We start from the raw sequence: 72,089 nt of genomic DNA on the forward strand, positions 1-72,089 counted from the left end.
ATGGCCATTTAATTATTTGCTATTATGTATGGGTTGTGTGCTCCAATATGGCCGCCATGCCTTTTCATTGGTTGGTTGGCCTGTGCACACTCCCATTCACACATTGCGTGTGTACAAATCTGTTGGCTCACAGCGGTCACCGCATCTACACTTGAAAAAAGAGCGCGCACGCTCTCCACGAGCTTGGCGCACGCTCTGAAACGCGTCGTGTGCACCCCTGACCGTGCTTACGTCCTACGGCTGAAGCTGAGTCCCCGCCTGCCTTGAGAGTCCGGTCCCGGGGAAGACAGAGCCGGCATCTCCCCGCTGCTTCATCTACCGGATCTGATCCTCTCAACATCCTTCCTCCCGGCAGTAGCTACATGGACTGCTTGACCCCAGGACGTTTGTTTTTGTGCCTTTACTTCATCCACATCTAGTGAGTTACCACCTGTTGTATGTTTTACTTCCATTAAACGTATTGCACTTAGAGGCGCTCCGCTTGTTTTTTTGCTTCTGACTGCCAGTGGATGCTCTATTTCCTGACTCCAGACTCCTCTTGTTCCTCTTTCCTTTTCTTCTCCTATGGCCCCGCTGGACGGCGTGCTTGCTGCCTGACTCGCTGATGACTCCGCTCTTCTTTTGGATAATCTACTTTCTTCTGCCAACTGGCTGTACCATCTGTTGATCTTCCTTCTCTGCGTCGTCTGTCCTCCACTGTCCTCTTCTCTTAATGATGGTACGCGAGCCACTTGCTCTTGCTGTGCAGTCTCACTGAAGCTGACCGCTCAGCCCTCTTCCTCTGCCTCTTCGTTTCTTCGGGACCTTGTTCTTCGGCTTCCGATTCTCTCTCCTTTGCCTTCTTCTTCTTCTCTGGAAGGTAGGGCCAGGCATTTCTTGATTCTTCGCTGCCCTCTGCTTCAGCCTTCTCCAGGAGTTGATGAAGTAGAGTCTTCATAGCACCTCAGCAGTCACTGCAGCAGGCTAGCGAGAGCTCCGCCACTGCTGACTCTATGAGGTGACTGACAAAGTCCGGGCTCCTCAGACCCCTCTATATAGAGGGTCCCCAGCTTCCAGAAGCCTCCCGGACATGTGACCTAGCGGTTTCCAGGACCCCTCCCCTGTATCCCATTCCACAACCTATCCTGACCGCTTAAAGGGGAACCCTGAAACCGCCAGCTCTGCTGCCTTTTCCCTTTTTCCCTATATGGCAGGTCTTTTTTGAAACAATTGATAACTTGCATTCTTTTATTCCGTATTTAGACCTTGACTCCTTTAGAAATCATAGACAAGCTTCATTGCATGCAAGTCTTTTGGAACGGGTGCCATGGGGCTGGGGTGCTGTCTTGACAGTCCTGGGGCAAATTTACTTTTTTAACTTGGGTCAATAATTAAAAAAACACACACACACACACTCTTTCTGTCTGCAAATGAAATAATTTCAGGTAAACTAATCTGATTCATGATCCATCCAATATGGATTAAACATTCTTTAACCATATTACCAAAAAAGAAACAAGAGAACAAGAAATCTTTAATAAACGATTTTGCAGAGCTTGCCTATTTTCCTACTTAAAATCTTCTAAAAAGGAATACCCTAAAATAATGGCTGTTAAAAAAGTGCATCATGCTTTCTTTGTAAACTAAAATGCCTGAAGAAATGCTTTGTTCCCTTGACACTTATTTACCCTGAAGTGCCTGCCATAGAAATGAATATGTAAACAAGTCAAATTTCTTATTGTATTGCACTTCGCTAGATCAGCTTTTTTTCATCAGACAATAAGTACACACAGCCTCTGATTTCTTTCTACTGACAGGAGCTGATAAGTTAGAATGTCTTTACATAAAATTGAAACTTGCTTCCAGTACATGGGAATAAAGTTATGAATTGGTGTGTTTTATGTTGTTCTTTTATTATATTCTGAATTTACTTTTTATTTAACCTAGTGCAAAAAAATCTAAAACTTATCAAATTGTTTTTAAATGATTGAAGTGTCTACAAACCCAAAATAAAAAAAATGCAGCATTGCTTCCCTGTATCATTCCTAAATGTTTTATTTACCTTATGTCAAAGTCTAAAATGTTGATCCTGCCAGTTTTCTCACTTTCATGGAGCTTTGTGACTGGGCTATCTACAGTCTCTCTGCCTGCTCAGGATAGATACACACTCCCATCTCCGGTCTCTGGAAAGCTGTGGTTTTGCATGGCATGCTCTCCTCTTCAGAAGCTGGACATACACAAATAGATTTCTTTTGTTCAGTCCACTGATTCCTCCATTCATGCTAAACAGCACGGGTGGATGAATTTCCAGCTGAGGCCATTGTATTCTGACAGCTGGATCAGCCAGTCTCCTCTGTGTACAGTAGGTGGGGCCATTCTTCTGGTGTCCATGTCACTGTCTGTATGGCGTAGACACTTTCTATTAGCTATTCAGTGCTGGGTCCTCTCAGAAAATTCTCTGCAGTGACTTCAGGAAAAGTGAATCGCCAGGCACCAGTATGTACAGGCACGTCTATTTTGTTGGATTGTTGGTCACATGCATTTGGAAATGGCACTGACAAAGATGCAGATGGCACACTTAAGTGGGACTAAACTTTAAGTGTTACTTAACCCAGGACCCTGTATTCACTATACCTTGTCTCCCACAGTACATAGAACATGGAAATGCAATTCTTTTAGTAAATATAAACCGCTAAATACCTTTTCTCATCAGCAGTATATAGCAGTCTTGTGACTTTGATCATTGTCTGGTTAAAGCTTGTAGGAGGAGTTTTCATTTTTCTCTGATTGTCCTATGAGGCTGCAGGACCCCTGACCCTCTGTCTGGACGTGCTGATTGGCCCTGTGCTGATCACATGCACTCTCCAAGAAAAAAAAAAAACTCCCTAGCATTACACACCAAACTGAGCACGTGCAGCTTGCCCCCAAGGCTCTGTTCTATCAGCAGATGGACTGGGGACAGTGGAATAAGGGGAGGATCAGAGAAAACATGATCAAATAGCTTTTTTCACAATGCAGAGGATTAACCACTTAGGCTACACAGTGAGAATAACAAGCATGCTTTAATGCATATACAAAGAGATTTTACTTGTTGTTGTGGGTTTAGTAACACTTTAAATATTACAAAATTGTGAGCAGGCAGTTCTTTGTTGCAAAAGAAACATGCAATGTGTCTTCTGTAATAAACATTTACCTGCCTACTTACAGTATTCTATTGAATACACACTAAATTGTGAATGAAAAGCTTAGTATGAATTCCCAGCACACTCCAGCTGTGCTGGAATGACTGACTCCTGTGTGCATGCATAGGATTATGTCTTTATAACGCAGGCCAATAAGGAAGCCAAAAACCTGGCACCTGGAAGTAGCTGGGGAGAAGATTACAGCAGCTGGCAAGGGATGTAACAGACACATAGATGGAAGTTGTACTTCTGAGTATTTCTGAGAGTTTATATCTGCTTTAAGTACATGTAGAAGTGTAAATAAAACATTGCTTTCGAAGGTATTAAAAAAAAAAAAAACGGGTGGGAGCAAGTAGTGAGAAAGGGGGTCGTTTTTGCCCAAAGATGAGCTTTAGCCTCTGTCATGGGAAAGAAATACCTATCTAGCTGTCATGCTGACCCTCTTCGTCAGGAACTTTAAGTTTCTGACCACAAACAAGTATAAACAAGTATAAGGACTATAATAAGGACTAATATCAAGTATAATAAGGACTATTTTATTTGTTAGTTGAACTCTAGTAAGCCACTGATATCTTTTGCATGTCCCCCTCTCCTTTTCATATGGTAAGGGTCTACAGCTCGTTTAGAATGGGGTTAAACAGAATGGTATGCATGGCATTAAACAAATTAAATAAATTGTACAGGGCTGCTTCTAAATCACAAAAATCACAGTGCAAAATCACAATGTATCAATCAATAAACAATTTTGAATAAAAGTGCAAAAGTTTCTGTGCTGGCATATTCTTCTGGTGCTTTCAAGATGCCACTCCGTGCTAACCTCCTGTGATCCCCACTTACCAGAGATATATATCAAGCAGGCATATAGTGCTCCCAGGCACAACACATATGTAGTTGAAATTCCCCCCCTTCTTCTCCAATCATAGGATGTTAAATATGGAGTTTTTCCTGGAGCGGGATATGGTCCTCTATAATTCATCCAATCACAAGGCTCTCATCCAGCAGATGTAAATGAGAAAAAAGGTGCCCATATTGTAATACTGTATGCTTTTTTTAAAGGGTTAAAAGCAAATACACTTACAATTACCGCCATCACCGCTTGATGCGTTTCGTCCCTCCTACTGGGCTCTTCAGAAGTGAGGATACACTGCAGATTTCTTTTAAGAAATCAGAAGTAATAAATGATATGTCCCTTGGATAAGAATGCAGTTTTTTTCAGATGGTAATTGATGCTCTCTATTGACTCTTGATAGGTAATTGCTACACCATGTTCAATTCCTCGTCCCCACTGTCTGAATTTTCTTGCAGCAGTTCTGTACAACCTTTCCTCTCTATTTTCTGGAAAGAAATTGTTCCATGTGCAATTCTAGGTATGATTAGTGTTCTCCGCAGTGCTTTATGATTGATGGTGGACAAGGATCCAAGTATCATGTCTATGTAGAGGAGCAGCATCCACTGCCACCACCAGCTCTCCCTCAGCTCAATATGATCTAATCAGGGTGCAGTATAAGCTGGTTGTTAAGGAGTGAGGCCGGGAAGCTGGCTGCAGCATCCTTAACAATAGCTGCAGAGAGTCACACAGGGCATCCTGTATTTGCCTTTCCATCTGACCACACTGATTCCCTCAGCGGTTCGGGCCCCCCTGTGTGCCCGGGCCCCCTACAGGAGGACTGGTGCCCCCCCCCCATAAGCAGCCCTGAGTGTATCTGATATATATTTAGAAAGCACTGTCCATCAGAAGTACGCGGAATGAGAAAACATAATTACCCAAAAAGATTGAAGCTGCTACAGCCAGAACTTCCTAGTGTCCCTTGTAATTTTAACCAAGGACAGAAGCTAAGTATCCCAGGAAGTCAATAAACCATCTCTAAAACGTCAATCTCAATGCTCAAAAGGACAGAAGATGGGCGGGCAGGACCTTCCATGTTGTTGTTATGGAACAGCCACAGTGTAGAGGAAGAAGGGGAAAGGCAGACTCAATGTCGGCCTTTACCAGAAGGGTAGAAGCACCAGAGAACTCAGCAAAGAAAGTGCTGAATCAAAAGTGGAGTATTGGTCCTGGGGCTTCTCCTGATCAATACCACCATTCACCGACAAGCAAGAAAAGTGTTGTATAATTTGAAAATTTTCTTTTTTTTTTCTTCAGGTACCACACCAAATGAGGAAATATGCTGGAAGCCTTAGAGAGGCACACCAAATGGGCATGCCATGAGACAAAAATCCAATTCTTTCTCAGTTTTATGAGCTACTACTAATTTAAACCATGGAGCTTATTTTAAGTTCACCGACATAGTAGGCTCATCTAATGGCATGAAAGGGATCCAAAACCCCCAAATAAATCCCAACTGTAAGTTCCAAGCCTCCCTACTGGGAGTACCGGTCAAGCCAGTGCAACATCTTTGAGAGGTTTACAGGCATCCTCTGTCTTAGGGAGGTCAAACTTGGACCCTGGTGTGGCAGGTGGTATTTTCCCCATTCAGAAAGAGTTGACCGCTGGGTGGGCACTAGGGATGATCGAACGGTTCGGGTCCACCATCGGTTCGGCCCGAACATTGGGTGTTCGAGGTTCAGCCGAATTTAGAACTTTTTGCCCAAAATGTTCGGAATTCGGCAACCAGAACCGACCAAAATGCAATGGGACAGGAAATGGGCTTTAAAAGCCAGTGATTGGACCAGAACCATTAGCAAAAGCCAATTGAGGGGGCAGAAGAATGCTAGGAATGTGATTGGAGTGACTAGGGGTCCCTAGACCAATCATTAGTGAATACGCCCCCCAGTATATAAGATAGCCCCCGCCAAATTCCTAGCATTGTTATACTGGACATGGAAGAGAGTGGAAGCAGTTCTGTTAATTTTACTTTAAAAGTGTCATTTAGCATTTATTAGTTTGAGGAAAGGGATATCTAGTGTAGTTAGAGTGCTCCTTTACACTTTAGTTAGCTTCAAAAATTTAGTTTCTGTAGGGAAAGTATGAAGTGTCAGGGTGACCGTAATGTAGTGTAGGGTTAACTGACTGCTATGGCAGGGTGACCGAACCCTTCCATACCAGGGTGACCGTAATGTAGTGTAGGGTGAACTGACACTGACTGCTATGGCAGGGTGACCAAACCCTTCCATAGCAGGGTGACCGCAATAGAGAAAAGCTATTTTCTATTAGCTGACTTTCGTTTCTGTAATATGGCTTCGCCGCCGCCAGCATTTTTGGCTGCAGGTGTTGCTAGGGCTTTTTTGAGCACATGTTTGGAGTCAGAAATGACATCTGAACATGTGTATAGGGGGGTATATATACACACCAATGTCTGTATATATACACCTGCACATATACAGGTGTGAAAGGAGCAGAAAAAACTACTTGCGCTAATGAAATAATTAACACCAATATATTTCTGCTCCTATCACACCTATATATGTCTAGGTGTGTATATACATATAAGTATGTGTGTATATACACCACTATACACAAGTTCAGATGTTTTGCCTGCCTCCAAAGAACCCAAAAAAATGCCCAAAAAACGCTAGCGTCAAAAAAAAAAAAAACACCCAGGTGTGTTGTTGCAGGCATGTTTTGGGGGTTTTTGGAGGCAGGCAAAACATCTGAACTTGTGTATAGTGTACCTGTGAAGTTTCAGCTCTGTAGCATGTCCAGAACCAGAAAAAAAGATAATTTTTCATTAGAGCAGGGAACTTGGGACCCCACTTTTACACTTATATGATTTTTTTGGGGGGTTCTGGACATGCTGCAGAGCTGAAACTTCACAGGTACACCTTTTACCCCCCCCCCCCCCGACACTAAATCACACAAAAAGAGTTCTTAAAAATTGTCATTTTTGATAGATTTTTGATAGAGTGCCAATTATTGAAAAAATAAAAAAAAATAAAAAAAAATAAAAAAATGTAGTATCTGGGGAGTCTAAAAAGTGTACCTGTGAAGTTTCAGCTCTGTAGCATGTCCAGAACCATAAAAAAAAAAGATTGTTTGTATTAGAACACTTTCAGCACAGGTAGTTGGCTTCTCGCTTTTCACACCTTGCTGGTTTAATAGCAGGCGTTTTTTTGGGGCATTTTTTTGGGTTCTTTTGAGGCAGGAAAAACATCTGAACTTGTGTATATTGCTATATAAACCATTATACACAATGTTCAGATGTTTTGCCTGCCTCCAAAGAACCCAAAAAACTGCCCAAAAAAAACTCTAGCGCCAAAAAAAAAAACGCCCAGGTGTGTTGTTGAAGGTATTTTTTGGGGGTTTTTGGAGGCAGGCAAAACATCTGAACTTGTGTATACAGTACCACTATACACAAGTTCAGATGTTTTTCCTGACTCCAAAGAAACCAAAAAAATGCCCAAAAAAAAAGCCTGCTATTAAACCGGAAAGGTGTGAAAAGCGAGAAGCCATGTTCCAGATCTATAATTGCACAAATACAAACGATCTTCTTTTTTTTTTTTTTTTTTTTTTTTTAGTGAATAGAATTTTTAATGTCGGCCCAAATTTCTTTCATAACACAATCTGATCCTCAAAGCGACAGATATCTTACAAAGCCAAATTCATTTCACGAATATTTTTCATTCAATAACTTTACATTTGCTGGTTGATGAGACAATATAAAATATGTATGGACAGTACAAATAAAAATATAAACTTTAAAAGTATCTCATCACACAGGTTCCCTCCTTGAAATAAATAAGGCATCAGATTCAGCAATTAACAGGAACATGCACTTTTGAGGTATGCTATCAAGTCTTTCCTCTCTCCCTGCTTCTTGATTCCAGCAAAGATCATCTTTGTGCCAGGGATGTATTTTTTAGGGTTTTCCAAGTATTCATTCAGGGTTTCCTCATTCCAGGTAATACCCTTGTCTTTGTTTGCATCAGTGTAAGAGAAGCCGTCTGCCTGACCAGTTTTGCGTCCAATCAAGCCGTACAGGTTAGGCCCAACCTTATGCTTGCCTCCTTTTTCACAAACATGGCACTGAGCGCACTTCTGAATGAAAATCTTCTTTCCCTTCTCTGCGTCTCCCATGACTATAATCGGACCCTGTATGGACTTCCCGGACACTGTACACTGCAGTCAGCCGCGAACTTTCTACTGCCACGATCTTCTTTTTTATGGTTCTGGACATGCTACAGAGCTGAAACTTCACAGGTACACTTTTTAGACCCCCCAGATACTAAATCCAAAGAATTTTTTTTATTTTTTTTTTTTTTTTATTTTTATTTTTTTTTTTCAATAATTGGCTCTCTATCAACAATCTATCAAAATTACAATTTTTAAGAACTTTTTTGTGTGATTTTGTATCTGGGGGGTCTAAAAGGTGTACCTGTGAAGTTTCAGCTCTGTAGCATGTCCAGAACCCCCAAAAAAATCATATAAGTGTAAAAGCGGGGTCCCACCATCCCTGCTCTACTGAAAAACTATCTTTTTTTTCTGTTTTTGGACATGCTACAGAGCTGAAACTTCACAGGTACACTTTTTAGACCCCCCAGATACTAAATCCAAAGATTTTTTTTTTTTTTTTTAATTTTTTAAATAATTGTCTCTCTATCAAAAATGACAATTTCTAAGAACTTTTTTTGTGTGATTTTGTGTCTGGGGGGTCTAAAAGGTGTACTTGTGAAGTTTCAGCTCTGTAGCATGTCCAGAACCCCCAAAAAAAGATCATATAGGTGTAAAAGTGGGGTCCCAAATTCCCTGCTCTTATGAAAAATTATCTTTTTTTCTGGTTCTGGACATGCTACAGAGCTGAAACTTTACAGGTACACCTTTTAGACCCCCCAGATACTAAATCCAAAGTCAAAATAAAAAAACTATTTTTTTTTTTTTCAATAATTGGCTTTTTTTATCAAAAATGACAATTTTTAAGAACTTTTTTTGTGTGATTAATAGTCCCTGGGGCATGACCCAGAACCCTAGGCACTTTTTAGGGGCATTTATTGGGTTTTAGGGCTTTAAAATTGTGTTTTTTGATTACCGGAGTTCGGGTCCATTGATTTCAATGGGGTTCTGAAATCCGGGCCGAACTTTCGGGTAGTTTCGGATGTTCTGGCCGAACCGAACTTTTCAAAAGTTCGATCATCCCTAGTGGGCACCACTGCCAAGAGAAAAGTCGTGTTTAAAGTGACATGTGGTGTACTGCTCACAGTGGCTCTTGTTAACCAGTTCTGGACCTAAAGGATGTGCCCCCTTAATGACCAGGCCATTTTTTGCGATTCGGCACTGCACTATTTTAATGGACAATTGCGCGGTCCTGCGACGCTGTACCTAAATAAAATTGATGTCCCTTTTTACCACTTATAGAGCTTTCTTTTGGTGGTATTTGATCACCTGTGCAATTTTTATTTTTTGGGCTATAAACAAAAGAATGTAACAATTCTAAAAAAAAATCAATATTCTTTAAATACTTAATATTTTACACTTTCTGCTATATAACATTCCCAAAAAAAAAAAAAATCTATTTTTTTCATCCTTTTAGGCCAATTTGTATTCTGCTACATATTTTTGGTAAAAAGAAATCGCAATAAGCATATTTTGATTGATGTGCACAAAAGTTATCGCGTCTACAAACTAGGGGAAAGATTTATATCTTTTTTATTTACTGATATTTTTTTACCAGTAATGGCGGCCGATCTGAAATTTTTAGCGGGACTGCGACATTGTGACGGACAGATCGGCCCCCTAACTGACGTTTTTGACACTTTTGGGGGGACCAGTGACATTACTACAGTAATCAGTGCTAAAAATATGCACCATTACTGTAATAATAACACTGGCAGGGAAGGGGTTAATCTAGGGTTGATCAAAGGGTTAATTGTGAGCCTAGGGGAGTGTTTACTAACTGTGGGGAATGGGCTTGTGAAATGATCACAGAGACCTGTGTTCCTATAAACAAGAGCTGACCACTGTTCTCTCTCAGTGGGGAGCGATCACGGGAGCCTGGGGGCAATCGATGCCTCTGGTCCCGTGGATCGGTATCCCCGCTGCCTAGTGGGGGCAGTAGTGCACGCTCGCCCCCAGGAGTGCTCCTGTGGATTACCACACAGGTACGGCAATTTGTGAAGCCGAGCCAGCCTGTTGCAGTATATATGCGGCGGGCAGTCGGCAAGTGGTTAAACAGCCAGCAGTTGCCTATTTGTATACCGCTGATGTTTTGTGCAGGTGACTGAAAATAAGTTGGCCTACGTAGGCACATGGGTAATACCCATATGCAGAGTAAAGTTAGCGCTAGAGTGAATAATGTTAGCAGCTAGCAACGCAGTTCAATATACATGCACCATAGACTAACATTTCGGCACTTTCTAGGCAGCCATTTTTAGGCAAATCTGGGTATCAAAATTAAACAGGACTGCCCTCCATATATTTTGTAGACCTCCCAGCTGAGATCCACATAAGTGAATAGGGAAGGGAGACCAATCTCGCCACTGGGCAATGGAGAAGCCTGGTTGCTCGCCTCCTGCAAGGTGACTATGGACCCTCTCTCATCAGCCCATGCTAAACGTAAACCCCATGGTAATTTGACTGTGTTTGTGGCATCTGAGCGCTGTTTGGATATGTTGAACGCTCCGATCCAGGCTATCTGGGGATGGGTTGAATGTGGGGGTTCTGTTCAGTAGACTGGGGGTTATGCATTTTTGTGTCTTTTTGTGTTTCTTTAACCAGTGTGGCTAATGGAGTCTTGCCTGGAAGCTAAAACTTATTCCTGTAAACTGTAAGGAACAGGAAGTCAACTCCTAATATGGTCATTCCAGGAAGTTCTGAGGAGACGGACTGTCTAAGGTGGCTCCCCATTCACCTTTTGTCAGGTGTGCTAATGACCTCACCTGTTGTCTGCTAAGGGAGGTATTGACACTCAGAGTAATGTGTATTGAGGGCTCGTTAGGGAACCATTGTTCTGTGTCTGACTATAGTTTACATTGATTGCCCCCTGGGGCTTCTGTCTCCTTTCATTGGTCAAAGCTATCTGACCAATCCCTGTTGACTCATTTTCAAGTCCTCATTTGCATAGCAGCCCTCCTGGTCAAGCTATCTGACCAATCACTACTGACTCATTTTCGAGCCCTCATTTGCATGTCTGGAGAGGACCTTATGGGGGACTGCAGGTACTGTGAAATTGATCAATGGGAAAGCGGTTGTTGGGGGAAGGATGTTCCAAATTCTGTATAAAAGTGTGCTGTGTTCTTCCAATAAATGTTGTTCCTGTTTTACCCTCAACTCGGAGCTTTGTCTCTTTCTTGGGGGGATTCGTTGTATGCTGTTGGAAACTGATTGCTAGGAGTGTAAGCTGATGTATGCTTTTCCTGTTCGTCTGCTAGCAGCTATTCGTGAGGTTCCAGGTTGGAGTGCTATTTTGTATCCAGTTCGGGAGTTTGGTGTCCTGCAAGTAGCTGTGCCTGTCTCTCAGAAAGGGGATTTTAACCCCTTGTCTGCTGAAACGGTCCGTTACAGGGACTAATTCTGGAAATTATTTACAGAGCAATGCATAGACACAGCAACCTTGAAGCCAGTTCCTAAAAGTACAAGAAAACTGCTCTGATTTTTCACCCTCAGTATTAACATCAATATGTTTTGATTTGTCAGTTGTCTGTATATCAAAAAGCACCAGCGTCAGCACATCAGTAAAAGTTCCATTTTAAAAATTGATTTATTTAATCCCCTGTCCTAAGTGCAAATTGACAGGGAAAATCAATTATAGAGGGCCACCCAGGTGAGAACCAGACCCTGGGAATGGGGTGGGTGACACAGCTGGCATGACACCCAAATAAAGTAAAAATGAAAAACTGATTGGACTGCTGCAAAAATGCATCAGTGGCCTTAAAACAGCTACACTTGACTTACCCCAGAACACCCCATAATCATACTTACCAAGCGGAGGTTCAGTAGGAGGACTGACTATTGCCTTCAGAAAGAGCTGGAGGGAGAGTGTGGAGATCAAGCATTGACCATGTGTGTCAGAGGTTGCACTGGGATATGCAGGGTTAATAAAAAGGAGCCTCCTGCCTCAGGTGACACAGAAGCCCTGTCAGTAGAATCTGAGGTATGTCACTTGGGGAGGCTGTAACACTGAAATCACCTGTTTCTGAAGAAGAGAGCTGGTTGGAATGCAGCGCCTAAGGCAGGGATGTAAAGAGTTAATAAGTGCCTCTTGCTGTATGGAAACCTGATCCCTCACACAGGCAGTGAGAGGAGCTGAGTGAAATGCTGGAGGGGATGAGAGCTGACAGTATACATCAATTCATTGAGGCCCTTGTAGCGGTGATACTTCCGGTTTTGCAACATCTGACTTGGGTGGAACCCACGCCGTCTTTTGGCCATGAAAAGCGAGGATTGTACTGTATCAGGCAATGTTTAGTGAGTGCCACTAAAATGTGAGTTTTTTTGGCATATGAATTTTAGTCAGTGAGTTAGAGACTAGCAGAGAAGGAGTGGAACTAGCACCCTTAGTGCCAGTAGCTCCAGAGGGGGTCCTGTGTCTGGCTGTATTAGTAGTGACCCTGGAACAGCTGGGGCTTGGTCTGGATGGAGGGAAATTGCATTAAATGACCCTGGAAGAGATTGCCTGGCAGCAAGGGATTGGTAGCAGATGTAGGTGCTGAGGAAACAGTCTCACCATAAGAAGAGCAAGGAGCCAGTCAGTCTGACCTCTGGATAAACGTTCTGTGTCCTTGATGATACAGGAACGCTGGGGAAGAGCAGCTCTTGTGACAGGTGAATCTCCTCAGAGCAGTTGGACGTGCCCCAGCAGAGCCTTTTCCTAGAGTTCACTCAGGCTCCACCCATTCATCTCAGGTCTTTGTAGCCAATCCCAAGGGCTACTTAACTTCCCTTTTAGGTTCACACCCACAGTGATGCCATGCTTCCAGACTCCCTTTCCCTAAAGGAGGTTCAAGGGGCCTTCATGAGAAAGAGTGATCAACGTATAGCCATTTGCAGATCAGTGCGCACCCAAATAATGAAATAAAAGCGTTTTTGCTTTTTTTTTCGTCATGCATTTATAATACAAAATAAGTATGTACTTCTTAACCACTTCTTGACCGGAAAGTTTTACCCCCTTAATGACCAGGTCATTTTTTGCGATACGGCACTGCATTGTTTTAACTGATAATTGCGCCGCCATGCAATGCTGTACCTAAATAAATTATATGCCCATATTTTTCTACAAATAGAGCTTTCTTTTGGTGCTATTTGATCACCTTTGCAGTTTTTATTTTTTGTGCTATAAACAAAAATAGAGCGACAATTTAAAAAAAAAAAAAAAAACAATATTTTTTACTTTCTGCTATAAAACACGGTCAATAAAAATTTTTTTAAAATCAAATTTTTTTTCATCAATTTAGGACAATATGTATTTTGCTATATATTTTTGGTTAAAAAATCCTAATAAGTGTATATAGCGTCTACAAACGAAGATATATTTTTATGGAATTTTTATTTATTTATATTGTTTACTGGTAATGGGGGGGATCATCGATTTTTTTAGTGGGACTGCGACATTGCAGCATACAAATCAGACATCTAACTGACACTTTTTGATACTTTTTGGGGACCAGTGACACTAATACAGTGATCAGTAAAGAACTAAAAAAATGCATTGTCACTGCACTAATGACACTGGCAGGGAAGGGGATTAAAATCAAGGGTGATCAAAGGGTTAAATGTGTCCCTAGGGGGTGCTTACTAACTGTGGGGGAGTTGCACTGATTAGGGGAAGACAGAGATCCGGGTTTCTGCTCAGCAGGAAAACAAGATCTCCATCTTGTCCCCTTGCAGAACGGCGATCTGCTTTGTTTACATGGGCAGACTGCCGTTCTGCCTCTCCAGGGGATGACCACGGGTCTGCCAGACCCCCTGATAGACATCCTCCCTAGCCAATCACGGCTAGCGAGGAGGCTAGCCAGAGGCAATAGAGCCACACTGCCACAGTAAATACACAGTAGCCAGTTGGCAAGTGGTTAACTGTATAATTGACATAACTAATAGCACTGATAGGCCTTCTACACTCTGTCCAACAATAAAACATTGGCTTGACGCTGTAAATACTTCTAAAATAATATAGTACATATATTTGTGTACTTCTCTAAACAATACCAACCACGTGTTTTATGAGAGTACAGAACAATCTTGTCTTTTTGTGTAATTTTTACTTCACGTTGAAATCACTTGATATGACACTTTCTTACTTTAAGTGGAAATTCACTCTCTTAGTCAACATTGACTATTTTTAATCCTTATGCTGTTAGTAAATAGATAGGAAAGTATGTTATATTTATTTGTTTTAAACTTTTTTTTACATTTCTTTAGTTACTTCCTGGTTCCCATGCCTAGGCAAATTATGTCATACATCCCAGGAGAGGAAGAGGGTTTTTTTTTACCAGGAAGTAAATGCTACACTAATCATGTCACCTTACTCAAGATGGCCACTGCCAGAAATGCTAGGGAGTGGTTTTCAAAGTGATTTTTAAGCACAATAAAGCATAGAGATATATGAGTTTGGGTGAGTTTGCTTAAAACATTAAAAATTAATTAAATAAATCAGTCAATTAAATTATTGATTTGTGGTGCTCAGATTTAGTGTAGTTCCTCTTTCAAGTCTTTCAAGTCTAAAACTGTCATTGAGATAGAGCAAGCTTTAGGGCGTTTTTGCATTGTACACAATTATACCAATATTTTGTATGTTTTATCCAAATCTCTAATGTAAAAGCGTTAATGCAAACAATGGATGTGATTTTCATTGTTTTAATCAAGGCATTGAGAAACATTGAAATGGCAACTCACTTCCTCTATACTTAAATATAATAAGGAGACAGTAATATACGTTTTTAAACAGCATTATCATTTGCTAAAGCTCTATTTATCATAAAAAATAGCTTTTTTAAATAAAATATTTGTTTTTTCCCTTTTTCATCCTTGTTGCATCCTAGTGCTGATGATCCCCTATAGCCACAGTGTTTACATTAATGCACTCCATAGATGGTTGCATGGCATTTCACAGTGTGGGTTTTCCTTTGGTGACAAAAGTGGATCATGCCTGCATAATGTGTGTTGAAATAGGCACTTATAATTTTCATCAAAGTGACAACGCAGGAACACAATTGTGGGCCAGCAACAGTGAGTTGTCCACCTACAGCAGGAAGTGCCTCAACAAGGCAGAGTCACCAGGTATTATTTTAATGAAAGCTGCATTTACATTGTGAAAATTACATTAACCCTATCAAATGTGTGCTTGTTTATTGAACGGGATGTCATTTAGAAGTCCTAGTGGAAATAATAGCTTCTTTCTAATATGACATTGTCAATAATACCAGCATAAAATATATAAAATAGAATAAAGCTCAAAGTGGTGTCGGGTGGTGTATAGAATGTATTGCACAGCATACACAATGGGAGTATGTCCCAAACATCATATTGTAGAGAGAAGACACCCAACCTTTCACCATACTAAACTTTATTACCAAAAGTTAAAGGTTATATAAAACATAAGTGATAGCACTCATATATACTTTAATTGAAGTGGTTCTAAAGGCAAACATTTTTCTTACCGCAATGCATTTTATGCATAAAGGTAAAAAACCTTCTGTTCTCTGCTCCCCGCAGTTCCCCCCCAAATTCTTACCTGAGCCTGAGCCTGATCTTGATCCAGAGCAGTGCATGAGAGCAGCAACTCTCTCCGATCTCTCTCTCCTCATTGGCCATTGAAGCAGCAGCAGGAGACATTGGCTTTGGTTGCTGTCAATCACAGCCTGTGAGGAGAGAGTGGGGGGGGGGGGGTGGTACCGAGCAACACTTTGTGTCAATGGACACACATAGCCTGGCCCCAGGACCAAGCCCACACAAGTGCCCCCATAGCAAGCTGCTTGTCATGGGGAACTCAAACGGGGGGGGCCTTGAGTGCCAGCAGGGAATCCAAGATAAAGAGCATCAGGTCTGCTCTATGCAAAACCATTGCACAAAGCAGGTAAGTATAACAAGTTTATTATTTAATTAAAAATAAATGTTTTTTTTTTTAGAATCATTCTAATGTAAAAAAACAGTATAGACATGGCCATTACTAAATGTCTTTGGATCAGTCCATATATCAAGAGATATATTACTGCATTTCCTTCAGGTACTCTGTAGTTCTGTTTTCTTCTAGAAATGCCATGTACAAATTAGCTTTGAAAAGAATGCTGTTGATGCTAGTCGAGATTACTTTGGAAGTAATGACTTTGGGATGTCTCGTCTCCATAATAAATTATGAAGAACACTGATTTTATTAATGAGAAATATACATCATTGAATGAACCAATTAACCCATTCTCTTATTTTTGGAACTGCTACAAAAGCCACTACCTTTCCCAAGACAATGTAGCTTGTACTAAACCACTGCACTGAATAAATATGAATATGTTAAAACCTACATTTGTGATCAGGAACATACTTCTATTACTGGACCCTCTGGGCACACAGCTTTTGGTGCTCAGTGCAACACCCCTCTGCTAGGATTACCCCAATATAAATGAAAAAAATGACAGTGGCTTTAATATATGTAGTTTATTTTATTTATTTTATCCAATCTAATTTTAGTGAGGATAAACAACAAATACTGTATGAAGTCTTCCAAAATTCAGGAATATGTACAACAGGTAAACTTTGGGCATTCGCCACCAATAACGTCCCAGCTTATGCCAGACATATGATTTACATAGCATGGTGGATATATTGATATAATAAGAAACCAAGACAGTGGGTTGGAGGTCTCTATCTTAGGAAATATAGTAACAAGCAGAGAGGCTCATTTAAATCACATAATATCGTGAAACAACCTATAAAAAGGGGATATAATAGGCCCTATATAGGCACACAATGCTCACAGCTTCTCCCTGGTGGATTGGAATGAATACATATTGTCACCAGCGGAGGGATTTACTGCAGTAAGGCTTTCAATATACTAGATTCACTTTGGCCATTGTCTTCCTCCTATTGATAAATAATTCCAGGTTTCCAAAAACTCCCAGAAAAGAGAAAGAAAAAAAAGGGGGGGTATCGAGGGGGAGGGGAGGGAGAGTAGAAAGAGAGGAGGAGGGGAGAGTGGGGAAAGGGGGAGGAACAATTATGTAGGAGCAAGGGTAGATTAATCAGAGAATCAAAAGGAAAGATTCCCTCAAGGGCATATAAGAGAGAAGTTGAAAAGAGAAAAGATAGAGGGGTATAAGGTTCTCCAACAGCACTGCCCTTTAGAGGGAGAGTAGAAAGAGAGGAGGAGGGAAGAGTGGGGAAAGGGGGAGGGGCAGTCATGTAGGAGCAAGGGTAGAGTAATCTAAGAACAAAAAAGGAAAGATTCCCTCAAGAGCATATAAGAGAGAAGTGGAAATGAGAAAAGGTAAATGGGTATAAGGTTCTTCAACAGCACTGCCCTTTAGCTTCCTTTCCATTACATCAATTTTAAAGGATCGATATTATGTTTATTCCAGAAAAATATTGCAGCACTATGGTAATCTAAATTATAGCAACAGTTTTACAGCATTGTGTCCCAGAAAAAAGAGGGCTTAATATTACCTTTACAATTTAGTGTTGATGTGTACTACTGCACACACATTATTGTGTGGTGTTTCACGCATGAATGTGTTGCAATAAGGAAAAAATGAATGAGATGGCCAAATCACAACAAATCAAAATGTGAACGATGATGCAGATATTTATGTCAATACAACACATGGTACAATGCTGTGCAGGTTCATTAACTTTTCCTGTTCTTGTGTGTACACTGGTGTGCATTGGTTTGAATTAATGCATGATAAAATGTGCAATATATTATTTACTATATTTTAGTGGAAGGTATAGTTGTGAAAGAGGTGGTTTTGGCAGCTGGAGAACAGCTTAGGCCCTTTCAATTTAAATCCTAAAACCAGCTCAAGGACATGAAGAATGGATGTAGGTAAGATATTTGGAAAGGTATGCAAATTTTTGTTTTCCCTCTAAAGTGATTTCCAAGCTGTATAGATGTGGAATACATTAAAATGTTAGCAGGTCAACTGAAGAAGAATTGCCTAATTTCAGTACAGAAAAATAAAACAAGGGAAGCGAGGAAACAGTGCAGACCTCTGGTGTAGTAAAAGGATCAAAGGGCTTTATTAAAAACAATATATTATGTACTCACAAAATAAATTGTGAGAGAGCACATGTCACACATAGCTTTTTGGTTTGTTATGGTTAATTCAGGGAGATTGTAGCACTATAACTCGAACAACCTCCTGTTGTAAGGCTTTTTTTGTTTTTCGGCATTAGTTTAGAAAAGTAAACCTATGCTGAGAGATACAGAGTATATTGACCCCATTGTTTAGCTCATGATGAAAATGCTAGTTGCCTGGCTGCCATTCTGATCCTCTGAATCCTAGAACAAGTATACAGCAAGTCATGTCAGAATTAAGTCAGCCACCACCCACCATAATGGCTTTAGTTAGGGATGCACCAATACCAGTATCGGTATCAATGCCGATACCAGGCATTTGAGCAAGTATCGGTACTTGCCCAGATTCTCCTGATACCAAAATCGATACTTTGTGGTGCTGAAAACTGAACAGACTGATGACATTAGGTAAATAGATCACAAGCCCATGCAGGTAGATTGGAGTGTGCTAGTGAGGCACTGTGACTCACCGGTTCCATAGTTGACTCTGCTGAGCCCTGTGGAGTGAACGGCTACCTCTAAAACAAGAAGCTCCTGGGGGGCAGGTGGTGAGCTGACAAATCACAGTACATTTGGCTCTCCCTCGTTGGTCGACGGCACAGTACTGTCTCCATTGTGGAGCACTTCCGCCTGCTCCTGGTGTTTCCCACAGCCGGCGGTGACAAGCCCTGACGGCAGCTGTTATTTCTAGGTGTGTCCATCATTCTGGAATCCATTGGGCTTGCCGACTGTCCCCCGTGGCTCAAGGGTTAGAGTCACCCGTTCCCTCCATCAGGCATAGCAGAGTCAACTATGGAACCCGTGAGTCACAGTGCCTCACTAGAACACGACCATCTCCATGAATAGGATTGTGATCTATTTACCTAATGTCATCAGTCTGTTCATTTTTCCAATAAATGATTTCTGCTTTGAACTTGTCTCTACCTACTTACTGGAACTGCGTTCCCTCTGCTGAACTTTGTGAGGTCTAAACGGCCCACTAGATCTACACACACAAATACATTTCTTTGCAGTGCGATTTGCGCCATTTTTTTTTGTATTGACACAAATTGCACTGGAAAATATAGGTATCGGCGAGTACTTGACCGGAAATATCGGTAATCATACTCGCCGATAAAAAAAACGGTATCTGTTCAACCTTAGTTTTAGTAATCTTCTTTTAAAGGCTGCATCTATTTTAGTTTCTTTTAGTTTAAATTGTTTGTTTGTTTATTTGTTTGTTTGTTTGGACCAGCTTGGACCAAAAAAGCTATTTAAAGTTAAATGAAATAAGGTGGGGCATGCTTTCAAACCTTTTTGTCTTGCAGAGCTATAAAAGCTGCTGATATTTGACACATCTGGGTTTGTCAGATGCCATATACCCTTCTGAGCTCTGTGGTTTGCTCCCGTTTGCCACTATATATCACTACTGTGTCATATAATACAGCTTTAATTATTAGTTAGGCTTTAATATAAGAATTGAATTGAACAAAAGCTCTGTCAACCCCTTCACTGGCTTCCGCTCACTCAACGAATTAAATTTAAAATACTAACAACATCTTACAAAGCCATCCACAACCCAGCCCCCAGCTACATCACTAGCTTAGTCTCAAAACACCAACCGAATCGCTCTCTTCGTTCCTCTCAAAACCTCCTGCTCTCTAGCTCCCTCATCACCTTCTCCAATGCTCGCCTCCAGGACTTTACCAGAGCCTCACCAATCCTATGGAACTCCTTACCCTTATCTGTCCAATTATCTCCTACTCTATTAGCTTATAGACGATCTCTGAAAACCCTCCTCTTCAGAGAAGCCTATCCTACCAACACCTGACAACTGTACCTCCATTTTCTCCATCAGCTCACCCCCCACAGCTACTGCCTTTTGTTTCACTTGACCCCCCTTCTAGATTGTAAGCTCTAATGAGCAGGGCCCTCTAAATCCTCCTGTATTGAATTGTATTGTAACTGTATTGTCTTCCCTCATATTGTAAAGCGCTGCGCAAACTGTCGGCGCTATATAAATCCTGTATAATAATAATAATAACAAAAGAGTACAATATTTCTGATATTAACATCTCTTTAATAAGACTTTGCTTTAAGTATTTTACTTTAAAAAAAAACAAAAAACAGACTATGCTCAGAAAAGTCTGTTTTTGCTAATCCCTTGAACACCTGCAAATTTCTCACCTTGTGGTTTGATTGTTTGCATCCTCACTTAAACTATCATACCATAAAGAATGTGGAATTATTCCTTCATTCTTTTTTTGGATGTACTGTATATAATTTAATCTTCCATAATCAGGGATTCTGGAGACTATAACATGCTTTTATCTTTCTTTTTTGTACCTAGTTAATTTTCTTTTAAATACAACTATCAGTGTACAGCAGTAACTCCCTCTAGAACTTTTTAATGTGTTCTTTCTAAATTACACTCAATAAGATGTAAGGTTTTAGCAAACTTTCTTTGTATAGGGAATTTTCTCATAGAGCTGTCAAGTATGTTCTGTTTTATTTCTTTCCTGAAGATATATGCCTTGATAATAATCTGCTTCCCAAATCATGCTCTGGGCATTGAATGTGATACAAAGGTGTTTTGTCATGCACAATGCTTTGTATACCAGGTTAATTCTTGTTTCTTTTCTTACTTTTTCCAACTTTTATATGTTCTTTCACTTTTCTCATTGATATCTGGGTTGATTAAAAAATGAGGGACCCAATCCAAATGAACTTAACTCTGTCGCAAATCCCTCCAACTTGTGTAGGAATGAAACCTAAGATTTCAGGGGTGTGTCTGGAACTTACAAAGAAAGCCCCAGCCTACCCCCAGACAATTGGTGGTGTAATGTAGAGTAATGGCAGTGTAATGTAGAGGCAAGTGGTATGAAGAGTCTCTGTTCGGGATGCCAAAGTGAATGGCTGTAATTGCACGACCACCCTACTGGAAGATCAAAACTCTGCAGAAAGTTAAAGCAGTATCCTTGACAGTGATGGGGTCTTCTCCTGAGGCTGTGTTCTATTATTCCCCAAACAAACTACTTGCATGCCCGATAAATTGGTGGAGGACTAGGCACCTGGTGACAATCCACAAATTGTTCCTTCAACCATTCATTTATGTCACCCCAGTTGGGCCATGCTGCAAGACACTTTTTCTTCAGTGTTTCTCCGCTGTCATATTTTGTAATTCCAGCTAATGTTGCATAATGGACTCACGCTTTCTTCCTTTCAGATGAAGAGAGCCCTAATGTCTCCTAACGCCACCACATGGCTGTACATTGTTTACAGGTGGTTAACTATCATATCCAGGGAATCATGATCTTCTGCTTGTGTAGGTGTAGGAATAACTTCCTCACTACTCCCTCTAAGTTGTTAATTGCTAGGTCTGCCTGTTAAACTGACATGATCCCAAATGTTCTGATCAGGCTGCATGATATTCTGATTCAGTATCCAAATCCTTATCTGGCCCCACATATTTTGGTAGCTGCAGAAATCCTGCTAGAAACAGGAACGGTAAAATGGTAGATGTGGTAGGCTGTTTGTTTCCCTCTGGAGTGTTGTGAACCATCACCATGGTCTTACATGGTTAATCCTGTTTGTAGAAACCATGGCGGAGATTTACTAAAACTGTTGCGCTTGCAATCTGGTGAAGCTGTGCATTGTGGTTAATCGGCTTTGGTAATAAAACCTGGAAGCTGACTGGTTTCTATGCAGAGTTGCACCAGATTTTTTTCTCTTCCTAGCTCTAGTAAATAACCCCCCAAGTGTAATGTAGAGGTATCAGTCAAATGATCAGACAAAATTCAATGTGCAACTTAAGGTTTACAAAATGAATGCGGAATAAATTAACAATGCAATCAAGATGGTAATGGGGATATGAAAAAGCACAGACCAATTATTAGCAGGCAATGCAACTATTACAATAACAGAAGTTGCCTAGGGGCAGTTTCCCAATAGCAGGCACAAGACCACAGCACAGTACAGTCTATGAGACTCTATATAAACAGTGAGCAACAAGTGACTGCTTGTGTTTTCTTTGGTGCAACACCTCACTCAAAATGAGGTACTATCTTTGATAGTCCAGGTGGCCAGCTGGACCTGTTCCTCAGCCACTTAGCATGAATAAATGTAAAAAAATATCTGCACTTGATGGATGTTTAATGAACCCCAGCTGGCACTCCAAAAGTGTTATCCCTGTTCTTCCTGATGTTGGTTGAAGAAAGGACTTCTGGCTGTTTATCTCTGGTACATGACGTCACATCCGCTAATTGGAAAGAATGCCGGTTTGGGTAGCGTAAAGTGCCTTGCACATCCTAGTAAAAGCTTGGTGGTCTGTCATGGTACAAAGCGTTTTTTGGCCTACTTTTTATATATAAGAGGTCAATGATTTCTGGTACAGTAATTGTGCACTATTATTGGAGTCACTTGGAGTTCACAGAAGGTCACTTGGATTGAAGAATTGACAGTGTGGCACAGTAATTTATTTCAGCATTTAAATTGACTGCTGAAGTTTTTGTGTATTCATTGAGTTTGACACAAGACATGGAAATTAATTTATTTTTTTTTAATTTCTATTTGTAATAACATGGTCACATTGGACCTAACAAGCGCGTACATTATACCAGCACAATTGTCACTGCTTTTACAAGTGCCATGAATACTTTATGGTCTGGACACCAGAGTAAATGGCTGTATGCATAGGACCACCACACTGAAAGCTTAGCACTTTGGAGAAAGTTAAAGCAGTGCCATCTGCAATGACTGGGTCTTCTGCTGAAACTCTTTGCTATTGTGTCCAACATGGTAGCGAACCAGCCGCCTTGCGACAGATAAGATAAGATCTGGCAAAAGGCAGAAATCAGGGAAGCTTATATTCTCTGGACATGAACAGAAGCCCAGGAGAGTGTAGGGGCCCATTGGATTGTGCGAAAGTGAATTAAAGTCTGCATCCACCACTGAACAAGATGGGTAAACAGGGACCTAACTACAATAGTTACAGGAGGATGCACGATATCAGAATATCAGCCTGGTTCATGTTTATTAAAGAGGAGTTCCAGGCTCCTTCAGAAAAAATTTAAAGTCAGCAGCTACAAATACTGTAGTTGGTGACTTTTAATATTAGGACACTTACCTGTCCAGGAATCCAGCAGTGTCTTCATCCTAGCTGATTTTCCATCGGCTCTCGGGTGCTGCCACTGCCATAGCTTTGCGGCTTCACAGCCGATTCCCTACTGCGCATGTTTGAAGCACACTGCACTTTGTGAATGGCCCGGCGGCGGGGGAAGGAGGTGGGAGGCCGAACTTCCGGGTGATCTCTCTGTGGCAAGATCACCCGGAAGTGGGAGTAGGTACCTTTAAAAAACAGGTCCCCCCCCCCCCCCGAAAGGTGCCAAATGTGGCATTAGGTGGGGTGGAGGAGGCAGATAAGCGGAGCTTCCCCTTTTGGGTGGAGCTATACTTTAAGAAGGAACTTTACATTCACATTCCCCCAGGTCCTGGGGGAGGAAGGGAGGGGGGGGGAGGGGAATGAAGGAAGGTGTGGGGGGTATACCTGCTCATTAATACTTGGAAGGAGGAGATATCATCTTAAATGTATGGAGAGGCAGCTCCTGCTACCAAAGTATAATATCCATTTCAAATCACAGTGAAGCACTAGCTAGAGAACGGTAGGCTTCATGGTGTGGTAATCCAGGCGTTGAAGCATTGAGGCTGTGGAAGAGTTCTCAGGCACTGTAAGAGTAACTATGATAAAGGCAGCCACTTAGCATCAGAGGAGTTGGGGGAAGATTCCATGTCTAGCCTCTTTTTTTACATCAGCAGCGTTAGTTCCTATTTGATATCAGAGACTGTAAGGTATGTTAAAGAAAGCCATTTCTTTAAGATCACTCTCCTGGCCACGAGCGGTGTCCCCTGCATGCCCCGTGACCATGCCGAGGGCCATGATGGATTCCTGTTTATCAGGGAGAGTAGAGGTAGAGCAGTATTAAAAGGTGGATCGGGAATGACTTTGTTCTAGGTACCGATCTGTATGGCAAGGTACTGACAGGGGAGCAGGAGGATCGCTAGGTTGGGAACCGACCTGGATGTTGGAAGGGGGTTTTAAAGGCTGCCCTGTTGGAGCCCTTGCTTTGCCCTGTTATACAGTACATGTGGCGCCTTCATAGTAAGTTGAACATCCACTTTAAGAAATGGATTGACACTCAGGCAAGGTATACTCAGCACAATTTTCTTCATAAATTACAGAATATTCCTTACTGTCAGTGGGAATTAGAAATTAGACAAAGCAGCACAGGTAACTAGTATCAACCTCTTTTGGACTTCAGGGCTATAGGCCTGATTATTACTGTCATCTTTGTGAGTGACCTAAAATAAAATATACACTGGCAAACCCAGACCAAGAGTAACAGCCAGCAGCAGATAGAAGAAGAGGTGCAGATGAAGGTTGAGATGGGGATTCATACTACAACTCTGTGGTCTGGTATGGATTTTGAAGGGGCCCCCTAAAAACAAATATAAACAGGATACCCTCTAATTCCATACCAGCCTGGCCGGGGGAGGAAGGAGCATACACGACACATATACCAGGACCAGGACACATTGGGAGGTTACCTTGCAATGGGGGAGCCCCCTGGCAAAGCACAATGCCCCTATACTGATGAGGACAAGGGCCTCTTGTCCACATGTTGGCCTAGTGTTTGTGGGGGTCTGCATCCCAGGAGCTTATCAAAATCTGTAAGCCCTCCCTAAAAATATAGGATGTGAAAAGATTAGAGGACTACACTGAATTTCTAGCATCAGGTTGAGACTCTGCTCTGTATCATAAGAGCATGTAATGGCTACTAGGGATGGCGCTCACATTCCCAACTGTGTGGGATTTGTGAAAACTTTGATGTTTGCAGTTTGGCAAATGGACAAACTAAATAGAGTGTCCACTCACCAACTGAATCAAACAGCTGAAATTCATTAATTTAGTGGCAGTACTACTAGCGCAACTTAATGACAACTTCCTACTGTGCTGGCCACTTGCAAGTGGCTGCATGTGTCATAGCAACGCAGGACACTGTTTGGGTCAGCGACCCACTTAATAGAAACTGATGACATTATCCTTTATTTAAAAAAATGCCCTATGATGCAAATCCATTATTAGTCTCATCCTTCAGTCATGTAGAGCCACGTCAATCATGATAAATGATGCCCAGTGACACACCGGAAAAAGACTACAACTAGTTATGTCTCCTGTTTCCTAGAGACTGCTCAACAGGCTGCTCGCCCCCAGATACGCCCCCCCCCCCCGAAAAGTGAATGAGTAATGGGCACAAAATGCTCAAACTCATTCACAAAAAGAGAGATATTAATAGTCAATAAAGGCACAAACCTTTGGACGAGTCCTATATTTAAAAAGTTCCTAATAAAATTAAATCCAATGTTCCTCGGAGCAGTGCCCAGCTCTCCATGCTATTTGTTTGACAATGCCTTGGCTGGTAGTCTAGAAAATTGTTATTACTGTTTTTTAACATCTGGATTTGGAAAAATTTAATTGGGTTCAGATTCAGCACGTGAACTTCACTACTGTTCAGAGAATTTATCTGAGAATTTTAGCTGAACTCCAGTGCGTTCTGCTCATCACTATTCATCAGTAAATTTGGGGTGAATTTTAGGCAAATTTTAGGTGAATATTGTTCAAAGTCATTGATTAATGTACTCCTTAGAATGTATTTTTTCAGTAGATGCTGGGGAAAAAAGAGATACATACATTTGCAGTTTGAGCAAAGAAGAAAAAACAAGGGGAGCACATTTTAATGTGTAAAGAAACAAGGAGAGGGGGCGTGGCCTTGACGGCAATGGAGTAGGACGCACATGAGCTGAGCTCCGCTCCTGTATCATCCTGTTCTTTCATCCAGGGTGCCCCAAACCGCTTGCTTCTTACCTGTTGCCTGTAGGGAGTCTTCTGCCAGTCCCGGGGACATGTCGCCGCCACAGCCGCTCGATAAATTCCGCCGCCAGGAGTGGGACATGGAGGCCGAAAATGTCGCCGCCCCGCTGCCGACACCACCAGGGTCCTAGAGGTGATATCCACCTGCCAGACCACGCTTACAATGAAGGTCGAGGAGGTAAAGGTTGACATTTCCCTGATTAGGCAAGACATGGCTAAACTCAGTGACAGGGTGGTGGAGACAGAGGTCAGGATTAGCAGGACTGAAGACATTCTCAACCCCCTCCAACACACAGCAGACTCCATGCAGTGCCAGATTGGCACAGAAGCAGGATGACCTGGAGAACAGGGCACGCCGCTGTAATCTGCAGTTTATCAGGTTACCAGAGGGGTCTTAGGGGTGTGACCCAGCTACATTTTTGGAGACTTTATTAATCACACACTTTGGTAGAGAAATCTTTTCTGACACTTTTGCTGTGGAAAGAGCCCCCCGTATGCCCGCCGCCCGCCTGAGGGATCACCACCCCGTACATTTATTGCAAAACTCCTCAATTATCGTGACCGGGATGCTATACTACATTTAACCCGCGAACGCGGCAATATTCCCTTTCAAAATGGCCGTATTGCAGCCTTCCCACACTTCTTGGCAGAAGTCCAGAAACTACGGTCCCGCTGCACAGATGTCAAAAGGCGCCTGCGCGTGCAACATTTGAAATATGCCGTGCTATTCCCAGCCCGCCTGCATGTGGTGTGTGATGACAGAGCACTCTTTTTTGAAGATCCGACCCTAGCATCTGAATGGCTGGACCAAAGAGAAGCGGACCGCAACCGTCCCGCCTGAGTACACTAATTGCAATTATGGTTGGGGTTCCCCACACATTTACAGTTTCCCGCACTCGCCGGGTGTTATTTCCTTGATCCACCTGCCAAACCTGGAGACTGTGCCCTGCATCCATATTGGTTTTTACACCCCTCTGTTTCTGTTGTTGGACTCCCTAAATTTGCAGAGGTGTGTTGCTTAGGTCTACCCCCTTCTCCGTCTCCTACACAGTGTTGTCTGTGGGGTACTGGGTGCCAACACCTGGTACATGGAACAGCACTCTAGACCCTGAAGGGCACCATGTTACAGAACTGACATTCTTCTTGGATCCCATTCCTGCACATTCCATGCTAATCCATCCTTAATTATGTTTTTCCCTTTTTTCCTGGTTCTACCTTTTTTCTCTGGTGTTTTCAGGACATGGGACCCTGTGTCCTACTACCGTTCCGGTACACTCCAGTGTTTGCTCGTCCCGCAATGCCACTGGCTGTCCTGGAGAGATGGCCTTATTTTTAATTCACTTTTGGGCCTTGTTGTGTTTGCAGCCCTCTTTATTTGTGGTAATGATTGCCTACTCTTCAAGGGGTTATGGGTTTATGCTCCCGCACAGTTGGGGACGCGGAGAGCAGGGTGGGGGGAGAGATGGGTTTCTGTTTTTTGTGGGTTTGTTTTGTTCATTTTATTCACTGTATGTTGGCTGTGGTTGTTTTTCAGGTACGCTAAAGTTGTGATGAGCTACACCCTTATGTTATGTTATGATTTGCAAGAACCTGTGGGGTTCCCATATGTTTCTATCGCTTTATTCCCCCCCTTCACCGCGATGGCCAACGTGAAATTCCTCACGTGGAACATCCGGGGCCTCAGGGATAAGGTGAAGTGTTCTGCTACAGGGCTGATATTGTGGTTTTGGTGGAGACACATGTCACGGGCCAACTCAGCCTGGCACTTAAACGCCGCTGGATTGGCTGGACGAACCATGTCACTTATACTAATGCTTCCAGAGGTGTCTCCATCCTAATTTCAAAACATGTGCACTTCTCCACTATTTCCGTGCGTTCGGACCCCCAGGGCAGGTTCCTTTTTCTGCATGTTATACTGTATATTAGGCAATATCTGCTCTTGGCTTGTTATGTCCCCCCTCCATACAGCTCGGAGGTAATCCAGGGGAGCGTGTCCTTTATGGCTCAGCACCCGGCTGGGGATTTTAATATGGTGTTAGTCCCGGCTCTTGACTGCCAGCACTCCCTGACGACTCCTGGACCTCAGTCCCTTACTCGCCTCAGCTGACTGTTCCGTGACTTTGCCCTGACTGACACCTGGCGTTATCAGCATCTTCACCTAAGTTCCTACTCCTGTATCTCAGCCACTCACTCTACAATGTAATGCATCAATTTCATTATAGTTTCTGACCCTCTACTTCCCCTGCTCCAGGACTCGGGGTTTGAACCCCTCTCCCTGTCTGACCATGCCCCCTGTTGGGCTTCGTTTCGTATAGCCCCCCAGGCGGTCCCTCTTCCATGGCACCTTCACCCCTTCTGGCTCACTGCCATAGTGGACCAGGAGGGCCTGGCCCGAGAATGGTCTTATTTTTTCTCTACTAACACAGGCTCAATGGATGTGGCCCTGGTGTGGGATGCTTTCAAGCTCCACGCCCGGGCTACCCTCACCAGACGCATCAATCGCCTTAAAAAGTCCTCCAGTTCTGTTTTAGCCACTGCACAAGCACACCTGACTTCACTGACAAATAATTGCTCTACTGACCCATCACCTGACAATGTCCTAGCACTGAAATCCCAGACCAGAATAGTCAACCAGCTGCTCTATGAGAAGGCCAAACAGAAACTGTTCTTCTGCCAACATCGGGTATTCGAACACTGTCCCTTCCTCAGTTGTCTAATGCTCAACGTAAGGGAACTGGATGCCCCTCTGTCGGCTGATGAAATCGCCACTGCTATTGCCTCCCTGGCCATGGGAAAGGCCCCCTGTTCTGATGGCCTACCTCTTTATTTTTAGGCGACCTTCTCTGACACCCTATCCCCGGAACTGCTGTCCCTGTACACCCACATTCATGACTCCGGTTGGCTGCCGGATTCCATGAGAGAGGCCAAAATTATAATACTTCCCAAACCCGGTAAAGACCCCCACTATCAAGAATCCTATCACCCTATTTTGTTACTCCAAGCAGACATCAAAATTCTGGCAAAACTTCTAGCGCTCCGTCTTTATAAGATTATACTTTCGCTAATACACCCTGATCAGACTGGGTTCATGCCGGGTAAAAATTCCGCCATTAAAATATGTTGTCTGTCTATGAATCTACAAGCTGATCAAAGTTGGCACTAGAGCAGTGGTGGTGTTAGACGCCACTAAGGCATTCGACTCAGTGGAATGGGGTTACCTATGGGAGTGTCTGCGGGCCTTTGGGTTTGGTCCGATCTTTATTAATTGGGTCCGGGCACTATACTATGAACCTGTAGCCAGAGTTTCGGTAAACGGGTGGACGTCAGACTCCTTCCCCTTGGGTCGCAGAACTAGACAGGGGTGTCCTCTGTCCCCCTTACTGTATGCTCTTGCAGTTGAGCTGTTGGCGACTATGCTTCGTGACCATCCCCAAATTTGCGGTATGTGTCAGTCGGCCCTGACAGAAACAGTCAGTCTTTATGCAGACGACATGCTATTATATTTGGAGGACACTGATGATTCTCTCCATACTGCGCTGCTTTACATAGAACAGTTTGGGTCCCACTCGGGATTAAAAATAAATACTGCCTCTTGACCCGTGTCCCCCACTAGGGCCTCCACTTCCCTTCCATTACAGAGAGTCGATCCGCTATCTGGGCGTCACAATAACTAAATTTCCCTCGGATTACCTGAAGGTAAATAAATAGTGCAAATAAACCCTATTTTGGCAATATTACACTATGTGCCTTTCCTCTATACCTGAACACCTGTTCCACTGATACCCCGTGGATATCTGGAGTATCCAGCCCTTACCGCCGGGACATCCGCAGACCCCAGCTCCCCCCAGTAATCCTCCCATCCGGGAACCCCCATAGACGTCCAACCCAGGACCTGTAGAGGAGGATAGGATTCATCTGCCGGAACACTACATATACCCGCTCTATACCCCTGTGTGGGGTGCGTATTTCTGGTAAGTGTGCTATTTACGAGAGGGGTCACGGAGCACCTTACTGCCCACCACGGGGTCACTTATTGTGTCTAATCCACACGAAGATTGTCACCTGCTTACCAATTAACCAATCAATCACCTTTTGGATATTCTCAATTACTTTATCACCAGTTCATCTTCTATATTCAACACTGGACTCTTTTCTCTGTTGTATACACTATCACTATTTATTCTTGCCACTAGTTTACATTGGTGCACATCTACACCAATCTTGGATATCCACCCACCTGGCACTTTGAGTCCATGATATTATGGTCACTGCTTTATATGCACTTGTCACTTTGAGTTTATGACATTTTGTATTATTGTATTATTCGTAATTCACAACACTTGTGGTCACATATGCACTTTGATTTTTTTATTACTATTATAGAGTTTTACATAATTTTTTAAAATTGACATTGATGGTTATATATATATATTAGGTATTTTATGCACTTAGCACCTTTGATTCTTTTACATTTAGTTCATATTACCACACCTTACAGATTTTTACCTCTCTCCTTTATCTTGTCATTACATTACCAGTTTTATCTATTTTTTGCCACATTGGCTCCTATACACGCTTCTTACCACTAGACAGCGCCATTCCCTCTACCCTCCATCAGGTCTGGACTTTGACTTGGCCATTCTAACACCTGGATATGCTTATTTGTGAACCATTCCATTGTAGATTTTGCTTTATGTTTTGGATCATTGTCTTGTTGGAAGACAAATCTCCATCCCAGTCTCAGGTCTTTTGCAGACTCCATCAGGTTTTCTTCCAGAATGGTCCTGTATTTGGCTCCTTCCATCTTCCCATCATTTTTAACCATCTTCCCTGTCCCTGCTGAAGAAAAGCAGGCCCAAACCATGATGCTGCCACCACCATGTTTGACAGTGGGGATGGTGTGTTCAGGGTGATGAGCTGTGTTGCTTTTACACCAAACATAACGTTTTGCATTGTTGCCAAAAAGTTCGATTTTGGTTTCATCTGACCAGAGCACCTTCTTCCACATGTTTGGTGTGTCTCCCAGGCGGCTTGTGGCAAACTTTAAATGACACTTTTTATGGATATCTTTAAGAAATGGCTTTCTTCTTGCCACTGTTCCATAAAGGCCAGATTTGTGCAGTATACGACTGATTGTTGTCCTATGGACAGAGTCTCCCACCTCAGCTGTAGATCTCTGCAGTTCATCCAGAGTGATCATGGGCCTCTTGGCTACATCTCTGATCAGTCTTCTCCTTGTATGAGCTTGAAGTTTAGAGGGACGGCCAGGTCTTCGTAGATTTGCAGTGGTCTGATACTCCTTCCATTTCAATATTATCGCTTGCACAGTGCTCCTTGGGATGTTTAAACCTTGGGAAATCTTTTTGTATCCAAATCCGGCATTAAACTTCTCCACAACAGTATCTCGGACCTGCCTGGTGTGTTCCCTGTTCTTCATGATGCTCTCTGCGCTTTAAACAGACCTCTGAGACTATCACAGTGCAGGTGCATTTATACGGAGACTTGATTACACACAGGTGGATTCTATTTATCACCATTAGTCATTTAGGTCAACGTTGGATCATTCAGAGATCCTCACTGAACTTCTGGAGAAAGTTTGCTGCACTGAAAGTAAAGGGGCTGAATAATTTTGCACGCCCAATTTTTCAGTATTTTATTTGTTAACAAAGTTTGAAATATCCAATAAATTTTGTTCCACTTCATGATTGTGTCCCACTTGTTGTTGATTCTTCACAAAAAATTACAGTTTATATCTTTATGTTTGAAGCCTGAAATGTGGCAAAACGTCGCAAAGTTCAAGGGGGCCAAATACTTTTGCAAGGCACTGTACCTCTGCTGTAGGTGCTGATGGGTGACACTCACGAGGGTCTCATCTCTGTGCTTTATACTGAATTGTGCAGTGCTGAGGTTGATTGGAAGGTGGAACGTCTGCAGTCTCAGGTGTTGGCCGACGCAGGCTCATTGGATGAGGCAGACTGGGATGACATTCTGGATAGCCCTAGACTGTCCTCATCCAAGCTCTCAGATCGTGTGACTCAGCTGTTCATCTTGCACAGGGCTTATCTCACCCCACTCAGAATTTCTAGATACCGGCGTTCTTATAATTCCTGCTGTCCCAGCTGCCCATTACACTCAGGTACATTCATACATCTCCTTTGGTCCTGCCCGGACATCCAGTCATACTGGGCGCAAATCATAAAATTTCTGCATGATCACATGGGTTTTCCCTTACAGCTGGACGTTAGACCCTGTGTCCTGGGTCTTTTACCCAACGATGACATTGACAAATTCTTTACTACCTTTCTTCACGAGACTCTCTTTAGTGCACGTAAACTCATAGCCAGAACGTGGTTGCGAGTTCACACTCCCACCCTACAGGACTGTATAACTGAAGTTAATTCTACCCTTCGGTACAAAAGGTTGCTATACAAACATAGAGGGTGTCCTAACAAATTCGATAAAATCTGGAGTTGATGGCTGGAGAATACACAGACATGCGATGCCTAGGCCTTCTGTTGCACTGTTGTTTTAGTCCTTCAGGGGTTGGACATCGTGGTGCAGTCGGAATTCAGCTTTAGGCTTGAACCTACCGTTTTTTGCTTGTATGAGTAGTATCTTATACCTGAGTATGTCCCACACCAACTTTTTGGCAGATATGGTGTAATGTCTCATTTCCTCTTAGGCCCCATTCACACTAGTGCGACTTGTCCCGCGATTTTGGACCGCAAAATCGCATGACAAGTCGTTTCCCATTATTTTCAATCGCCCCATTCACATCAGTGCGTTTTGAAGTCGCACCGACTTCAAAGTAGTTCCTGCACTACTTTGCCACGATTTTAATGCGTTTTCATGTCCATAGACCTCAATGTAAACCCTCCAAAAACACATGCAAATCGCACATGAATAATACAGACGCGATTTCAGCGCAGCTTCTGTCCGTCTTTGTATCTCAAAGCTAAACACAAGCACCTTTTTGACCCTTGCCCCACCCAATCCTAAAGTTGCACAAAAGTCAGAATGACCACAAATCGCATCGAAATCGCGTCAAAATCGCAGTACAATCACGGTAAAATCGCGTCTACAAATCGCGGCAAAATCGCACGACTTTTCAGTCGCACTGGTGTGAAAGGGGCCTTATACTGCATAGTGAATGTATTTACCTACATGTATTGTGTACCTTCTTTTGCAAATCGTGTGTTTATGCGTTTTTATACCTTGTTTTCTTTCAAACCACAAATAAACTTGTTTTCTGATCAAAAAAAAAAAAGAAACAAGGGGAACAATTTTTCTACTACATTGAAGTATATTTGTGACTTGATCAAATTTCCACTGCAATAAAGGAGAAAACGAGAGCACCATGATTCGAATGCTAACCATAAAGTACACATATTTTCCAAAAATGTATAACAATCTCTGTTTGCTCTAGTGCTGATTAATTGATATATAAGGAAACGGAAAGAAGCTTTCATCATAATTGTTGATTGCCTGATACCAAAAAAGAATGTGCGGAAACTTTACAGCACTTTTAGGGTTGGACCGGTGTCTTATAGCCTAATGCTCTTGGTATAACTAATAATGTTCTCATTTTTGTATGCTTTTAACAAAATATTATGATATAATATAATATAATATAACATATTTTTCACTATAAATTACAAATTATTGTTCTGCTTATATTTCTATTAAATATGTTTGTTCTAGCATAGAAATAACTGGCTCATTTTTGAACATAAGCATGAATATTGGACTTTTTCTGCTAGAGCAAGAAATAGAGAATTAAAATAAGAAGTGTTATCTAGAAGTAGAACATGAGTGGCCTGGGGAATATGTTCTGCAGGACTTTGTGGTGAGTTGATATACCTATAACTGCTTTTTAAATGCAAGATAGAAAACAGCAAACTGAGTTGTATCTCCAGGGAGGCAAAAAAATATGCTTATAAAGAACTAAATCCTAGCAAACGCATTTTCCCACAGATCTAAAAAAAAAAAAAAAAATACAAAACCTTGGTTTCCTAGATATAAGCATCTAATAATAGAATAAAAGTATAGACGCCTACATGTTTTGTTACAGTTCTTACCATTCATGCATCTACAATGTTATATATCTGATTTACAGTCAACAGTAAAATGTAACTAAAAGCAAAACTTTTTTTTTCATTTCGGATAGAATAAGGGAGGGTTATAACCCTGTCAGTTTTTTGTGACCATTCACACAAGGAGGGTGGTTTGGCCCCACTCCCGCTATCTGCTCAGTGGCCTGCTGGCTGTGACTGACAGTAGCAAGAGCCAATGGCATGAAGGTAAAAAACCTTGAGCCTTTTAACCATTTTAATTTTGGTTGTTGCTTATTTAGCTTTCTCAGTGTAATCTACACTATATGATTTCACTTAAAAAAAAAAAGAAACAACATTATCTGAGCCCACAGTTTTTTCTTGGCATGTGTGCTATCTTTTAAAGCTGTAATCCAGGCATATGGCGAAATAAAAAGTATAAATTAATATTTTTGTGGAGAATTTGTAATACTGTTCACCCAGTCCTGATACTTACACAATCCTAATAGAGGACATGGTCAACCAGGCGACTGTATTTTTCTCTGTTACATTTTAGCAACACAGCCTGGGCACCTTCTTTTCTCAGGGCTGTGATTAGACAGTCAAGGAGCAGTAACAGCTGAATGAGCTCAGCTAGGGAAAGAGGAGATGCAGCATTCTGTTGGGTTACTCCCATGGCTAGATTTATGGTAGTGCATGCCACAACAGCTAAGGATGGTGCATGTGATTCATGTTCACTGATCATTATCACTCATGGATCCAATTGAGCATTTGCAGTAATTTGCAGCAACGAAACAATTAACAGAAAAGTTGAAGATTCGCTTGTTAAATTTTAGAAATTTTGAGAGTTTAAAAAATGGGAGATGCTGGTGTTAAACATTGTTCTTTCTGGGGCTGTCATTCTGATCCTCATATCTCCCACAAAACATTCACTGATCCAGAGTAAGCATAGAGGGCAGAAGACTGGATTTATAATTGTTTGTCCATGACTTACTAGGTGGATAAGTTAAGAGAAGACAGCCCCTTTCAAAAATAATTCTACAGTTGCCATATTTGTGTTTTCTCATATTTGATTTCAGGAAGCATTTATTTCTGTATTTTAACACACTTTTATTTTTCAGTCACCAATAATTAAATTTTGCCTGCCAGGGATGTGAACGGCAACATAAAAATCCTTAGTCTCTGGGGTGTGGCTTGCCTGTTGACAAAGATGGCCTCTTAACTGAAGAGCTCCTGCACATCGAGGCATATTATCAGCTATACTGGAGAGTCACACAGCCCTACTTGCTATTGGGAAGATTGGACGAAGTGAGTCTCAGCCCCCATACTCCCGGGGAGTAGTGATGGGCTGAACTGCCCCCCCCCCCCCCGTTCAGTTCGCACCAGAACATCTCGAACAGGGAAAAAGTTCTAGCGAAAATGAGAACCCTATAAAAGTCCTCATTTTAAAGGCTTATATGCAAGTTAATGCCCTAAAAAGTGTATGGGGACCTGGGTACTGCCTTGGGGGACATCTATCAATGCAAACAAAAATTGTTTAAAACAATTGTTTTTACAGGAGCAGTGATTTTAATAATGCTTAAAGTGAAACAATAAAAATGAAAAATTCCTTTAAATATCAAGCCTGTTGGGTCCCCCTAATGTGCCTGTAAAGTGGCGCATTTGTACGATGTATGTGGCAATACTGACATTTCTAAAGGAAAAAATATCATTTAAACTTGCTCGTGGCTGTAATGTATTGTCGGCTTCTGGCAATACAGAAAAAAAAATTGAAAAAAAAAACAAAAAACGGCTTGGGTTCCCCCCAAATTCATTCCAGACCCTTATTCGAGCAAGCAGCCTTGCTGGCTAGGATAGGGGGGGGGGCGAGCGGGGGACCCCCCCCTCCTGAACCATACCAGGCTCCTTGCCCTCAATGTGGGGAGGGTGCTTTGGGGTGCCCTCCAAAGCACCTTGTCCCCATGTTCATGTTAAAGTGTAAATCTACAAAATAAATAAATAGATACAGTGGTGATCGAAAGTTTGGGTACCCCAGGTAAAAATTTGTATTAATGTGCATAAAGAAGCCAAGGAAAGATGGAAAAATCTCCAAAAGGCATCAAATTACAGATTAGACATTCTTATATGTCAGCAAAAGTTAGATTTTATTTCCATCATTTACACTTTCAAAATAACAGAAAACAAAAAAAATTGCGTCTGCAAAAGTTTGGGAACCCTGCAGAGTTAATATCTTGCACTGCCCCCTTTGGCAAGTATCACAGCTTGTAAACACTTTTTGTAGCCAGCCAAGAGTCTTTCAATTCTTGTTTGAGGTATCTTTGCCCATTCTTCCTTACAAAAGTCTTCCAGTTCTTTGAGATTTCTGGGCTGTCTGTCACGCACTGCTCTTTTAAGGTCTATCCATAGATTTTCAATTATGTTGAGGTCAGGAGATTGTGAAGGCAATGGCAAAACCTTCAGTTTACGCCTCTTGATGTAATTCCCTGTGGATTTCGAGGTGTGTTTAGGATCATTATCCATTTGTAGAAGCCATCCTCTCTTTAACTTCAGCTTTTTCACATATGGCATCAAGTTGCCATCCAAAATTTGCTGAAATTTTATTAAATCAATTTTTCCTTCTACTCGTGAGATGTTCCCTGTGCCACTGGCTGCAATACAACCCCAAAGCATGATTGATCAACCCCCATGCTTAACAGTTGGACAGAGGTTCTGTTCATTAAATTCTGTGCCCCTTCTTCTCCAAACGTACCTTTGCTCCGGACAAAAAGTTCAATTTTAACCTCATTGGTCCACAGAACTTGTTTCCAAAATGCATCAGGCTTGTCTATATGTTCATTTGCAAAGTTCAAACGCTGATTTTTGTGGTGAGGACGTAGAAGAGGTTTTCTTCTGATGACTCTTCCATGAAGACCATATTTGTACAAGTATCTCTTTATAGTGGAATAGTGTACCACAACTCCAGTGTCTGCCAGATCTTTCTGGAGGGATCGTGCAGTCAAACGAGAGTTTTGAATTGTTTTTCTCACAATCCTGCGAGCTGTTCTGTCTGATATTTTTCTTGTTCTTCCAGATCTTGCTTTAACTTCCACTGTTCCTGATGACTGCCATTTCTTAATTACATTCCGAACAGAGGATATTGACATCTGAAAACGCTTTGCTATCTTCTTATAGCCTTCTCCAGCTTTGTGAGTGTCAACTATTTTCAGTTTCAGTTTTCTAGGCAACTGCTTAGAAGATCCCATGGTGCCGATTGTTGGGGCAAGGTCAGATGTGTCTGGGCATTTAAAACCTTTGAGATTGACATCACCTGGTCTTCCCAGACGATGATTGAGAACAATCCATGACACTGTCAGGTCTCAGCCTTGCAAAGGGGGCAGTGCATGCTATAAATTCTGCAGGGTGCCCAAACTTTTGCAGATGCCATTTTTTTGTTTTCTGTAATTTTGAAAGTGTCAATGATGGAAATATAATCTAACTTTTGTTGACATATTATAAGAATGTCTAATCTGTAATTTGATGCCTTTTGGAGATTTTTCCATACTTCCTTGGCTTCTTTATGCGCATTAATACAAATTTTTACCTGGGGTGCCCAAACTTTAGATCACCACTTTAGATCGTCCAAACAAAGACTCCTTTTGTGTTATACAGAAAAAAACAAATCTTCCAGTGATCCAAATTAATAGATGTAGAAATATTCAGCCAATGTACAGATTAAAAGCTTACTGGAACTAGTGGCTGGCCAATCGAGTGCAGAAAACACGTATGAGTTATGCAAATCCTGAAGGGTTGGCATATGTTCTCCTTATTCCTTGCTTGTGAAACTCTAGATGTGTCAGAAAAAGGAAAAAAAAAACTTGTGTATCACTGCCCCCTAGAGGACTGCTGAAGAATGACACTTTTGGATTCCCCTTTGGTTACCTGTAGCAATTTCTTGCAGAAATCTTAATACTTTAAGTTCTTGGCTCAGTCAATGATCAGTCTAGGGATTGTTTTTTATATTGTTTTATTAATATTGGGATAGGAGAAGGGATGAGTGGGGTACTACAACTGTTAACTATTCACAATGCTGAGGACTTCTAACTTGAGAATGTGGCAAGGCCGCTACTTCATCCTGCCACTTGAATGAAGATGAGGTAAGTGTTCCTATTTGTGTTTCTCTTCAGGGTACTCCCCCAGTACCCTCTTTCTCTGTTCTAGCTGACACCCGTCCACTGACTCTACACTCCTGAGTGGTCCCCTTCTTGGACAGACCCTTGGGCAAGATCCTCTGTACTCACGATACTGTTTTTCCAACTCCTCCAGTCAGCTCTCCTGGACCTCTGGGTTCAGCCTCACTCCTATGGCTCACCAGGCCGACTGTCTGTGACTATCACCAACTGCAGCAGAAGAGGAGGCAGCTGCCACCCTCCTTCTGGGACTTTGCTTCCCGTAAAAAAACCTCTACCTCATGTGCCCGTGGCCTTTTATACCCTGCCCCATAATGCACCGAGACCAACGGTCCGTGCCAATCCCTGGGGCAATACCAAAAGCCTGTGTGTCATTGGTTAGGTTTCCTCCAGCATCCTATGTGCCCTCCCATTGGATCAACTGGGGACACTCCCTAAAACCAAATAAATCACACACTGAGCACACCAAGCAGATCTGACTCTCAGATCCTGCTCTCTGTTAAGCAGAGAACAATATAGATTTTTCCTGCTGCTCCTCTGATAGGCAGACAGAGCCAAAACTATACTCTCTACCTAGCACCTGGCTAGGAGGGTGCTACATCTGTATGTTGTAATATTGCTAAACCACAAGAACGAGAATCACACACAGGTAAAAATCACTACATGAAAAAATTGTTATATTTGAGAATACACCAGCCTTCACCAGTCTTCACCCCAATGCAGTGCGCACTAACCATAAAAAATTCTCTTTTAAATCAAAATGGATAAAGTCAAAGATATCTGCAAGCATCAGCATATGAAATTCTTCAAAATCTCTCTCACTTTAGAGGGTAGTGCTCCATTCATATGTTTCTAAATACCCAAGGAAATAAACAAAAAACATGCCTCATAGTGTAGTATTTATTGGAATGGGCATACGTGTAAAAAACAAATAAGGTAAAAAAATGTGAATTACCAGACTTCCGGTATAGCGCCATTTTCTTGAAGACCGAAGTACATGATTTCCGGTCCGGCATAATTTTATAAAGAACCAGAAAGTGAAATGAAAAATAATAATAGGTCTCGTGTAACTTAATACACAGCGGAATGCTTCTTAAGACTGACTTCCAGTATCGGGCCAGTTTCTTAAAGACTCGAGCATAAGACTTCGGGTCCGGCGCCCTTTTGTAAAGAACCAGGAAGTAAAAAAAAAAATAATAATAATAATACATACAACTCCTGGATTTCAATACACAGACGCAATTGTCTGCAATATATATAAACCATAAAACCCAAACAAAGATCGCCATTTTAGATCAAGTAAAATGGTCATTAAAAATAGGATAGTAACCAGTTTTGTTGGGTATGTTTACATAGATGACAATTATATTGAATAAGCTGGTTCGATACAAACCTTTTATCCAGTGTAACAAATTTAAATTTAAAACTAAATTAAAATATAATTATGAACTTCTTAAGATGAATAACTTAATAAGCGTATGCCAATAAAAAAATAAAATAAATAACTCATGTTATTTTGTAGATTTACACTTATTACAGCGCTGTACTTTTTGTATATTGATTTATATGAAGGCTTAATTTCTTGCCTCCTATATGTGCAGCCTCTTGCTTAAATAAGTCTTTTTCTCGTTCCCACACAGCAAATCCTTCTGGGCTTTGAAGACTGTCTGGATCTCACACTAATTAGTGGTGTTAGGTGGAATAGCTGGTCTATTTTCACCTCCGGTAATCTTGCTCTCAACCCCTTATTCTGTTGAAGACCTTCCCTCCACCCCCCCTCCCGCTTCTTTTTTTTTTGCTTTGTTTACTCTCTGCCTTTTTACAGTCTTTTTATTTCTCTTTTGCCTTGCGCTCTTCCTTCCCTACCTCCCTCTTATTGTTTGTATAGTGTGTTTACTTCACTGAGCTCTGTCTCTCTCTGATGCTGTCAGTGGAATCCTACCATGACGACTTTAAAATCTCAATCCTATTTCCTGACAATAAAATGTGCCTCCCTTAATGTGAAGGGATTAAACTTGCCAGAAAAAAGAAGTCCTAACTGCATTTATCAAATATAAAGCTCACATTATTTTCCACAGTAAATTTACACTGTTATACAAGCTGTACACTCACTACTTTACATTATAGCAAAGTGTAATTTCTTCAGTGTTGTCACATGAAAAGATATAATAAAATATTTACAAAATTGTGAGGGGTGTACTCACTTTTGTGAGATACTGTACATAATGGGCCGCCAGACCTGCAGAGAAAGGCGGCATGACCTCTAGCCCTTCACAGTATAGCCCACAGCACCTGATGTTCCCAGGCGGTCTCCCATCTAAGTACTAACCAGCCCTGACACTGCTTAGCCTCTGAGATCAAAGGAGACTAAGTGCATTCAGGGTGTTGTGGGTAGCTCACAAATATGTAGTCCAGGGAGAATTCTTGGCCCTGTTGGCTAAAGCAAAAAAATTACACCAGGCGATAATTAGAACTTTAAAGGAGCATATTAAAACTCTAGAAATTTCTTACAAGCAATCCCTCGCTCAAAATACACCTAAGGAACTTTTCCAGACTTGTGTCTTTTCCTCGAGGAATTAGGCAAGCAAACTAGAAGGCGCTATGTGTTGGGTCAGAAAGTGTTTTATGAGCATGGAAAAAAGAGTGGGAGGTTATTAGCACAGGCGAAACAATTATCAAGACCCTTGCTTCAAAATGTATCACCTTCGCAATCATGAAGGTGGGCTTTTGTTGGGAATGATGAATTTGCAAGAGTTTGACCGTTATTACAGGGAGTTGTGTTATATAACCTAAGAGGTGGGGAACGCCTTCCCCAAACACAAAACTCTCGTACTCAGCATATCAGGGAATTCTTGGGTAAATCTAGCCTGAAACGTCTCACCCCTCAAAAATCCCAAGATTATGAGTGTTCCCTCTCTCTAGAGGAATTTGATATAGCCCTAAAGCAAATAAAGAGGGGCAAGAGCCCGGGACTAGTGATGGACGAACATTGGACATGGCGGTTCGCGAACGTGACCCGCAAACTTTCTCAAATGTTCGCGAACCGCAAGTTCGCGGCGGACCCCATTCACTACAATAAGGCGAACATTAAAAACCTCCAGGTCATATTTGCAGCCACAAAATACTTACTGGCTGTGCACACATAGTCCCACAACATGGACACTGACATACCAGAAGTATTGCTATTGGAAAAGTTGCCATAAAATTATTATTATTTTTTTTTTTTTCAGCCAAAAATGTATTTATTTATTTCTAAATCAGCCATAACTGACAGCAGCCGGTAAATACATGTCAAATACATATAGGGTCCATTAATACGTCTGTAAAATGGGTCCGCATCTGTTCCACAATTAAGCGGAACGTTTACAGACCCATTGATTTTCAATGTCAGTATGAAAAATTAGGCATTCACAGGATAAAGAAGTAAGTGTTGGCCAGTACAGGCCCCAAAAATTAGCCAACAGGCATTCACCTGACAGCAAACAACTTTGTATTCTGTGGCTGGAGGTACATTAGGCATTCTCAGGACACAGAAGTAAGTGTCGGCCAGTACAGGCCCCAAAAATTAGCCAACAGGCATTCACCTGACAGCAAACAACTTTCTATTCTGTGGCTGGAGGTACATAAGGCATTCACAGAATACAGAAGTAAGTGTCGGCCAGTACAGGCCCCAAAAATTAGCCCATAGGCGTTTACCTGACAGCAAAGAACTTGGTATTTTGTGGCTGGAGGTACATTAGGCATTCACAGGATACAGAAGTAAGTGTCGGCCAGTACAGGCCCCAAAAATTATCCAACAGGCGTTCACCTGACAGCAAATAACTTTGTATTCTGTGGCTGGAGGTACATTAGGCATTCACAGGATACAGAAGTAAGTGTCGGCCAGTACAGGCCCCAAAAATTAGCCCACAGGCGTTCACCTGACAGCAAAGAACTTGGTATTCTGTGGCTGGAGGTACATTAGGCATTCACAGAATACAGAAGTAAGTGTCGGCCAGTACAGGCCCCAAAAATTAGCCCACAGGCGTACACCTGACAGCAAAGAACTTGGTATTCTGTGGCTGGAGGTACATTAGGCATTAACAGGATACAGAAGTAAGTGTCAGCCAGTACAGGCCCCAAAAATTAACCCACAGGCGTTCACCTGACAGCAAACAACTTTGTATTCTGTGGCTGGAGGTTGCTGTGTGGAGCAGGGACAGACTGTATAGTGATTCAAGTCGCTAGCTAATAGGTCCACAAAAGTCTTTTGTCAGTGTATGGAGAGGTTGCTGTGTGGAGCTGGGATAGACTGTAGCAATAAGGCATTCAATGGACATAAAAGGCCTTTTATACCGCTCTATTTACCTAAGACAGGGACCATGAATTGTTATGGGTGGTGGCGGATATTTGTGGCCTGTCATGAGGAATTTGAATCAAACATGGTCTACTGGTCACATGTGTTGAATTCCTCCGAGATCCATGCCTCATTCATTTTTAGAAATGTGAGGTAGTCAACACTGTCGTGAGCTAGGGGAGTGAGCTTATCGGTCACGATCCCCCCTGCTGCGCTGAACGTCCTTTCGGATAGGACACTGGATGAGGGGCAAGCCAACAGTTCCATTGCAAATTGTGCAAGCTCTGGCCAGAGGTCAAGCCTGCCCACCCAGTAGTCCAAGAGTTCATCACTTCTCAGAGCATCCACATTGGCCGTTAACCCGATGTAGTCGGACATCTGTTGGTCTATGCGTTCCCTGATGCTGGAGCCTTTGCAGTCAACGCAAAAGTCACGGTAAGCCTAACACTCACCCAGGTAAGATCCACTGGACGGATGGAAAATAGGGTTTCCATCCCTCCAGATTTGACGGATTGGATCAGATGTCAGCGGACATGTCTCCACTGACATCCGATGCCTAATAGACATGCGTGGGGGGACCGTTCAGATGCGCCAAAAAAATGGACAGGCGGATCTGAACGGTCCACTTGTGTGAAAGGGGCCTAAGAAGGCACCTAGACTCCTATCACCGAGCCCAGTGGGAGCAATGCCGTCAGAACCCACAAAGCCACACTCCAGGCTCTCACCGTCCAGCCTCTTCTCCTTCTCCTTCAACTTCTCCTCTCTCCTCACAATTGTCCTCCACTCCACCTTCCATCATGCTGTCCTCATGTTTTTCTAAAAAAAGGCAGGCTTCCGTGGCCCAAATGTTCAAGCGTAAAAAAATGATGATGCTGGATAACCCTCTTGCCCAACGGTTGACCACTGGCTTGTCGGAACTGATAGCCTTCCAACTACTGCCATATAAACTGTTGGACTCGGAGGCCTTTCAGAAATTTGTGGCCATTGGAACACCACTATGGAAGGTCCCAGGAAGGAAATATTTCTCGCAGAAGAGCATCCCAGAGCTATATGGCCATGTTCAGCGGCAAGTGAATGTATCTCTGGCACACAGTGTCGGTGCCAAGATACATCTAACCACAGACATGTGGTCTAGCAAACACGGACAGGGAAGGCATATAACTTTTACTGCCCACTGGGTGAACCTTCTGACGGCCGTCAAGCATGTAACCCGTGGCACCCATGTAGATTTGGTTTTACCGCCACGGATTACATGCAGGCCTGCCTCTTCTTCTCCTCCTCCTACTCCATCCTCCCTCTCCTCCTCGGCTGACACCTCCTTTTCCGCTGCTACCGTCTCTTCCGCTGCGCCGCCCAAGGTCCCCAGAACATATTCGACATGCCATGTGAGACGTTGCCATGCTGTGCTGCGTCAGTTGTGCCTGGAAGCCAAGAGAAACTGGTCCTGCACTCCTTTCAGCTTTGCGTTCACAGGCAGATCAGTGGCTAACACCGCTCAATTTGACAGTTGGTAAAGTGGTGTGCGACAATGGTGCCAATCTGCTGAGCGCGCTGAAACAGGGCAAAATTACACACGTGCCATGCATGGCACACGTCCTGAACTTGGTCGTGCAGCGATTCGTTGTCAAATACCCTGGGGTCCAGGATGTCTTGCGGCAGGCCAGGAAAATCTCGTGCCATTTCAGAAGATCTTACACAGCCATGGCTCGCCTTGCTGACATTTAGCGGTGACACAACCTGCCCGTAAGACGTCTTATTAGTGACTGCCCGACTCGATAGAACTCAACCTTGTATATGCTTGATAGGCTGCTCCAGCAGAAATGTGCAGTTAACGACTACCTGTACGAACTCTGCGGCAGGACAGGTTCTGGGGAGCTTGCAGACTTCTGCGGCCATTTGATGAGATCACCAAACTGGTCAGTCTCAGCCAGGGCGCCATCAGTGACATCGTACCTTACGCCTTCTTTCTGGAGCGTGCATTGCATCGTGTCATTGATCAAGCCGTCGAGGAGCAGGAGCAGGAAGATGAGGAAGTCGCAATGCTGGATGAATATAGAAAGCATATTATAGTGGATTTGTATTGTGCAGCATTGTAACTGGTGAGCGGTTCTGCAGCGATACTACAACTACCAAGAGTGACAAACACAATTAGAAAAAAGTATTATAACTGGTGTGATAGACCAGTGGCCCCCCAAAACGACAGATTGAAGCGGGGGTGTTATATAACAATATACTTTCATAATAGTGAATTTGGGTACTGCAGAAATGTTCCCTCTGCATCATCGACGTCACCTTCCCCACCACTAACATTAGAGATCTCGGAATAGGCAGCAACAGCGGGGACTAACCTCCTTGGGCTGATCTGGGTACTGTCATCAGACTGCTGAGTGGTGGCTGTTGCTACCTCCTCTTCCGGATCCGATGCCAAGAATGGCTGCGCATTGTAAATGTCTTGTGATGGATCAGAAAATAATTCCTGTGACTCAAGCGGAGGGTATATGGTGGTGGTGTTGTTGGTGGTGTCTTTGGGGGTGCACACAGCAGAGAGTGAAGAGGGTGCAGATAGAGAGGATGAGGAGGGTGCAGAAGAGGAAGGCTGAGTGAGCCACTCAACCAAGTTTGGTGTGACCTTTGACGTAATCGATCGCACCTTCTGCAACTTCCCACTTTGGCTCCGGCCTGTGCTCCTGCCCTACCCCTACCACCCCTGCGGAAGGGCCTGCCCCTTCCTCTGCCTGTCATTTTTTAAATGACCCTGTGACAAAAGTCTCTAGAGAAGCGCAGTATATGTGGAAGAAGGTATATAACAACCCGCTTCAATCTGTCATTTTGGGGGGCCACTGGTATGTCACAGTTATAAAAAAAATTCCCAGTAACTTTTGTCACTGTGTAAAGAGTGCAGTGAAAGAGGCAACATTTCTGCAATACCCAAATACACTATTATGAAAGTATAACACCCCGCTTCAATCTGTCGTTTTGGGGGGCCACTAGTTTATCACACCAGTTATGAAAAATATTTTCTAGTAACTTTTGTCACTGTGTGTAGCAGAGTTAACGCAGCGAAAGAGGCAACATTTCTGCAGTACCCAAATACACTATAGTATGCTTTCTATATTGGAAAGTATATTATAAGTGTACTACACCCCTAATTACTGCACACCAAACAATAGTACACCTATACCAAATAGCAGTCCTTTAAAGGACTTTTGTGGACCTATTACCGAGCAATTTGTGTCACTGACAATCTGTCCCTGCTCCACACAGCAAACCTCTCCCTACACTAACAAAGGGCAGAATGTAAAATGGCAGCCAGATCAGGTCTATTTATAAGGTAGGGGGTATGTCCATGTGCTGAAATGTCTTAATTGGCTGTCCTGTAGCACCTGATGGATGTGTCATGGGTCAAAGTTCTTCACAAAGTAAAGACTATCGCGGCCGCGAACATCGCCATATGTTCGCATGATCAGCAGACAGCGAATGAGCAAAGTTCGCCGCGAACCGACCGCCGAGCGAACCGCAAGGCCATCTCTACCCGGGACCAGATGGGTTGACTCTTCACTATCGTAAATGTTTTAAGGATATCTTGGCCCCTAGACTACTAAGTAAGTTAAATGCTGTTCCCAACTCCCCACTGTCTTTGAGAAACTTTCCAGAAACCCACATCTCTGTTTTTCCCCAAGGAAGCCAAGGATGCTTAATTGGTTGAGAATTTTAAGACAATATCCCTCCTAAAGGTTGATATAAATCTTTATGTTAAAATGTTAGCTAACAGGTTGCTCCCGCTACTGCCTTCCTTTGTGGACTTAGATCAAGTAGGTTTCATTCCTGGAAGAGAAGCCTATCAAGGCCGTTAATCTTCATCACTGGCTAACCATTAGTAAAACGTGGGGCTTCTTCCTTTCCCTTGATGTGGAAAAGGTATTCCACATAGTGGCTTGGGACTACTTGAGGGAAGTACTTTGGGCTATTTTGCTACACTCCCAGGTGTTAGGGAATGTTCTTGCTCTGTATTCCCACCCATGTGTTAGGGTCAATTGCCACCTGTTAAACTCCTTGCCTATAACAAATGGCACCCGTAAGGGTTGCCCATTTCACCCTTTAATATTTGTATTAACATTAGAGCCCTTCTTAAACAAAATTTGATATAATCCAGACATTCAATGAATCACCTTGGCTGAAAAGGGAATATAAGGTAGCAGCCTTTGCTGATGACAGTATGCTATTTTTCAAAAACCCACAAATATCTCTACCAACCTGCTTCAGAACCTGGAACCGTTTGCAGCTATGTCAAATCTGAAAATTAACTATTCTAAATCCCATGTTCTTAATATATCTCTTTTGCCAGATATGATTATCCATTGTAAAGTTAATTTTCCATTTCTATGGGAACCAGTCTTTATAACTTACTTAGGTATACAAATCCCAAAATCTCTAGCTGACCTACAGTATATGGGAAAAACTTTCGTCCACTCTTAGGCAAAATTCAGAAAAAATTTAAGGACTGGACACATCTTAACTGGTGGTTTGGGCTCTTGGCACTTTCTTTCTATGGAAGGATCCCAAGCCGTGATTAAAGTACTCACGCCTTAAGCTCCCCAAACTAAAAGGCAGGGTGGAATTGCCATACCTGTATAAATACTACCTAGCTTGTCACCTGGTTAGCTTTGTGGACTGGCATATCCATACCCAGGGGAAGTCTTGGATGACTTTAGAAAGGACTGTTGCCCACTACCCTCTTGCGTCTTTGCCCTGGCTATCTCCTAAACATACAGCAGGGGCTTTAGCCCATCCACTCATCGGTACTACGGTCTCAAGCTTTCATATAGCATGTTAGCTGACATCCCTATCATCCTGTCCTAGTCCCCTAACTGGACTTTGAGATAATCCTGTTTTTCCTCTGAGCATACTTAGTCATTTCCTGGCCATTTGATGATATTCAGGCTTATCAATTCTTCCTTCAGGGTACGTTTGTCTCTTTGGCACCTATCATCTATATCTTCGACAAGGATCGAGTAAGGATTTTTCGTGGGTGAGACCCCTACATCTTTTGAGTCTCTATGTTTGAGATAGACTCCCCAGTGACATCTAATCTCAACTATCTATGTAATGTTAATGAGGGACCAACCTGAAAATTCCAATAAATCACGACTGGCTTGGGAAAGGGAATTGCAGATTTTTCTCCCGGAAGAGGACTGGGAATAGATCAATGAATTTTTCCATAGATACTCATTGAACATAGCAATCCAGGAGAACTGCTATAAAGTAAGGACTATATGGTATAGGACTTCTTCTCTTCTCAATAAATGCTATCCAACAGCCCCCAATCTATGCTTAAGATGTGGCAGGGAGGAAGGCACAATGCTGCACATTTGGTGGAACTGTGATTCTCTGATTTCATTTTGGACTGATGTACATAATATTATCACAAAGGTTAATTTCCTCTGAACTTTACCCCAGCCCAATATCTTCTTTACTACACAACTCTCTCTATGAGAGATTATCTCCAATCTTTAGCTATGCATATGGTAAATGTAGCTAAGATGTGTATCCCAGTTAACTGGCGCTTTTGGAGGGCACAGACGATACAGGAATGGTTTGCGAGATTAAATAAAATTGAGAAAATGGAAGAGCTTATCCATGTAGCTCAAGAACGTATTCACAAATTCACAACCACCTGCTTTAAGTCCACTGGGAGTTACAAGAGCTGTGGATTATAATCCTACATTTTTACTGCCTTATTTCGCCTGAATGGTGACTATGATCATAACAATCAGGAGGCTTCATAGTCTCCCCTCAGCCCATGGAGGACATACAGCCCCACTAAGCTTAATGAGGAATGAGGAAAAGAAGACTGCTTGCTTATGCACTGTTATTCCCCTTCCTTTCTATTTCCTCCTTTTTTTTTCCTTCCCCTATAACCCCCTTTCCCTCTTTTTCTCTGACCCCTTATTATTATATTTTTAGTATTATGAGTCTCTTATTGTGTACCTATCCCTGTGGTATTTTTGTTATCTCCTGAATGTACAACAGAAGAGAGTTAATGTACTACTCTGTAAAGGGAGGATTCTCCTTTTAGAGTATAGGCCTGACATCGTGATCTCTTACTTAGTGTATGCAATTTATATGCCCAGTTTTAGGTTGCCCTTTCCTTCCTTGTCTTGAGTATATTTTTCTACTGTGTTTTAATTGCTAATGTAATGTCACTGTAACTTTTACCATTTGTTCAATCAAATGAAATTAATAAAACATTGATGGAAAAAAATAATCTTTAATCGCTTCACTACCAACGTCTCCTTGAACCTCATTCCACTCATGTCCCAGAATGATATTCAGCAGACATAGTCATGGCAACCATTTACAAAGTCTCTGCTCCCCACACTGAGAGAGAATTTGAAAAAAGAAAGTTATTCATTACAGTTAGACACTTTATAAGAAAATTTAAGGATGTTAGACTTTGTGTGTAGTGGACAAATATTTTGCACTCCATACAAGACAAGTGGGAAGCTAAATAAAAAAATCCTACTCACAGACACAGATAATAACCAATGCCAATGCTATTCAGTGCTATTTTTGCCCCTTAATTACTAACAAAATGTAAAACTACACTACATATTGTCTAATACAGGGAAGGACTATATTGAAGGTCAGGTGGGTATTTGCCCCCTGGGTCAGTACTAATAAGGTATTTTTTGGTGGTGGCCCTTAATGGGAATATCCCACCATTCTGACACCTGCTGGGTAATATATGGCTACCCGGCCCCTATTTAGAGCTGCATCTGGCTTTTTTGCATTCGAAAGGCATTTAACCATCCAACGTGCTTAAATAAACATCCTAATGGCAAGTGGGTAATATCAGGATCATGGCTTTTTTCATTTGGCGATCGGTTGTTAAGTAACTGTGTCTTTACAGTCTCCAGTCCTAATCACTTTTACATCGCTAGAAAGGATCCATTCCTTTTTCTCACTGACACCTGCTAAGGTTCCCAGGCTCTCCCATTCTTTTAGGAATTCAGGGACTGTGATAAACGGTCGGGGTGTCTTCCCACAAAATAGATGAAGGAACATCCATTCCCCAATCTCTTCCGTGACACATGAATCAAGAAGTGATGAGGATTTAGTCACTTCCAGTTGCAGAGGTGTCATTTCCTGGCGGTTACAGCTAGGGAAGCAGCTGGTCAACCATGATCAGTGTTTGATTATCTGCTTTAAAGGGCAGTGGAGGCATCAGAGGTCTAATAGACCCTGATGCATCTATAAAGAGTACCTGTCACCGCCCCCCTGCGATAGCAATAAAATTAAATGAAAAAATGTAAAAAAATTAAACTACATAAAAGGAATTTTTAAAAATGTTAAGGTACACACAAACATGAATGTGAAAACATGCAAATCCAAATGCAGCATAGGTCTGACACAGAAAGTAAGCTATGTTTTTACCAAACATGTGAGGTATCACCCTAAACATCAGAGTGAGAGAAATAGTTCTAGGGCTATAATTCATGATTACTTCTTAACTGATAACCTGTAAAGGCTCTTAAAGCATCACATATGGACAGTTTAATATAGCATTAATTATGTGGGTGGAGTAATAACAATATGAAGGCACCATTCCATAAAGTAGAAATTCTTGAAAAGGAACTCTGCTACCTACACTCTATTGTAGAGTGTGGGGTGAGATAGGGGATTTTAAATGTGCTGTTTACATATCAACAATAATGCAATTATTTAAAAAAAAAAAAAAAAAAAGAAGTATAAACTTTATTCAATTACAAAATAAAATCTAAAGATTAAAACATATCAACATAGAGTCTAAAAGATACTGAGCTCATTATGTTCAAGAAACCACATTACAATATATAGCCCAAATGTTGTTCACAGAGAATGTGCATACAGGATTGACACATTTTGCAGTTTTAGGCACTGTCCAAATATGGACCCTGTTCCCTCACAACTACTACGATCACCCTCTTCTTCTATTCTATGCTTCCTTACTCACATCTTCAATTTCTCCCTCTCTACAGGCACTTTTTCCTACCCTCTAAAACACACGCTGATCACTCCAGTATTTAAAAAGCCCCCACTGGACCCTACCAGCCTAAATAACTTAAGACCTTTCTCCTTGCTCCTGCCTGTGCCCTCTCCCCTGACTTCTCCATCAAGATCAATAATACCACCATCAGTCCCTCTCCTCATGCTAAGGTGCTAGGTGTAACCCTGGACTCTGACCTGTCCTTTCAGCCCCAAATCCAATCGCTGTCCAAATCTTATGGACTTTACCTCTGTAACATCTCCAAAATAGTCCCTTTTTACCTGTTGACATGGGCGTCCGCAGAAGTTTTTTCAGAGGAGGGCATCATTTTTAGGTCACCCATGCTCCGCCCTTTTCAAAAATGCCATGAAGGGGAGGGGCTTAGTCATTATCACATAAAGCGCAGGCATGCAATGGTTTGAGAAACCTTATGCAAAACCTTAATAGAAGGATCAAGCTGCCATTGTCTTATTAGCAATTTCTAATCTGTTTTCATGTTTACACTATTGAATGCACCACATTATTCACACATGATCAAGGCACTACAACTATGGTAGATTATATATGGTGAAGGTGCCTGGTTTTAATGTTTTGGCCCTCGATGTAATGCAAAAACCTGCTGCCCTTCTTTTATTTTAATGGTGGTGTGCAAATACAAGTAGTAGATAAGTGAAAAAGTAGGCACTGGTAATCAGTGTGTGTTCCAGGTGTGTTAGGGGGTATTAGATTGTCTACACCAATCAATTATGTCCATAAAGATAAACCTCGTTTACCAATAAATCAATAAATAAATGGTGGACTTTAAAATCATCTATAATACCATAATGTGAACAATTTGTAATAACAACCTAGTAAAAAGGTGAAATATAAATCTCTGTATCTATATAAAATTGGTGACTTTTAGTGATAATAAAATTGCAATTAGTGACACTTGTGTTATAAAACCTTGTGTGACATAAAAACGCATGTAATTAGCAATAAAATCTATAAAATCTGTAATTCATTTGTATTTTTGTGCAATAGGTGAAAGAAAGTCCGTGGTAAATTGCAATTAGTGAAACTTGTGTTATAAAACCTTGTGTGACATAAAAACGCATGTAATTAGCAATAAAATCTATAAAATCTGTCATTCATTTATATTTTCGTGCAATAGGTGAAAGAAAGTCCGTGGTAATTAAATAAAATCTTCAAAGTGCTTTTGTGCTCCAATTTGTGCTCTTGATAAAATTCAACAATATTTGCTTCTTACCAGATGGCTTTAGGCCACAAGGACCTAGATCGCTCTTGATCCCTTTAAGAATAGATCAATCCTCCACCGAGTTTATCCAATCCAGGGATAGGTGGTAGATGTTCCAATCTGGATCTGGACCGCAGGATAGAGTCTCACGCAGATGTATATGGGAAAATATGATAGGGAAGCCAAAATATAGTGTAAATCCGTTTTTATTATAGTGAAAAAATAAAAGATAAAATTGGCTGCTTACAGTGTGTAGTGCCTTCTCCTGGGACTAGGTGGAAGCGCTGCAATATGTTTAGGGTGTATGGAAGTGACCACTCTGGTGCTCTGTAATAGGATACAGTTTCCTTCCCAGCCCCTGTAGTGTGGCAGTGGTGGCGTGCGTTCCAGACCAAAGCAGGAAATGACGTCGCTGGTTAACTCAGTTTCCGGTTTACAGACCACAATGCATTTCGCGGTTATCACGTCCTCAGGAAGATTACAACTATGGTGGCTGGCTGGCACCCATGGGTGGCTGGCTGGCTCCTGTGGGTTGATAGGTAGGTGGCTGGCACCTGTCTATGGGTGGCTGGCTGCTTCAATTGTGGGCATTAGGTTTTTGACAGGCTGGGCTGGCTCTTTTGCTTTGGTATAGAGAGGAAAGCAAAGCTGACCCTCTCTGCTTTGGGTCCATGCAGGCGGCGCATGCACGAACACAGCGTCAATTTTTTTGCCCCAGGCTCCCCCTCTCCTGGAATGATAGCGCCGGGGCCAAAGACAGGGATCCTCACAACTACTGACCTCACCACGCAAGCCGCGACTCGTGATTATTTATTTTTAAGGGGGGGGGGGCACTAATGCGGACACCCATGCCTGTTGAAACTACTAAGCGATTTATTCACTCCCTTGTTATCTCTTGCCTTTATTGTAACTTCCTCCTCATTGGCCTACCTCTCAGGTTATCCCCTCTTCGGTCTATCATGAATGCTGCTGCCAGACTCATCCACCTTACCAACTGTTTGGTGTCCGCAACCCCTCTTTGCCAATCCCTCCACTGGCTTCCCATTGCCCAACAAATAAAATTCAAAACACTAACAATAACATACAAAGCCATTAACAATGCTGCCCCGAGTTATATCACCAATCTTGTCTCCCAATATCACCCAGGATAGAAGCCTATCCTGCCTTCATCTAGTAACCAAATTTTCTATTTTACCCATCAGTTCATCCCTCACAGTTATTACCTTTTGTTCCACCAGCCCTTTCTTATTAGATGGTAAACTTGCAGGAGCAGGACACTCCTTACCCTTATTAAATTGTACTGTTGCTGTATTGTCTCCCTTTATATTGTAAATGCTGCGCAAACTGTTGGCGCTATATAAATCCTTTATAGTAATACTATTACTGTAGTTTGACAATTTTTTATGGGTGTGCACAATTTTAAATCTTGATATGTTTGGTATCTATTTAATCAATGCAACATCATCTTTTATACATCACCATAAAATATTGGGTATTATATTGTGTTTGTCTCATTTAAATTTATTTTTCCAGAAAAGCTGAGTTTGATAAATGGCTTTGCAAACATTGTGTGAAATAAAAAATTGCAGCAGCCACCATTTTATTCTTCATTACGTCTACATACAAAAAATATATAATGTTGGGGGTTCAAAGTAATTTTCTTGCAAAAAAATGCTAATTTCAACATGTATGAGAAACATTTCAAAGCAGTTAAAAAGCTGTTTTATTTTTTTACATTTTCTTTTATCTTTTAATAAACTATTCATTTTAACTGGATATTTTTGGCTAACGCTTTTCTTTAGTTAAGTGTTTAAAATGCATTTTACTACTATTGGAAGTTATAAGCTAACCCCATGCAAAATGGAAATAAACATTAGTTAGTACCCACCCTGACTGTGAGCATTAGTAATTAGCAAATACACTGTCTGTCATTAAGTGTAATAATAAAGTGGAACAGAGATAATGCCCTGGTGCATTGCATGTGGTGTTGAAACTGATTATGAAAATAAACAGTACTGACATTAAAAGTCAAGTTTTCAGAAAATTATGACCACCCCCCCCCCCTTACAACCATGTGGGCACATGTCTATTGGCAATGCCACCTGACTACCTAGGAGGAAGGGTTGGCAGAAAAATCTGGCAGGGCATGCAAAGCAGCATTGGTGAAGTCTACCAAATGTCCACCAGGAACTAAAAATGGAGCAAGCTTTGTGCTGCATACCCCCAAAATTTTCAGATCTCCACCTTTGGTGAGTTGGCATTAATAGCTTTCAGTAACAGTGTAGAAAGGATTGCAGATGAAGAAGATAGACAGGCTGGTATACACAAACTGTTTTAAAATAAAAATAAAAAAAACAACAATCGTAATAATAATATGAATGCATACTATACTTTGTATAACTGATCAGATGAAAATACATTTCAATATTTGTTTTGCATGGGAGCATGGGGAAAGTTACTAAGATTTACCCCATTTGTTGCACAAACTGTATAGCCCTCACATTACATACAGCTTATTGTTTCACCTGTTCATCATTGAAAGCCAAATTACATCTTACATTGAAAAGAAAATAAATAAATACAACCTATAGCCCAGCACTTTTTAAAATGCTGCAAAACTCAATTCTGCTATGGCACTGTCCCCTTCAGAATTATCACACTGTGATTTCCCTTTCAGGCTATATGAAGCCCAGGGCATCATATACCCACTACTGTGGGTATGTCATTAATCAACTATGGGCTCTAATGCTATAAAGAAATATGCCATGTCATTACATAACCATGTTTTCTGTAGCATTCCAAGACAGACAAAAAGGAAGATATCCCAGTGCATTATGTGAATGAACCAAAGCGCTTTATTATTAAGGTAAGCCTGTGAGAATAGAAATGTGGACGGTGCCATTGTTGGCTTGATTTTTAATGGTGCAGGTTCTAGGCATATCATCCTGGCTTTTTCACTACCTGATCCATGTCATTGTCACACTAAGTTGTTCAAGAAGGATCATGATGACAACCTCATTACCTACACCAGTAAACTAAGCCAGCAAAGGGCTCTCTTATATTTCTATTCCCGTAAGCTATCATGGTTTCTGCTATATATGTTCTATCCCCTTAGCCTATCATGGTTCCTGCTACGTATATACTTTAAGTACAGTAGGTCTTCTCTTAATCCATCCAGCAATAAAAGCTACAATATGCTGCATCCCCCTCCAATGTTTCTGAGCTTCTTATCTCTAAAAATGGAAGGGCCAGATATGGTCTGGGTGAAATGACAGATGCACACATTTGCATTGCTTGTGTTAGTTATAGATTAGAAATTTCCTTTAATCTTTAATGCCATTTTGACATTATGATCCTGACAGAAGCTGTTTGACAAACACATTTGAGGTCTCTTATACCTGCTTGGTACCATGTATTTAAATTAACCTGTCATCTGTGAGAAAATAATCTCTGCCAAGCAGCTAAAGGGGGGGGGGGGGAACTAGAAATAGCCTGAACAGATAACTAATGATAAGGCAAGTGCATGAACAGAGTGCATCAGATCAAACTAGTGTTGTAGGTTAAACAAATTATGTGGCTGATAGTTATATCAGTTATCTTCAACACCTAAACACAAGCTTTTGAACAAAATTAACAAACTCAGTTGTTCTGCCTCCTGCTACACATTTACAAAATATTAATACTGTGAAATATCAGATAAACTCTTAGAATGTAATAACACAGTGCTCAGAGCAATGCAATGCTGGGTCAGAAGATCATATCGGGTTATACCATGCTGCATTTGCTCAAATACTTATCTTTCTAAGTGGTGCTATGTGCATTATGGTCTTCTAATGGCTTATATTGTGATATTATCTAATATATTACCCATGTAAAGAAGGATTCTAATCTGCAGATGTTCACTTCTGGAAATCAGACACATTTCTAGAGATAAATATTGCTAACAACCAACCTCTGAAACTTTGGACTTTGATTAAAAATTAGCAAACGATACATAAGAATAAAAGTGAAGTAATAATATTAGTAAAGGACAGACTATGGTTTAAACCAATGCTTTGAGGTGCTTAAAACTATCATTGAGGTCCCTAAACCCAGTCCTTCTAACAACAGTACTGCAACAGTTCATTTTTGGAAAATAAATACCATGCAATATGCTGTTTCTGGAAACCCTGGGGTGTCAGGTCAGTTGGGCCATTTACAAAGAAACTGATTGAGAATGTTCTAAGCACCTTCTGACTCCCACACACAGCCCTGTGTGCTGATTATATTAATGAGCCCTTTTAGGATGATCAGATCACTCTTATTGCCAAGGTCCATGACTCTGACATTCTACTGTATGCATTAAGGTTAAAAACCTTCCAGTTGCTGTTCCTCCATTCCCCCATACATACTTACCTGAGTCCTGTATTGATCCAGCACTGAGCCCATCTGCAGGTCTTCTGTCCTTTCTTCCCTCTCTCAGAAACTTGGCTGGGAGTAGTGGGAGCCATTGACATGGAAACACACTGCCTGGCTCTGGAGTGAGGCCATATGGGGGTGCACCAAAAAGCGGAGGCACCTAAAGAGCTGGCACAGGACCTGCACAGAGCAGACAAGTATAACATGTTTATTTGTTTTAGAATAAAAATTGTAAGCTTTCAACCATTTTAGGTTTCATAAATTTGGAAACAAATGTGGCAAATGTTTAGCTTACCTGACTAAAGGGAGGAGAACCCCCTTCAAATATGAATAGGGTAATTCCCCCGCCCGCTAGGCCAGGATCACATCAACTGATCTCCCTTTATTAATGTTGATGTAAAAATTGTATCCAAACAAACTTGCCCCTTTGATGCCTTCTCTGCTACATCCTACATAAGTAGGCTTTACATAGTAGAGATCTGCACTTACAAACATACAAAAACTCTTCACCCTGAAGAAGCAATGTGGGGTAAACCCAAAGTATGGAGGGGCCATCACAACACTAGACACTGAAAAAGCCTGTGACACAGTACAACATGGATGTCTGTTCACAGTTTTGGACTACATCAGGTTTAGAGGACCGTTCCTTCTGTTTCTACATACCATGTATGCGTACCCACTGTGCAGTATATTCCCCTGGTTTCCTATCTCCTTTCATACAGCTTCATAAGGACACTTGCCTTGGTCCTGTCTCTATTACTCTCTAATCTTGCAACTGAACCTCAGATTTTTGTTAGACACACCACTAAATCATAGTATTCAAGTGGAGCAGGAAGGAGTTTCATACATCGTTATTCGCAGACAACCTTTTACTGTTCTCATTCGAAGTTCAGGCATCAATGAGCCTGTTTGGGGTGGAGAAACGTGACTGGCCTGCATAGAGTCCTGACCTCAATGCAACAGAACACCTTTGGGATGAATTACAGAGCACACTGTGAACCAGGCCTTCTCTCCAACATCGGTGCCTGACCTCACCAATACGCTTCTTGAAAAATAGTCAAACATTCCCATAGACACACTCTGAAACCTTATTGACAGCCTTCTCAGAAGAGTTGAAGCTGTTATAGCTGCAAATGGTGGGCCAACTCAATATTGAACCCTACTGACTAAGACTGGGATGCCATTAAAGTTCATGTACAGTACAACGCTCTCGGAGGTAGCAGGTTCAGCTGTGTTTTCTACATCATTGTCTGAATTTTCCTGCACCTGAAGTTTTCAGTAGAGTTAATTTGTCCTTCTCATTTTATGTTGTTCTCGTCTCATATTTTTCTTTTGCCTTCTGTTGTGCTCACATTGATGTAACTCTAGTACCGTATCATGCTACTATAGCGGGAGGTTGACTCCCCATTTTATGCTTCCGGCCTTACATGATCGGTTGCGGATAAGGTTCTATAGTACGTGCCCTGCACGTTTTGACAGACACAAATTGTTCTTTCTGCTGGTTTTTTGGTTATGTTGTTAATGCAGCAAGGTAGTTTCACTGTCTCTTTAATGCTGTGTCACATATTGTATTGAAACTGTATTCCTTGTCTGCTTGTTTTTCTCTTTTATTGCTTCCTAATAAAAACTTATTGAAAACTAAAGTTCATGTACAGTATGTGTAAAGGCAGGTGTCCCAATACTTTTGGTAATATAGTGTATGTTTGTTTGGTTACTAGTTCTACTACTTCCTCATTGCATTCTCCTGGTTATTCTCTTTTTTTGTACGCCTAATTTTTTTTGAAAAATGGATTTAAAATCCCCCATAGTGGCACCTGTGCTAAAATGTGGTGAAAAGACAAAACATTCCTGTTCATTTTAAGCAGCTAAAGATATAAAATGAAAATTAGCATGTGGCATTACTGTTTTCATTTTCTTATCAAGATAAAAAAAAAAATGTATGTGAATAACAAATTAGGCAGAAATCAGGAAGCGAGCAATTATAAAAATGCATTAATGGAGCTTCTATTCTTTCACAAATGATTGCAACAGGCTCAGAAGAACTTCTATGTGCCCAGTAAGGTCATTTGGCTGTATTTAACAAAATGTTACTGTTTTCCCTCTAGATGTTGCTTACTGGTGATATTGGTGGTATTGGTGCTTACAATTTACCTTCAGGTCCTAGTAGGTGTTTTATCTTTTTATATCTATTTCATCCATTCACCGGAAGGAGAACATCCCAGGCTTACTGCTTTGTTGCTGGCACACTGCATGGTTTGCGTGTTTGCCCTGTGGTACCAAGATATTTGACACCATTATCTCCAGGCCTTCCATCTTCCATTGCTTTTTTAATTATCAAGAGTGGACTGGATTAATCTGCAAGTAAAGAAAAAAAAATGTTGAATAATCATTCCCAATAAATGTTGATAAAGGCTAAATATAACAGATAAAAAATGTTATGCAGTGTAATCTTTGCTTTCGGATAACAAATGATTAAAGAACATAGTATCCTTTAAAATTCTCCCTTCCATCGTATTGATAATGCAAAGTGCACTTTATTTTACAGACTAAGGCCAAGTGGACTTAATGGACTGAACCATCCTGCTGATTTTCATTTTATCTACCAAATGCCAGTTTTAATTAATCAGCGGCCCATGTTTCTACATAATACAATGGAATCCAAGGTGACAGATTTTTGCTGAAGGATAACATTTATTTTTAGGATAGACCCATGCTGTTGAGTTTAATTTAGTTGACTGGGTAATGTACAGCAACAATCTGGGCAGAAGAGCAAAGGGACACACAACAGATAATGGATGCAATTCTAAAGAAGGTGTTTCACATTCAGGTACACAAGGTGATGTTACTTAAAAGTTTTTTTTTATTTTAGTTTAAAAAAAGGTGACCTATCCTGTATCTATGTATTTGTGAATGTGTCCAGTAAGTTATAAATTAATTTATCAGAAATACATATGATTGTGTACAGTATTATAGGCAGGTAAAATATAAAATATGTTAAGAAGGAATTCCTCAGTCTACACCAGTAAGATCTGGAAGAAGAATTTTACTACCTTTATCAGCATTAACTATTTTAATTCCTATGCTGCTAGCATTAATAAATGAATAGGAAAGTATATGATATTTACTTGTTTTAAACTTTTTTTATATTGCTTCAGTTACCTCCTGGTCTAGCCCAAAATGATGTCATTCATGGGCATTTATGTTTTGCTTTTACTAGGAGGGGGGAAGGAGGGTCTTTCTAAGCTAAGCACACCCATCCGTCTGTATACTTGACCCAATGGCAGATAGATTCCAAGAAGTAAATGTTACATGAATCATCTACCCTTACTCAAGATGGCCTCAACTAGAAATGCTAGGGGGTTGTTTTTCAAAATGTTTTCTCAACAATATAAGGCATGGAGACATAAATGGAATGTTGTGTTTGCTTTTAATATAAAAAAGGAATTAAATAATGTTTTTCGTTTGTTGTGCTCAGATACAGTTATGTTCTGCTGTAAATATGAAAGAGGAATTTTGTTCCTTTTCCATCACATTTGGGATATATTATTTTTACAAATATTATAATATAGATATTTTTGCAAACTCTCCATTGCATTTTTTAACTTGAAAGGGAAAATCGAGTTTTATTCCAAATATTTTAACTGAGTTGGTGCCTCTTTTCACACAGATGGAATATGCTCTACCTTTACACCTTCCCTCACTCAACAGTCACTGGGATACTTTAAATCATCTCAGACCATCAAATTAATATTATTGAACACCAACAGAGTGGCCATTAAAATAAAACAGCTCTGTAACACATCTGTGGCTATTGTACTTGCAAAGGAACACACTGGACATACAAGTCTTTTGTGTGATTTTTTTCCCCCAGTCTGTATGTCTACTGGTAAACCTGTCTTTTGAGCAAGAGAAACTTGCCCTGTGATCTTTTCAGCTACTGCATATTCACCCTGACAGAGGTATCAGCAGCAGTGTGAGCCTACTGTATATGCTTGGGATGTTGGTAAAGTATTTTTTTTCTACAATGCACAAGTATGGTCCATTTTATTTGTCATGCCTGTCTTATACTTTGTTGTTCACATTGCAAAATTAGAATGTTGATCGGATTGTTCACATGTTTGTACAACTTTTTACCATCCTTTATGCTTCAATAAAACGTTTTGGAAAAAAAAACACCTTATAAATTATTGTCTAATCTTAAAGTAGAACTCCCAAAAAGTGTTAACCAAATAGATGACATCCGTATAGGTCATTTTACTTTGTTTGCCAATTTTGCAAAACCAGGCAGGTGTCAGACTTATCTTTTGGTTTAGCAATGCAGCTGTCTGTGTCACTTCTTCACCTTCAGCCTGCTCACTGAACAACAACTTAGCATCAGAGAGGGAATCCAGGAAAGGATAAAGCTAAAGGAAATCTATATAAAAAAGCAATACAGTATTCTTCCTGGTTGTACTTTCTATGGATAGTTTTTCCAGTTGTTAGGCAACTGATCCATGCATGTAAGGAGAACCATTTAAAGTCATAATGCTGTAACAGTGTGTTGATACCTCATGCTGGCAAAGATTTGTTATTTGGTTACAGCTATTGTAGAGCTGGTCTTTAGTATAATGAACAAACTTTTGTAGCCATACTTTGTCCTAAATGGCAATCATTAGTAAATAAGTTGGAAAGATTCTGCATACATAGTTCTTACTTGTCAGGATGGTTCAGAAACATGGCTAAGCTCTTTTTGTCTTATTGGAGAGAAGTAGGGTATTACATCATAACCATAAAGGTTCCACCAGGAAAAACAATACTATACAAGTATTCAGTATAATTCTACCACCAAGATGCACAACTACTAATCACAGTATAATACTGTATATGAGAATAGTTGTTCCACTTATGTCTGTATAAACAGCCTGTTAACACCCTCACTCAACTGCTTCCCATCCTGTTCCATTTGCTTTGGAAGTTCTGGGTCACCATTTGCAGATGATCTTAAATTTATCTCTTGAGTTTGTTTTAGGTACTTCATGAGTCTTTTAAATGCATTGCAGTCCCTTTTTGAGGGTTTACTTTTGCATCTGCAGGAAAGTGATGCAGCAACTCCTATATCTGGAGGTTGCAAATTATAAAATGCCTCTGATGCTTGTCTATACTGTATATTGTGGGGTAAAATATTTTCACTTTTAACTTTAGGTAAACTGTTTTCATTGCTGTGCTGACATCTTTGCATTCTAAGTTCCCAAGCTTGGAACAGGTTGAGAGATGTAATCTCTTCACCTGCAGGTTTATACAACACCTGCTTCCCATGAGCGTTTGCAATTCTTTTGATGATGCTGGCTCAGGCTATGGTGTATTACGAACTATGTATGACAAGTATCTAGCTGTATTGGTCGTACAGATTTTTTGTTTTTCCAGTAGTTCAGGTCCTTTCTTTGCAGGGAATAAATTGCTAATGCCAATTCCAATTGCAGTAATGGTGTGTTTCTTTTCATTTACTGGTGGGACTCCCTGCACAGGTTGTCAATCAGATGGTGCTAACTGTGTCCCTTCATGTGGCTTTTGACACCTCAGCATTTCTGCAAAATGTTACCTTACTGGTGTCTGGATGCAGACTTCTAAACCATTTTAAGACTCACAGAGGCAGACAAATATATCATCCTTAGCACAAGGCTCCCATTTATTATGCTTTTCTAAAGGGACGTGTGTGTGCTTTGCTTTTAAAGATTTTGATGTGTTTTCAGGTCAGGCTTCTTTCCATTCATAGCTCATATGAAAGTTTCTCAGCAGTTTGTCATAATTGCCTTTCCCCAGTAAGTTGATGACATATAAGCTTTTGCCCCATTTTATTCTCTTCTAGAATAGGTTCACACTAGCCCACACTGTGCACTCTGGTGCGGGAATCACATCTGTTCCCACGCACGCAACCTCACTGCTATTAGGAGATCATTTTGAATGGCATTCCCACACATCTCAGCACGCAGCTTGTTTGCGGGTGCAGGAAATGCAGGGAAATCACATGGCCAAAAAGACAATGCTATTTTCCTGAGGCCCCTTTTTTGAAAAGGTGCATGCTACTTTTTTTTTGCAGAAAAGCATGCACAGAAGCTCATTTCTTTGAATAGGCTGCTGTGCCCATGCAAATGTGGCCCACACATAAAGCAGAGGGTGAACCTAGAGTAAAAAATATATATATTTTTTATTATTCTTTATTTAAAGGTATGCATGAAATGGAAGCATTAACAATACATGGCATCATCATCCTGAGGTCAGTTAACTGTAGTACATAATAAACATTACACACAAAAAAAATCATAAAATAAAAGGGTGAGACCTAATAATTGCAATATATACCAACTGTCTTTCCATTAGCAAAGCATAACTAGCCATACAAAGTATTGCCATATAATAGACAGTGCTAGAGGGAACCTGTTCTGTATGGGCTAAGTGAGAGGAGGAAGACCTCCACTGGCATTTATCTCTTGGCCGGCATGGGGACCCACTGACCTCTCAACCTTAATGTAATGATAACTGCACACTAGACATTCTTAGTAGATGGTTTGTGCATACCGATTGGGTATTTTAACATATTTTTAGAAAGTATGGAGGTTACCGTCAGTGTCATAAAAAAGGAGAGAGAGAGGAGAGAGAAAGAAATGGGGAAGAGAAATAAAAGAAAAAAAAGGGGGAGGTGTGAAGGGGGCTTCACAGTGGGGGTTGTCTAGGTTCTCTTTATGTATCCACTCAGCTATTCCTGAGTATGATAAGTAGTCATCTGAGAAGTGAATCATTTTGTTCTAAATGGTATAGTGCAGTGTTCTGGAACATAACTCTGTGCTTCCCCAGAAAAGCTTGTGTTTTACTACTTAGGTAATCTATGCCATTATCTCTGCAGAGTATTTTAGGAATTTTGCAAAGGTTGTTCCTTACTTGCGCAAGATATTGTTCAAGTTTACCTGGAACTTCATTTTTGCTGTTTAACAGGTTGAGTTCAGTATACTTTGAGTAGTCATCAATAAATTATCTTTGGTTGGTTCTTTCTGAAGATTCTGCTGTAGGAGAATTTTCATTGCTTGCACATTCTGTTTTTGCTTATTTTCATCCATATGCTTTCCTTTAACATATTGCAGGATAAGCTTATCATCTGGGCAAACATCATGTACTGGAACCAATGTTACATAGTTGTCTGAGAGACCACTGAGTAGCAGTGCTGTTATTTGAAAGTCTTTTATTTCTTCTGCCATAGCTCGCGGGTGTTCTGCTATTTCCTAAAGTAAATCTTATACAATCCTGTATGTGCTGGTCTTTCATTAGCTTAGTCTGCTATAGCTTCTAATTAAGTACAGTTTATTGCTAAGGTTCACTCTCTTGTGTATTTTTGGTAGCTTCTCTGACATTTTTGCTGTTTTACACTTGGGATGTGCACAATTTGATGATCATCTATTCTCATGGATATAGTACTTTAAGTACTATATAGTACTTTTTTATCTTTCTCGGTCTACTCGTCTAGATGGATTTGCCCTTGAATTCACTTTAATGTACCCTCTGTTTTCAACATCACCTTCATTTTAAGCTTCTAGGACTGGTATTTCTGGTTTGTTAGGCTACCTACTGAAAACTTTGATGAAACACTTTTAGTACCATCATATATGCTTTCTGACCATTCTCTTTTCCAAAGGCTGTTTTGCTCTAACTCTGAGCCGTATCTGTATCTGCAGCAGTGTTAATTATTTTGGCTGGAGTTGGCCCTATAACCTGTTATAAAGCTGCTGCAGATATGACTCTTACCAGTCAAGCTACTGCTGAAAGCATGGTTAAGTCCTTCATGATTTATTGAAAGACAGCAGCTGTGTAAGCTGTAAATAACAAGGGAAAAAACAATACTGGAAAGATAAAAAAAACTTAAATTTAAGAGGGCAAATTTTCCAAAGCTGAGTGCTGCTCTTCAAGATTTAACTTGGGAGAAAATATTATGATTAAAAACCCAGAACAGATGTGAGAATGCTTCAAATCAAATGTATGCAAACACTGCAAAATGTATTCCCATGGACAATACATTTTAAAGGTTTAAAAGGTTAAAATCTAAACCCTTGGCTTATGTCCAAAGTTAAAAAGCTATAAATAATGAAAAAGAGCATTTAAAAAATATAAAAATTAAGGAACCCTATCATAATCTAAAAGTTACAAAGAATATAACAAAATATGTAAAAAGGAAATCAAGGCTGGAAAATTTAAAAACAAATGGCAGGTTGCAAAAGAAAGCAGGACAAACCCCTGAACATTTTTCAAATGTATTAATAGTAAAAAAAAAGTCAGATCTGAGCATGTAGACCTTTTACAAGATAATATAGAGTTGGTGGCTGGGGGCAAAAAGGAAAATGTATTATATGAACCTTCTACAAAGGAAATTAGGGGAGCTCAATTCCATTCATGGGGATAGAATTGAAAAATAAAACACAATCACATAATACTGATATGATTCAGAAACCTTTAGACAAAAGAAAGTCAATGAAGCACCTGGATCAGATGGCATACATCCATTTGTCCTCAAAGAGTTAAGTCCAATTATTTCAAACTCATGTTTCTAATTTTTAGAGACTCAAAAATGAGTGGCATGATTCCTCTGGATTGGAGCAAGGCCTATCAATCAGATAAAAGTGCCCCCCACTGCAAACAAGAAAATAGGTATGAGACAACAAAATACAATAATGAAAATAAAAATAAGTCCTAAATAAAGTCCCAAATGTCACACATGTGAAATATGAAGTGATTAAATAGAAGTCCCATATACAATCCAATTTAAAAGTCCTAAATAAAGTCCCAAACGCCACACATGTGAAGTATTAGGTGACCAAGTGAAAGTCCCATATACAGTTCAATTCAATCCTAACCGATTATAGGGGAACTCCAACTCTCTCAATTCTAATAAAAGAAGGTGTCCCGTCATAGATAGATAAAAGTTAACCATGGTTACTTGTAAATACCACTCAGAGGCCAGATGATGACCAATTAAAATAGACACATCTTGTCTTTAAAGGGGAACTCCATTGCTAGAAACAATTTAAGGTAAACTGTTTTATGCACAAATGTCACCGATACAGGAGAACTCCAACCCTATCCATAGAACCTAACTCTTGTTATAGGGATGGAGATGCCGGGCACTACCTGCTGGGGTCTCACTTAAAGTCCCATCTAGCCTATTATGTTTAATCAAACCTAAAGGAAGGCTCCTCTCATAAACGAACTAAACACAAAACCAAAACCAAAAAACAGACAGAAAAGAAAGATAGAAGGAAAAGGGGGAGGTGCAGCATCTGCCGGTAATAAATCAACACCATGCACAGAGGAGCTTTAACTTTACCCCAAGAGAATATGTACACCTGTCAATGGTTGTATAAAAGGGAACTCTGCTCAATGTGCGATTATTACCATTTAAGAGAAGTCTCTAACTCCTACTAAATACAGTACATCTAATGTGGGGAAAAAATGAATGTCCCTCAAAAATTGGATACGAAACAATTTAGGTCTATATCAATGTTGAGAAGAATAATGTAAACATTAAAGACACTACTGGCATCTGTAAGATATCACAGAAGACAGTTTATGATTGTATCTTTAGACGGGAAGGCAGCAACACTCACCAGTACTTTTTACCTCCATCTGAATCAAGTTCTTAAGAGGGGAAGGCAGTAACAAGCACCAGTCATTCACATCTCCCTTTGAATAAAGTTGTTGGTTTAGAAGATAAATCCTCTTCCTTTGGCAAAAGAAGTAACAGTTCATTGAAAGACCTGAAGTAGAGTCAGGTCTATCCTTCCTTAATTACTTTGACTTCCACTTCTGAACCTTTCCATCATTGCTTGGTGCAGTCTTTGCAATGAGACCAATGGTTTCAGTGTTCATCCTTTTCTTTTAAAAGGACCATGTCCCCTACTTGCTGGTTGGGTTTGCTAGTTTGCCATTTGATCAATCCTTTTCACAGACACTGGACCTCAGGGGTCTTTATATGAAATGCATGAGTTTGCAGGCCTTGGCATCTTGATAACTAAGGCTGGGTATCAACTTTGGGTGAGGTGAAGGTCCAAGAGAAGGTACCTAAACTCTTGAAACTTTAGGTTGTCTCTGCCAGGTATCTTTTTGGAAGCTTTGCAACCTTTAAAATAAAGCTTTCTCAATGGGTTCTGAGCTGCCAAAGCTATGATCAACCTTGAAGCAGGGCTGTCAATGTGAACAGCTTTGAGTCTTTTGATCCATTCCACCAGATTGGGGACCAAGCCACCTCATAAATAGCTCTAGTTCTTCTGTAGTTGTGATACCTAGTTCACTGATTGTGGCTTTTAAGGTGGATATCTAGCCTTTGTAGTTTTCATATTTGTCATCAAACCTATTGAGACCTTGGTGAGCTCTTTGCAAAGCATGTATTTAACAAATTGTGGCATCTCTGAGTTTTTAGACTTTGGATGCACAGCTGCAAGCAGAATGAAGTCACTTAGGTTGGCTGGTGTGGTGAGATTAAGCACATTTTGGAGTAATGGTGATTTAAAGGCATTTATACCTGACACCGCAAAATTAAAAAAAAAATTAACTATATTTCTACTTTAAAGCACTGTCTTTGAAAACTCTCATGGGTAGTAATTAATTTTTTGAGAGTGGCCTCTAGTTGCAGCACTTCATAAAAAATTTGAAAGAGGAAAGGCATGCAATCAATTGTTTTAGTCCATAAGCAATTGACGTTAGCCAGCACTTCTTTTTTTTCAGCCTCAAAATTCTGTTAAACCTCCCAAGTTGGTTTAACAAAGTGTTTACCTTGTCTGCCTAGTTCCTGAACTGGAAAGAATTCTGGTTCTTGCTGTTTTTAAGTTAGGGTTTCCACCTGTCCAGGATTCACCTGCTGCTGTACATCCAGGGTGATATCACATTCCAAAGGGTAGTCCAGAGCTATAGATGATTTTTTTGATGAGCTATAGATGATTTTTTTGACTGACGCTCTAATGGATTTTTGGCTGGAGCTAAAGAAGATTTTTTTGTCTGTAGCTAAGTGGTGTCTTGCTAAAGCTGAATGAGATTTTTTTGACCAAAGCTATAAAAAATTGATTTTCTCCTGGAGCTAAATTATTTTTTTTTTACTGTTCTGACTCTCCAAGCTTGTCATGGACATGCAATAGTGTCTGGTAGCTTACCTCTTCCTCATGTCTGCATTAGAGGCCAGACTCTTCCTTCTGGCTGCTTTTATCATCTCTCTTCCCTGTTTGGCTCCACCCCAGGCCATTCCAGGAAGTCTATATTAACCAGCGCACTGCAGGTCTGCTTTACTGTTCAACAGTGTTTGTCTTCCTGTCTGCGGTGTGCTTGATCTACCTTTCAGTGTACCGACTTTGGCTTGTTTCTGACTACTCCTGTTTGCCTGTGACCCTGATCTTTGGCCTGTCCCTTGGTTACCCTCATCTGCCTGTTACCCCGACCTCGGCTTACCCATCACCATTCCGTGTGTCCTGAGTGGCTGCTTCCCCTCTCTCCCTACGGAGCGTGACCCGGGGGACCCCAGGGGCTGCGACCTGGGCCCAGCTTCAGCCAAGTCCATCCTCACCACTAGAGGCTCTGGTGAACACCTGCTGGGTCTTAGACTTCGCGCCCTGGGGAATCTTGGACTCACGTTTCTGTCCATCCGCAGCAGTCTGTTATTGGGTTCACTACCTTGCGGTTCACCCCTGCCTCCAACAGGGTGCAGTTGTCACCTGGCTACAGGTGACTTAAAGCTGTGTAAAGAAGTAAGGCTGCGCTAAAGACTTTAAATACCCAGAAAAAGCATCTTGAACAACACATGAAACACAGTGTAAAACAAACTAAAAAGTGCCAGTGGAACTTCTGTGTTCTCCTTTGTAAGTGTAGCAAGGTTTCCAGGCCTGTGGCCTGATGTGGGTCTGCCATTAGTACCGGTACTTTCTCCAGCCCATGTGAGCTGTGACCCTGGGTGTGACAACTGAAGCAGCGACAAGTCGGGCATCTTTGTTTGTGTTTTTTTATTGGATTTAAAGGGGATGGGAGAAGGAAATGAGTGGGATACTCCTTGAGGCTTGAACTAATTACATGTGGGGCTTTACTCCTGGAAAATGCCCGTTGGCGCTTCCTTGATGTCAGCCGGTGCCAGCCAACACTCTCTGACACTGTAATTGTCCTTTAGAACACAGAAGTACTGAATCCTCGACTATTAGTCCAGAAGATCCAGGACTGAGAACTGTAGAACTCCTGACACTGTCGTGCTGTGGAAGTCACAGAATACTGTCCCCCGCTTTAGCTAGCTTGAGGTAGTATAAAATAGAACTCTGTATAGCTGTACTTGCCACTGACACACTCTGCACAATTCAGGGCCCAAACTGTAGGTGCCCCCTTTCACTTGAACTCTTCAGGGTCCACAGATCATGTACCCCCTCTGTAGCTTCAGGGTCCTCAACCTAGGTACCCTCTTTACAACTAGCTGGCACTGGATCCCCGAACATCTTCCGGAGTGGTCCCCTATTACTTCAGGCAGACCCCCAGGGGCAATCCTCACGACGACCTGTGTAGGCTTTCCTGGAACTGAACCCCTCTCTCTCTCCGCAGGCTCTCTCGGCACACTGGATCCCCTCAGCTCACTCAGCATGCTCTGGACACTCAGGCGACACCCTGAGACATCCACCTTCCTCAGACAGGAGGAGAAACAGCCCCACTCCCCTTCCTGGGACTCTGCTCCCGCCAAAGACACCCTGTCACGGACTTCCCCCAAACTTATACCCACTCCCAGAATCCTTTGCAGCCTAATCTGTCTTCTGGGGTAGTTACAAGCTGGGATGTGTCCCCTGATTGGGCTTCCCGCACTGCCCTATGAGAAGCCTCTCACAGGAGCCAGTGGGGATACCTCTCCTTTCAGCAGGCACATCTGGAAGCCCTGACACACTACCTAACAAATCACAGCCCTGCTGTTAAGCAGACGAGGCCCACTATATATTTACCTAGCACCTACCTGTAGGGTGCTACATAAGCAAAATCCTCCAAGTGAATACAAACCCCCACAGTGTCATCAAAGGGTGCTTACCTGAGCCAAATGACCCCCAAACTAAGATCTGCAAGTGTGATCTCTATATCAGTTCTGGCAAGATAACTGTAACTTATGGTCTCAGTAGGATTAGCAGATAGTGACTTAAATCCAAATGACATCCTGCAGATCATACAAAGCTTTTAAATACAAAAACTTCAGATAGGTCATAAAATCATGGTATGACTAGATCCAGCAGAATATAGTACATGTGGTGAATGGAGACTTTAGCATGAAGAATGGTGGGACTAACTCATAGAGCATCTCCTAGCTACAGAGTGAGGTAGGGACAACATTATTTAAAGGCAAACAACAACAGACAAGGCAGGTGTAACATGAGAAAAGAGTTTTTGCTAGAAAATAATATTGTAAACAAAAGAGAGCATGGGTTGATGAAAGACCAACAATATCAAACAAATCTGCTATATTTTTATGAGGAAGTAAGTAAAAACATAGACAAAGGCGTGGCTGTGGATAAAGTATGCTTGGATTTTGCAAAATGTTTGACACAGTTTCTAATGAGTAAGTTAAAGTCTACAGGCTTAGTATATTTAGTACGTATTAAGATACAAATAAAAACTCACAACCAAAGCACAACCCAAAATAATAAAGGATGAGAGCTGTGGTATCTTGGAATAAAAAGTCCATACAAGGCCAGTGAACTGGTTTCTGCTAGCTCCTCCAATGGATCAGGGCCAATACCAGAAACTACATGAAAAACCAAATGGACAGGAGCGTGGGATCCTTTTAGACTATGCATATTTATTGTAACAAAGAAAATAACACACTTACTGTACATTCCAGCAACTTAAGTTAATAGCAGCTTGAATAGTGCAGATATGACAAAAAGAATATGCCTCTCAATTGCCACATCCATAAGTGTACATCCATAGAAAAACAACAAAACGTAATGAACTTTACTGACAATGAAAGGGAACACAAGTATTTAAAAACTACATAAATATTGTTTATTTACAACAAACAGTTAAAAACAATATACATGTAACAGTCATGTGTCATTGAGAAATTAAAGACTATTTGTCATGCAATTTCTCCTTTTGGCTACTCCAGTCTCACCATCTGATTTGGGGAAGGGAGAGAAGGACAGAATCTGCATAGAACAGTTTTACCCACAAAACACTCCACTATCACATGAGTAGAAATGAAAGGTCAAAGCCCATCTCCTGAGATGGCAGGATATGTTTTCGAAAAATGAGTTTGATGTGGGGTGTGCGAAAAGTGCCCAGCACCAGATTCGCTTCAGGAAGACAAGCCATTCAGGGAAAGAGTCAGACAGATCCCTTTGGGGGACCTAGAAGATTTACGTGAGCAGCTGACAGAACTGAAGAGATCAGGCAATATCAGGGAGTCTAGGAGTCCTTATGCCTTCCCCATATTGGTGGTGCAGAAGAAGAATGGGTGACTTGATAAAGAGCATGCATGTGAAACACGTAGTCATGGCCACAGGGGATGTTTGCGTTCCACCCTGGTTCCTGCATGGCGAGTGACTTACTTCCGGCCATCACATCAGAGCAGCGCAGTGGCGGTTTATCCTCGCGTCGGCTGGTTCTGGCAAGGATTCCCCTCTCCCAGCACACAGCGGCATTTGGAAATCGGCCATTCAGTCTTCAAACCTGGCGATGCCCCTGCCTGACTATGTACGTAGTTGTCCTACCCTTTTTAATCAATAAATTGAGCTTTCTATACTGGACACTCTCTATTGCATTCACTTGGATCCCGTTTGTGTTGTTCCTATGCGCCACCATTACATGTTGTAAGACTGATAACCACCACCAAGCTGGATGCAACTGGGCAAAGGGGATTGGCCACCCTATCAGTATTCAGTTTCAGCTTAAAGTACCATCTAGGGGTCAGAAACAGGGATGCTGATGCCCTATGGAGGAGACCCTATGACACAGGGGCTTGTTCTGAAGAGTGGACTTAACTGACACCAGAAGGGATACAAGCCTTGTGCCAGGGAGGGGAACATCAGGCCAGAGGAACAACTGGGGCCAAAGCCGTCAGAGTCTCAGTGGCAGGTGTCCATAAATACTACTGTGATTTTTCCCAGGTCAGGGACAACGACCTACCTAAGCATTCAGACAGGAACTTAAGGAAGGACCAGATGGAAGATCCCCTCTGTAGTTTAACACTGAGCTACACTGTCTAGAGGGGGGCGGAGGGGCGCCGCCCCCCCCCCCAATCTGTGGCCAGGAAAAAAAAAGATTAAAAAAATCCAATTTTCAGCCCACTAGGGGTGCTGGACCTAGTGGTGGGTATGGGGGGGGTGGGGTTTTTCACCCCACGTGCGGCGGGCAGAGGCGCCAATTGGCAGCCTTCTGGGGTCATCAGGGCGCAGAGCAATGCGCCCCGACACACCCCACTTTACTGATGTCCTGGCTGTGATTGGTCCAGGCTCCAGCCTGGACCAATCACACAGGAGGACATCCCGGGACCTGGTGACGTGACGCGTGAGGGCGGTGCGTGCGCCAGTCACTCACCGTCCCGGCGTCACGTGATCACCTTCCCACCCGCCGGCGCCGAGAGCAGAGAGGAAAGCCGCGGTCCGCGCGTAGGATTCAGTCAGAGAGTGAGTTCG

At 41.5% G+C, this 72,089-nt stretch overlaps 1 protein-coding gene across 1 annotated transcript; it reads right to left on the minus strand.

Annotated features, from left to right (window-relative positions):
* Positions 1-7,648: 7,648 nt before the first annotated feature.
* LOC309552420 (cytochrome c-like) lies at positions 7,649-8,198 on the minus strand. Its single transcript, XM_082253372.1, has one exon. The coding sequence runs from the start codon at positions 8,173-8,175 to the stop codon at positions 7,858-7,860; it is 318 nt and encodes a 105-aa protein (XP_082109498.1). The 5' UTR covers positions 8,176-8,198; the 3' UTR covers positions 7,649-7,857.
* Positions 8,199-72,089: the final 63,891 nt, after the last annotated feature.

The sequence above is a fragment of the Pelophylax lessonae genome, assembly GCF_965119305.1.
Source record: "Pelophylax lessonae genome assembly, chromosome: 4".
Classification (NCBI taxonomy): Eukaryota; Metazoa; Chordata; class Amphibia; order Anura; family Ranidae; genus Pelophylax; species Pelophylax lessonae.

Excerpts from the sequence above, each read along its gene's own strand:
- LOC309552420 (XM_082253372.1), bottom strand. The coding sequence starts at position 8,175 with ATGGGAGACGCAGAGAAGGGAAAGAAGATTTTCATTCAGAAGTGCGCT.